General features: G+C 37.7%; 1 long non-coding RNA gene across 3 annotated transcripts; it reads right to left on the bottom strand.

Moving 5' to 3' along the window:
* Window positions 1-17,217: 17,217 nt before the first annotated feature.
* LOC101693555 lies at window positions 17,218-69,838 on the bottom strand. 3 transcript variants are annotated; one of them, XR_001179574.2, is made up of 6 exons: window positions 69,673-69,838; window positions 63,306-63,393; window positions 57,610-57,690; window positions 47,957-48,192; window positions 40,448-40,503; window positions 17,218-17,702 (listed from the first exon to the last, which is right to left on the bottom strand). It is a non-coding gene; the product is annotated as an uncharacterized LOC101693555 (long non-coding RNA). The 3 variants fall into 3 exon arrangements; XR_001179572.2 differs by lacking the exon at window positions 17,218-17,702 and having other exon boundaries at window positions 40,381-40,503; XR_001179575.2 differs by lacking the exons at window positions 17,218-17,702; window positions 57,610-57,690 and having other exon boundaries at window positions 40,381-40,503.
* Between the last annotated feature and the right edge of the window lie 2,251 nt (window positions 69,839-72,089).

Here is a 72,089-nt window from a genome sequence, read left to right as displayed (position 1 = left end):
ATATCCGGTAAGATAAATTAGAAAAGAGGAATATATCTGAAGAGTCTATACGACCCGTGTAACAACTAGTGATATATATATTTTTTTAATATAATTTTTTATTTTTTATAAACATATATTTTTATTCCCAGGGGTACAGGTCTGTGAATTGCCAGGTTTACACACTTCACAGCACTCACCAAAGCACATACCCTCCCCAATGTCCATAATCCCACCCCCTTCTCCCAAACCCCCTCCCCCCAGCAACCCTCAGTTTGTTTTGTGAGATTAAGAGTCACTTATGGTTTGTCTCCCTCCCAATCCCATCTTCTTTCATTCATATTTTTGCACTAAAGTAAATAGATCTTCTAAAGTTGGAGGGGCTCTAACTAAATATACCATATGTACAGTTTATAGAAATAAAAATAAAAGGTCTTTGTGACATTTGCAGATACTAAAAGTGATACTTACATTCAAACACAATTTTCCCACTGGAGATTGAAGCCTTGCTGCTAAGAAAAGAGCATTGCTTTCAGAATTCCCTTCCGACCTCTAGGCAAGTCTCGAGGATTAGTCTGCTTCCTCCAAAATCAGGTAAGTCACTGAATTTAAGGTAATCCAAGATCGCAAATCATGGGTCCCCACAACATCAGAGATCATGGGAAAACTTAACACTTCGGAAAAATGAGGGCATCAGTAATATTGAAGGCTTTAATTTATAATTATGCTTACTCATTCACTTTATTAATGATATTAATTAAAAAAAATCAATTCCGCCTCCCTTCCACAATCCTCATGCATCTTCCATTGTAACCAGATTGTCCTACTCTCTGTTAACCCAAATGAGACCATCAAATCCAACATCCACACCTTTTTCACACTGTTTTTTCTGTCTCCTGTTTGCAGCTCTAACAATTCCAGTCAATCTACAAAGCCCACATCAAACCACAGTGCCTCTCGGAGGGACCCCAGGGATCATTGTGCTCACAGCTGTTCTAATCTTCAGTGCAGAATCATTAACACACCACTGTCTACACTACTAGTTATCTTCGGATGTTCCCACAGCTTTCTGTGAATTCTCCCAAGGGTGGGAATCAAAACTTTCCCTTCTTTGTAGCCCCAAGGCACTAAGAACTATGATTTCCTACCATTATTGAAGGAATAATTTGCAGAAATATTTAACTTAGTGTGCAAGCATATATGAGAAACAAAAAGATAGATTTGGGGAACAGGTTGATACAGTAAGTTTGTAAATAGAGCTTTAGAGGTTTTCACAACTTGAAGGATAGTGCGATGTGAAAACTAGTTCCTTAAATATAAAAATAAAAGATAAACCAAGGTTCCCTAAAAAGTGCTTTTCTTAGTGCTAATCACTCTTAGTTTAAAATTTATTCTTAAATGTTCCTTGTATCACCAGTCAAAACTTTGGACCACACATAGAGGCTTTTAGTTGTTGAAGAATACTTTGTTGGCTTTCTTTTATTTATTTTTATTTCTTTATTTTTTTGTTGACTTTCTTTTTAAAAAAAAATTACCTAAAAATAAGAAGTAGTCCTCATTCTTCACTCTTCATGGAGTTGTCTGTAATTGCGTGTACATTTAGTTGCCTTTTATCCCCACTTGGGTTTCTCCTTTCTGATTTCAGTGGTATTAATCAAAAGCATTGTGCTGGGTGGCTGTATATTCTCTTGGATAAGCAAAAAGGATGCTGGACTTGTACAATTGTGTGCCGCTGATCACATACATCTTTAAATAAATGTGAGGGGCATGGCTTTGTAAAGAGCCTTTGAATTTCCCGACTTCAAGTCTCACTTCTAATCATTCAGGCAATTGGAATTCTCTTTCTGGTCATTTCAGAGACTATTATAAACTGTTACTATCTACCTGCTTTTCAGGTTTAAAGCACTTGAAGTTTTCCCCTTTATCTTTGAAAGAAGGCATACATCTCTATTATTACAACCTGTCTCCACACAGCATGATGGGGATGGCCATTTTTTCTTCAGGGAGGGTTGTATTGTCATTTGATCTCGCCAAGATTCGGGATGTGATGTTTATAATCTGAACTTCCAGGAGCCAGCAAGTACAATTAAATAATTCTGATGAAGCCAGCCACAAAGATCTGGGTTATGACATTTACTTCCTCATTTAATTACATAGCACAACAAACATTAATAGAAGAAGTTGATATTTCAATCATACGAACATGCAGAGATGGAAAATATGTGAACATTCTCCTGCACACCCCATCTTCATTTCTGCTTTTGTCATTTCTCTACTGTTAACCTAGAAATGTCTTCCCAAATCTTTTCCATTATCTGAATTGTAGACATCTTTATTTATTTTCTGAACTCGATAACCCACAAGAGAACACTTGATTGTTGACTGTTCTTTCCTCTCCGGTTTCATACACGTGTCTTCTGTTTTCCAGATAGCTGCTAAGCCTCCGAAAGGAAGAGACCATGGAATAGCAGTCCACAACTCCATCTCTCTAATAAACACATGGAGAAACTGAGGTCCAAAAAACTTGTACTTGTTCATTCATGTATTCAGTAAATGTTTGTGCTTTAATTCTGTGCTTGGATCTGTGCTAAATTCTGGGTATAGAACACGTAGTGATAACAGTGTTCCTGTTCTCATGGACTTAAGTCTGGTGAGGCATTCAGCCATTAATCAAATAATTATTTAAAATGTGAAATTTGTAGTTGTGATAAGCATCTGGAGGTGAGGTCCGTAGTGATACATATAACAGGATATGTAATAGGGGAACAATCATTCCCTAGGTTCCACCATCAACTAAAATAACATATAAATTAGAGCCCAGATCTTCTATTTTACAGAATAATCTTTTAGACTATCTACCACACTGTGCGTGTCAGATAAATTCATCCTAATGAGTTGATTGACTACTGCTCGGGTGGTCTAGAGTTGACGATAAAAATGATATACAAATCTGAGGACTGAGGTCATTCTTCATTTTAGCTTTGACTTTGATTTTCTGCTCTCCTGAAACCAGTTTTCAGAGAAACAGGCAGAAATCACTGTTTATGTTAAATATTGCCAGCATGGCACAAACTGATCAATCACACTTGTAGTTTCTGTGTTCTATGTCTAGTTTCTCACCAGTGGGACTTATGGGTCAGCCAAAAATGTTTAACCATTGTCTAGTGTTTGAAATTCCAATTCAACATCACAGCTACATCACTATCTAGAGGATTCTGTAACACCTCTAGTGTTGAAAACAGTCCTCTTAAAACAGCAATTCCAAATTCAGTGAGTCCCTTAGACTGATAAGGATGTTTGTTTGATACTGGCTTAAAGTATTATTACCTCTTGAGGAGTGCATGGATGGCTCAGTGGGTTATGCCTCTGCCTTTGGCTCAGGTCATGATCTCAGGATCCTGGGATCAAGCCCTGCATCAGGCTCTCTGCTCAGTGGGGAGCCTACTACCTCCCCCCCCCCGCCTTTCTGCCTACTTGTGATCTCTCTCTGTCAAATAAATAAAAATCTTTAAAAAGATTACCTCTTGAGAGTTAAGACTCCATTTTAGCCCCATATTCTGATACACTGAGATATGGGACAACAGGAGTAATGGTGATACTAAATATACATACACACACGTCTATTACTGGTCGAGACAGAATTTTTCAGGTTTCCGACTTTAATCTTCTAAGTGATTGTGTACTTGACATTGCCAGTTCACGGAAGAGAAAAAAAAAAAACCACTAAAACTTGCTGTGTGTATTAACACATTGGTTTAAGGGGTGCCTGGGTGGCTAAATGGGTTAAAGCCTCTGCCTTCCGCTCAGGTCATGATCCCAGGGTCCTGGGATTAAGCCCTGCACTGGGCTCTCTGCTCAGCAGGGAGCCTGCTTCCCTCTCTATCTCTGCCTGCCTTTCTGCCTACTTGTGACCTCTGTCTGTCAAATAAATAAATAAATAAATCTTTAAAAAACAACAACAACATTTATTTAAAAATACTTCGAAATAACTACCAAACACCTGTAAGCATCTGTGCATATACCAGCAGTTCTTTTTGGTCTGAAAACTATGCAAGTGGAAAGTTACCACTCTGTTTCATAAGTAACAGCAATTTGTGACAATCATAGAATATGCTGGGCATCATCAACTGCTTTGTTATCTGCTGCAGTACAATTTAATTAGGAAGCCTTAGTTGATTATCGGCCAGTGCCCGCTACCTTAACTGCTCTGTTCCAGTTTGATGACTAAATTTTATCCTATCAAGTTAATATATTTGAGAAGCTACCTAAATATTCTCAAGTGTTTTGTTTGTCATATTATACTCCCCCCATCAAGAAAATTATATTACAATGTTTGACATCAGCTTAAAATGTTCTATAATAAATTAAATATATATCTCTGAATGTAAGAATACTTTGATTTTATTTTAGCTATGATTTCATAACTTACAGTGTTGACTATATCAAGTAAAATATAAGGGAATATATCAATCACCATAATTTCAAGGTTTTTTCCTGGCTTTTCTGTGGTGTTTGTGCATATACATGGCATTTCAGAATGAGTGGTTATATTTTGAAAATTAACCCCTTATCAGATATATAATATGCAAGTGTTTTCTCCCATTTCATGGGTTGCCTTTTCATTCTATTGATTATTTCCTTTGCTGTGCAAAAACTTTTTAGCTTTTTTTTTTTTGTAGTTTCAGGTTTTTATTTAAAATGCAGTTAGTTAACATATAGTAATATTGTTTCAGGAGTAGAATAAAACTTTTTAGCTGTATGTAGTCCCACTTCTTGGCTTTTGCTGCCTATGCTTCTGGGGTCATATCCAAAAACTCATTGCTGATTTCCACATCGAGAATCTCTCCCCTTATGAATAAACAAGTTCTGGCTTCAGATTAAAAAAAATAATAATAATAGTCCAGACTGATAAGAAGAGAACTGAGTAGTTCAAAAGCCATGTAAAGATAGTAAAAGATTGTCCAGGCACTCAAAAACAAGGAAGTCAAGAAGGGACTACCACCTGTCTTCCAAAGCAAAAAGGAACTAAGACAGATAGTCACAACAAGGATTGGTCAGTGTAATTTTACCTTTGTCTGAGCTTCAGATGTTAGAAACAATAAACAAGCGGGCTTTAACTTTTTCGTTTTGGCTCTCGATGGAGAAATTTTTAATTTGCTGAATTTTTGAAATGTTGATTATTTTCACTGCTGTTTCCTCACTCCCATATGCAATTAATAGTAGTAAGTATAAATGTATCATCAGATCTAACATGGAACGCATGGACTCAAAGAGGATATATAGGCGGTATTTGAAGAAAATATGAGAAGGTTTAACATATGGCATTTAATTTTTTTCTAACATTACACAAGTGCAATATTTTTTAAACTTTTGTTTCTTATGAATATTAGCAGGATCTATTTTATAAATCAACTCAGGTCTTTTGTAGAACTTATAAAGTGCTTCAGAAGAAAGTGATATGCCTTATCTTACACACCTTTGTGCCCTCTGTTACCTAGCATTCTGAGAATTACATAGCATCTGCACAATCAATATTTCCTCAATTTAATATATAGTGTCCTTCATGCACTGAAATCACTAGTAATGTGCTAACTGCCATGTGAAAGCATTAAAGGAAAAATGATGCAAAATTCACACTGTGCTAAATCTCATCTCATCTGAATGCACCTGTTTGCTGCGGCAGTGGCTTGATGGGTTATAGACATGAATACTTTTATTTTTCTTCAACCACTGCCTTTAACAAAGTTCTAATATCCCTTTCCTGACATCTTTAAAGCATCAACCTCAAACTATATTTAAGTCTACCATCTTTTCCTTTCCAGGAGGAAATGAGAGTGAGGAAAAGACAAGTCTGACTTTTCTCCCCTCCTCCCACACCAGGGTCTCAGAGTGGGTGGGGCCCTGACGGTGGAGCTCCTTAGGTATACACCTTCTTCTGCTTTTTCTTCTCTGCCTAGCTTTTCTGGGGTTGTAGCAGGGAGGGAAAGGGGGAACTAAGGAAATTGCAGGTTTATCTAACTTTGCCACATATTGGTGGTGGGGAGGCCAATCTGGTCGCACTCTGGTGACACTCGTAGACACCTGGTCTCATGCTCGTGCAAACTGTTCTTTTCTGCCACTGGTGATCGCCACAACTTCAAGGCTTCCTGCCAATGGCTTTCTTGATGTGACCTTTAGAACCTTCTCAGTGAGACACAGTCGCTTCTCCCTGTGGCACCACCAATGGCTAGTACTGTTCATCTTGGGCCTCCATCTTGCTCTGTCCATTTATATCTTAGAAGAAGATCACATATTATTTCCTCTCCCTTACATTCATATTTCTTCACATAAAGATATAGGAACCTTTATATTTTCTTCCACACCCGTGACAGCACTGAAAAACTGGAATAGGGTGATGGGGTTGCCTCCAAATTCTTCCTCAAGACAATGGAGGAGGTCCTCCTTGCTATGCTCTTATAAGTTTTTCAAGCAGGTACTTCTCTTATAATCCTTAGAGGCAAACTAAACATCATTCTCTCCCTAACATAAACCTACAAGCTCCAGAGACCAAGTAGTAGTAAGCCTCTTTCCCACCTTTATCTAGAATGAACATTTCTGAAAGGAAAGCTTCACTCTTAAGCTTGAGAGTAGTACCTCTTCAGCTTGTGACAACACTCTCCAGCAAATCTTTCACCTGGGACTCCTGTTCTCACAAACTCCTGTAAATAATCATGAAAATGTTAAGCTTATCATCCAGATTTTTTCATTTCACAAATACTATCCTTAAGCTAAATACATTTTTATTACCTATATCCATATATATTTACTCTGAATCTATTTTGAAAAATAACATTTTAATTTAAGAAGACAAACAATAATCTACTCGCAATGTAGAACAGAGAAAATTTATTATAACAAGGAATTATTGATTTTTTGGATGTCAGAACAAATTCCTGCATAGTCTATAATCTTTTTACTAAAAATCATTAGCAGATTAAAATACATACAAACAAGGAAATAGTTAAAATAGGTATGAGTACAAATAAATATTTTAAAAAGTCTTCTGGGGAAAAAAATTTGCACTGTGGCATAGTAGTGAAAAGTAGAGGAATTTTGAGTCAGAAAGATCTGGGTCCAGCTTATTGACTGGGTCCTTGAGCATGTCATGTGATTTCTGAGAGCTTCGTTTTCTTATCTGTAACATGAGCATAACAATATGTAACTTGTAGGGGCGCCTGGGTGGCTCAGTGGGTTAAAGCCTCTGCCTTGGCTCAAGTCATGATCCCAGGATCCTGGGATCGAGCCCCATGCGGAGCAGAGAGCCTGCTTCCTCCCCTCTCTCTCTCTGCCTGCCTCTCTGCCTACTTGTGATTTCTCTCTTTCTGTCAAATAAATAAAGTCTTAAAAAAAAAATATGTAACTTGTAGAATTGTGGTAGGGATGGAAATAGATAATACATGTAGGCATCCAGGAAGCTTTTAGTAAATCACAGCTGTCTTTGTTATGATGATGACAAAAGTATCCTTGATTTCTGGAAATAATAGAGAGAAATCCTTATAAGAATTCTTTTAAATGCAGATGTTTCTGAATGAAAAAGGATGAAAGTTATTCTTCCATTTCAGACTTAAGAACTCATTCTCTTAACAATGAAAGTTTCATTCAAGGAAATATTAAGATAAGATAAATATATAGAATGTCACTCTGTCACTGAAAATGATGTGATCCACTAAGTCACTTGCATTTATAACAGAAGATCCAGTTCTTTAGATGGGAAATTAAAATAAAATGCTACTGTTGATGAAATTAAAAATTTCAACTCCAAAGAGGTTGATAATGGAAGTTAGGGTTTAGATCTGCTGAGGCTCGTAGTTGTTAAGCCCAAGGTTGACCCTAACAACTCTGTGCTTGTGTGGGATCTCATTGACACTAAAACACAACGTAGGTGTAAAACCAAGCAGTTGCTAAGATCCCTTCAGGCTCCAAATTTCCATGATTAAGCAATTGAAATTTTGTTGACTACAATTGTTCCAAGATTATGTTTCATTCTTGTCCAGGCTTCCTAAAGCAAATATCATCTTGCCCAACCTCCAAATTCCAAGAACTATGAAGTGGTTTTTCCTAGTCAGAAAAGACATATCTCAAACTCTAGAATTTTTTGTCCCTTCTCCTTCTAAATGAATATTTTGAGCATCACTTAATCAGTAGACCCTATTGCTTCCACCTAAAAAAATGCATTATAACAAAAATAACACCCTAAACTCTGTACCCTTTATTTCTGTTCACTAACAATACAAATTCATCATATTTGGGACTCGAATTACCCCCAGAAAATCCTAGTCTTCAATAAAAAAGTAAGGAAAAAAAAACCTATTTCTTTATAAGTTGTGATACCTCTTTTTATGAATTCATTTCACAAACTAAAAAGATTAATACAATAATTGAGTTCTGTTTTGAATTCAAAATGATACAATTTATTCAACATGAGAAACAATGTAGACAAGAAAAGACAAGTGAACTTTGACACGGAAGAACTCCATACATATTAATAATGATAATGATGGTGGTTAATGCCTGCTGGGTTGGGCAATTGCTGTACAACAGGCAGTGTTCTGGGCACTTGGCACAGATTCCCCGGATCTGATTGATTCCCCGGATCCCTCAGCAGTTCGTGAGCTGGATATGAATCATGTCCTCATTATTGTAGTGGGAATACTAAAAAACAGAAATTTCAGCCATTTACCAGGTTTGTCCAGCTGGTAAATAATGCAGACAATATATTGGGAGAAAAAACATTAGTGAAAAGTATTTACATGTCATCCTGTGAATATTTTTTAATTGCACAATGTACTCAAAATTATGGGTGATAATTCATTATAGCAATTACATTGTGAAATAAAATGCTATCCAATTATATAAAATTAAAAATGTTAAATAACACATAATATGTGTATTAAAATGATGGAAGGAAAATGAATATATTTACAATAAATAATGTTTAGAGTCTACATGATTAGTATGATGTATGAGTACTCAATCTTTCTCCTTACAGAGTCAGGGGAAAGTCTGTTTTTTTAGACTGTGATTGGTACAAACCCATTTGATTCAAGGGGGAAAATGACATTTAAACACAGCCACTCAGAAATTGTTCTCCATTCTAGTTTGTTACTAGATAACCAACTCCTGATTCCTAAGCAATAAACTTGACACTAACCCCCCCAACTTTTTTTAAGGAAATAAGAAAGGAGGTGCATGGTCTGGGCCACTTTGAAAGCAGGTTGGTATTTGAATTAAATGTATATAAAAATTTATAATTTTAAGTCTCATTGTTCTCAAAGTCCCAAAGTATGAGAACTTGAGGTGGCATGGCTGCCAGAGAGGGCAGCAGGTGGTGATATAATGCTACTGAGAGGAGAATGGAGGTCCACAAAGATGAGGCAAAGGTTCAAGAAGTCTAGAGAGTCATTGTAAGGGAGAGGGAGAAGGTCTGGGATGGAATCCTGGACCTTAACATTCAGTGACCAAGTTAAATGAGGCTGAGTAGTTAAAGGGACTCAGAGGAGAGACCTTAAAGGAAGAAACATGTTGAAACCACGGAAGAGCAATTTGTCTGATGTACCAGATGATGAGCTCATGAAGATGGACTTTCTTCTCCTTTCCCAGCTCTAACTTCTCCAAAGGGTATTGATAGTCAAAAAGCTGAACCTAGTGAAAAGTCAGAGGAAAAAGTACATGTTTCCTTTTTCCCTTGAAGGGAAATATTAAAGGAATGTATCATGTTGAATGCTCAGAGGTTAATTATGAAGAGAAGTTCAAGCTCGGGACAGGGTTAGGGTGTGGTCAGTGACACATTTACTTGGGCACAACATTTAAGAGGGTGCCAAAAACCTCAGTAATCAAGATAAATAGTATTTAATTCAGTATTTTAAAAACTAAGAATTAATGAAAAAAATCCAATGAACAAGATACCAAAATTTTAAATAAATTCATGTTGTTTTACACACCAGATTATAGCTCAATGGGAAGACTCTCAACCCAGGTCCAGGAAGTCTGAGGGTTAACAATGGTGTAAAAACAGATTGGACAACACAGGAATTTATATGGTCAAATTTCATTAAATTCTGGAGCTATAATTGACTTTTCCATTTAGTTCAAATATGAGAGGATATTTTTGATAAATACAGATAGGGACACATATTTTTTTTCCTTTTGCTTAGGGCTCCAATACAGCTTAGCAGCGCTGTTCCAGCCTCCAGATATTTGTTAGATAAGGCAAAATTCAGAAGGGAATGCCAGCAAGCTGAATACTTAAAGATGCTATGAAAAATAGGGAGTACTGGGCTCAGGGGCCACTCCCTAAACTGTGCTAAAAGATTGACAGAGTGACTATGGAGAGGAATTTAGAAATGCATTAAATAAATTTAATCTGATGTCCCCATTTTTGCAAGATGATTTTATTTTCAATAGACACCAAATAAAGAGCAAGAGATTTGAAAAAACTTAAATGACTTTGAAAGAGGACATGTAGGAAAAGCTATTGAGTAAAAGTCACTCCCTAGGAAATAACATGCTAATTAACGTACCCAGGATGTAGACATTTGAGAATTTAAATGAGCTCAAAAAGAGGAGAATACAAATAAGTTAAATAAGAAATTCAACACAACTTATGCAGTGATGTTATTGCTCATACTGTAAAGACAGATTAGAAATTCAGAGTTGAGAGATGGGACTGGATCAGCCTCCCTAAAGTGGTCAATAATAAATTAATATTTTATCTGGAATCCATATTACTGAGGTTGGGTAGTCCTCCATTTTAAGAGACAATGTATCTCTTAACTTGTTGTCTTCAGAACTTGAAATTTTACATTTTCACCTGTTTTGAGTCAAAAGCTTTTGTAGATAATTTTTAAAGATTCAGTATTAATTTAAAAAATTTTGTGGTATAGTTGACACGCACTGTTACATTAATTTCAGGGGTACAACATATTGATGCTATGCCCATCACAAGCGTAGCTACCATCTGTCACCAGACCACGCTATTACAATACCATTACCTATAGCCCCTATGCTATACCTTTCATCCTCATAACTTATTCATTCCATAACTAGTATTTAAAATTATTATCATTTACTTATTAACTTCAAAGTATATTCTTCTTTTTTTTTTTTTTTTTAAAGATTTTATTTGTTTATTTGACAGAGAGAGACAGAGAGGTCACAAGTAGGCAGAGAGAGAGAGAGAGAGGGAGAAGCAGGCTCCCCGCCAAGGAGAGAGCCCGATGTGGGGATCGATCCCAGGACCCTGGGATCATGACCTGGGCGGAAGGCAGAGGCTTCACCCACTGAGCCACCCAGGCGCCCCCAAAGTATATTCTTCTTAAATGTTATTAGATGCTTTGTTATAAATAAATGGGTAATGCTTCAAACACATGTCTCTCCAGAGATCTGCAACAGGGATTTTGATAGGCTTCCTGACTCCTAGTTGCTTGGGCAGGTAAGTGATCGTACCCATCAGGGTCTTTCCACAGCTTGGTTTCAAACATAAAGAGTTGTTCCAGGGTCACAGTAGTCTTAACTGAAGATAATAAGAAATGTTTGTGGTTAGGTGAAAGACCTCTGACTACTTTGGGTGCAACCTTTGTTAATCAGCGGTTTCCTGTGTACAAATGGTTTGGAAATTGGAAATTATTCAGGAAATTGCCCCAAAATGACAAAATGGCTTCATATTTTAATGTCAAGTAGTTTAAATAATTGTACTGGAGACATACAAAACCCAGAGGTCAGTTTTGAATCATACAATTGAGTTATATACTTCAGTGTCTAGAATCTATTCTACTAGAAGAAGCTGAGAATTTAATCACATACAGAGGAAGACAGATTAAACAATAATTTCATTTTAAAAAATCACATGGTTACAAAAAAATGATTTGATCTGTGAAATGGAGTAGATACCCTAAACAATATAGTCTTCACAACCTAGATTGAAGGGCGATTTCAAAGACAAAATAACCTATGACTGTGCAGTACAGGTAAAGTTATCAAAAAATCTGGAAAAGTCTGAGTGAGCATTTCTGAATTTAGCATGATAACCCTCAGGTACATTCTTGACCATGACAACAGGAGTTACCTACACTGGATTTTCCCACCTTTTTTAAGTGGTCAGACACTTATCTTGAATTGCTCGATTATAAAATGAAGACTTTTCTATAACTGAATATATAGGTTTCATTTGTTCATTTGTTGAATATATATAGGTTCATTTGTTGCAAGAGAATTCTCTCGTATGAGTCATGACATATATTACAAACACAGAGGATTTGAGACAACCAGAAAGAACAAGCATTCCTGGTTCAAGAACTAAGATGATTCTAGGCTATCAACTAAGACACAAGACATCCTTACTCTGTTTGCACTATCAATGTTCAGCTCCATGTAAAAGAGTGGACATTTGGATAGAATTATACCTGGTGTTAGAGCAGTGGTAAGACATATAAACCAGCAGTGTAAGACATATAAACTTGGACTTTATGTCTGGTGTCTATTGCATCTTCTTCTTATGGAAGGAGAAAGTACAATTCTATTTTCAGAATTCCGTTGAATATGCTTCTTCATTTTCTTCTTGAAAATAGAAGAATAAGTAGGGGCACCTGGGTGGCTCAGTGGGTTAAAGCCTCTGCCTTCGGCTCAGGTCATGATCCCAGGGTCCTGGGATCAAGCTCCACATCAGGCTCTCTGCTCAGCAGGGAGCCTGCTTCCCCCTCTCTCTCTGCCTGCCTCTCTGCCTACTTGTGATCTCTGTCAAATAAATAAAATAAAATAAAATAAAATAAAATAAAATAAAATAAAAAGAAAATAGAAGAATAAGTAAATTTGAAAACCAGTCTCATTGACTGTCAGCCTCAGGATTCTGGCAGTTCTTTGTTTAGGTCATTTGAAGAATAATGAAATTAATCTAAGTAGAGGGAAAAATCTGTAACCACCAAGGGAGAAATGGCTAATCTGAGTGGCAGAGGAGCAGACAGGGAAAGGCCAAAGGGGACAGAGACTTAATGAGACAATGAAAGTCATGCACTCAAAGGTGACCCATTCCTGTCACACCTAAATCTTCAGTAAGAAATATCAGTCTCACAAAAGGCCTAGTGCATGTTGATTTCTTATGGAAAAATGTGACCTATGTCTGGACTGATATTCACAAAATAGAACATTATATATGAATCAAGAAGCCTGGCACGTAAGAGAGGGCCAGCTCCTAGGGTTTGTGGAAAATGCTGAAAGGGCTTTGAAGTCCTAAAGAGATCTGAAGATACCTGACATTGCAAGAGACAAGAGGGCTCCAGCGAACTTATGGATTACAAAAGAAATTGCAGCTGTGTACATCATTTTATACATTTGTTAAAAACAAGACAACAGACCCTAAATCAAGTTGCTTATTCTAAACTCCACATCACCACACCAAGACAGAGTTTCTCCTCTCCCAGGAATGGAATCTTAGGCCGGTCACACAGGAACCCCAGTGTACCCCTGCTGCCCCCAAAGAAAATAACCCTGCAACAACCAGTTTTTGCTTAATATAACTTCTTTGTTCCTGCTCCCTTTGCCTATAAAAGTCTTCCATTCTGTGCAGTTCCTTAAAGCGCCTTTATGTCTGCTAGATGGGATGTTACCCAATTCATGAATCATTGAATAAAAGCAATAAAATCTTTAAAAATTACTCAGTTGAATTGTGTTTTTTAACAGTTTAAAAAATTTAAATCACCTCCAAGTAAGAGTTGTAAGAGTTATGGAAGAAACATGGAGTTGCAAACTCATAAGTGAATCTTTTTTACCCCGTTCTTTCAGCTTCAGGAATCAACATGAGGAAGCAGGGCTTTCATTCTGTTCTCCAGAATGATACAGTTAAAAACAACTTTTACCTCAGTGAGATTCTATGTTGCATTATAAGTAAGTGCCATTTGGTTATTAAAACAGAACTGGTGTAGATAATAAAGGACCTGAAAATAAAAACAAAATAAACACATACCCATGGAAATGTACAACCCTTGTTTTAGTTTCTCTTGGTTTTGGTTTGACTTCAAAGAATCACCTACAGGAATATTTTTATCATGTAATCCCGATGTCAGGGTAAGGTTGCAACAGAGAGAACTACAGTGTTTGGCAACGGAAAGACCTTTCTAGGGTAGAAGAATGAAGGCAGACTATTATAAGAATGCTTTTCTTTTAGATGTAGAGAATGTTTTTCCCTTCCAGTTGTCTCTTTGACCAGAGAGAAGAGTACATCAAGGAAAATGGCCGTCCTGCAACAATCTTTACCCCTTCGGCTTTGACTACAGACAGTTCCATGTCTTGCCTGAGGAACTCATCGGGGTCTTGGGTTTAAACCTCTCATGTCAATCATCAAGTTTCTCTTTATGATTTATGATCATATTTTCGCTTCAATGCTTTTCTACCTCCAGATTCAAAAAGAAAGAAGTCTTCAGTGCTCTGCTTTCACTACTCCTTATTCCATCTGATATTTTCTTGGCTTTATCTATTCGTTCCCTTTTACCTACTTAGTTATATTTTAATAGCCTACAAAAATTATTTAACTCGCTGGTTTCTTATTTGGTTTGTAAGTTTATACTACATAAATTTTTTATTTGCCAAGTCACTTTATCTCAAGCATATTACACCTAACAACCTTTTTCTTCATATATTATGGCCAATTGAAATTCTTTCACATACTATTGGTTTACTTTTAGAAAATTATAATTTTATGCTTTGTCAGAATCAGAGGTATGTTTTTGAAATTAGACATATTTTGCACAGCCTGGGACGGAGACCAGAGTCACTGCAGTATGCACTGCTGTTAACTATGATGGATGGTAAGGAACTTGGGGAGCGTGGCCAACCATGGTTCACAAACAGGCATTTTATTTTTTATTTTTTTATTTTTATTTTTTATTTTTTAAAGATTTTATTTATTTATTTGACAGAGAGAGATCACAGTAGGAGAGAGGAAGGGAAGAGATCACAGAGAGAGAGGAAGGGAAGCAGGCCCCCCGCCGAGCAGAGAGCCCGATGTGGGGACTCGATCCCAGGACCCCGAGATCACAACCCGAACCGAAGGCAGCGGCTTAACCCACTGAGCCACCCAGGCGCCCCCCACAAACAGGCATTTTAGTCCTGTATCATTCATGTCAACCTGACAGAAATTCAGAAAGAGTGGAATGTTTGTTTTGTTTGTTTGTTTTCTTCTTTTTTTCTTTGGGCTGGGGAGCGAGAATAGAAGGTAGAGAGAAATAAAAGTACTACCCACTTCCATATATGCTTTTTTCATTTTTGACATTGACACGTTTTGTGGAGTGGAGGGTGCTTATAAAGTAATCATCTAAATTGGGGCTGGTTTGATGTCAGGTAGAACCCAAAGTATTTTTATACTAGTAGGTTCTAAAAACACAATTAAGACAGTAAGATCATAGTTATATATCATGAATTATAACCATTGATCTCGGAATTTTATTATAAAGTTCTGAAAATGTGAACACATGGTCAGTATTGTAATCTCCAAAAAGTAATGGCAGCTATCTCAGAAGTCAGAGGATGCTGTGATGTGATCAAAGAGACAAAGGACATTTGCCACATCAAATACGACACCCACCACGGTGAAAGAAACATGATTAAGCAGGGAAAGAATCTATTTAATAAATGTAATGATATGAAAGAAGCAGAAATTTCCTCTAATTTATAGTAATGCTGCATATATCTTAGAGGTCATTTTTTTTTTTTTCCTTTGAAGAATACTGTTAGTGAAGTAGAAAGCAAAACCCAGACTGGAGTAAAATGTAGGCAATGTATGCATAGGACATGTTCTCATGTCAGAACATGGGAAGACCGTTTGCCACTCAAAAATAAGAAAGCAAAAAAACTTTTAAATAGGCAAATAAAAGGACTTCCTTTTCCTTGACTTCCAAAATGGCAAAGTAAGGACCTCTGAAAAATCCGTTTCTCCATAAAAACAGTGAGAACGTTAGTAAAAGTTGTCAAAAATCAACTTTCAGAACTTTGAAAACTAACCAAAAGTTTGTAACAATCTGAGGAAGATTTACTCAGTAAGTGGCTAAATCTGGGTAAGAACAGGGAGCTTTGGGGCACCTGGGTGCTCAGTGGGTTAAGCCTCTGCCTTCAGCTCAGGTCATGGTCTGGGGGTCCTGGGATTGAGCCCCGCATCAATCCCTGCTGACCAGAGAGCCTGCTTCCTCCTCTCTCTCTGCCTGCCTCTCTGCCTACTTCTGATCTCTCTCTCTCTGTCAAATAAATAAACAAAATCTTTAAAAAATGTAGACACGAACCTAACCCAGAACTCTGACCTTGTTCCTATTTCAGCAACACCATCATTCATGACTCTACTTCCTCTGCGCACAGTAAATTCTATGCTTCTTGCACATGCCATATCTTTGGGGCTTCCCTTCCATTCCAGCTGTTTGAATGCCTCCTCCTTATTCTTCTGTTCTCCCCCATCAGAGTTGATGTGCATGGGCATGAAAAAAATAGTCAGAAATATTTTTCATCTGAGAAACCAAGGACAAAGCAGAGAATTCTCATGAAGGCAGTTCTGGGATTCAGAGTGTTGGATGAAACTGAGAACATGGCAAGGCAGAGTAACACAGGCCCTAGGGCTCTGTGTTGGAGAAAGAATGAAATCAAATCAGGAACAGACAAGGGAGACCCAGATAATGACCCAGAATAGTTTTATAGTACCTGCAGTTTACCTGCATTGGATGGCAACTGACTGACTATGTCGTGTACCTTCTTGAAGGTCCAGGGCCTTGACAGACAAAAACTTTATTTGTATTTTAGAAGGAGTAGTGCTTGCTGTGTTATATGCCCAGGAACAATTATACCCTTAAACAAGTGTTGGGCATTACAATTTAAAAGTGTTCTTTATATATTATGATATCACAATTGATTATCATAACTCGATCATTAGACTTATTGTTATTATTACTAACAATAATAACAAAACAAACTCAAGGAGGCTAAGTGAACCGACTAGGGTCACACACTAGTATATGCCAGAGCTGTGCCCAAACCTTCTGACCCCAGGCTCTTTCTTTGTGTGAAATCATCTTGCAAAGCTTTGTTTCCCACAAAGTGTATTTCAGGCATTATTCAGTAGGTTGGGGGGAGAGTCATTTTGTAGATACAGAGGTTCTTCCTTGGTACTCTGAACTCAAAACAGTGAATGGATGATGTATTCATTTGTTTACTTGTTCATTCCTTTATTCCCAGCTGGAATCCCAAGTCATATCTAAGAACATTTATTCCAGGGTCCAGACATTCTGAGCACCATATCAAAGAAGGGAGCCAAGGGAGTGACCAAGGAGAAACCACAGGGGCAGCAAGAATGGCAATAAAAGATGAAAACCCGGAGGAAAACCTCAAAAGCTGTGAGAGAGTTTCAAAGGACAGAAGCAGAGAAGGGTGTCATTGATGCTGAGAGTCAAATAAAATTATAACCAAACAGTGCTCATTGGATTTGGCAACATGGAAGCAATTCTCAGTCTTAGAGAAAAGCTTCTGTAAACGTTTTTGGTCAGAAGCCAAACTACAGTAGATTAAGGAGTGCAGGAATATGTTCTAGAAGGCACTATAGATGCAGGCTACTGTTTCCGGTGCCCCAATTATCAGTCGGAGAGGTCTGTGGGCAGTTAGGGGGCTCCGCACTCCCTAGACCTGGGGCCAGGTCAGCTTCAGTGACTTCTTCATACCTGGGTATGGGAAAAAAGGAAAAAAAGTTGTGAGATTTTTTTTTTTAAGATTTTATTTATTTATTTATTTATTTTGATAGGCAGAGATTACAAGTAGGCTGAGAGGTCGGCAGAGAGAGAGGAGGAAGCAGGCTCCCTGCTGAGCAGAGAGCACAATGCGGGGCTCGATCCCAGGACCCTGGGATCATGACCTGAGCTGAAGGCAGAGGCTCTAACCCACCGAGCCACCCAGGCACCCCTGAGATTTTTTATATAAACATAAACAAAAAAAAATTTTTTTTAAAGATTTATGTATTTATTTTAGGGGCATCTGGATGGCTCAGTTGGTTATGTGTCAGCTCAGGTCATGGTCCCAGGGTCCTGGGACTGAGCTCTTCATGGGGCTCCCTGCCTGCTGTGTTCCCTCCCTTGCATGCTCTCTCTCTCTCTCTGTCAAATACATTTTTATCTTAGAGAGCAGGGAAGGGGCAAAGTGAAAGGGAGAGAGAGGATCTCAAGCAGACTCCCTGCTGAGCCCAGAGCTGGACCTCAGGACCCTAAGATCATGACCTGAGCCAAAACCAGGAGATGGACACTCAACAGACTGACCCACCCAGGTGCCCCCCAAAAGTTTTTTTTTAAATATAAAACTTGCTTTTAGCTGAATTTCAAATTTCTTTATTGTAAATAAACATTTTAGAAAGCAGGACTTATTTTCTATGCTTCTGTATTATAAAGGATTTTGTCATTTAAGAGCAAATTTTTCTGGATATAGTTTTATTAAAACATGATCATTTGTTCACCAAATGGTCCTAAAGAAAGGGCAGATTACTTTTTCCTATGAGCCTTTACTTTTCTATGTCGTGAAGGATCAGGTAACAGGAACACAACACAACACGAGGACATATAGCATTTTATGAGATGAATTCCAAAGCAGCAGAAAATAAGATTATCAGTGAGTAATGAAATAGAAGAAGAGAAATATGGATCTGTAGTTGCTGTTCAGAGTCTCAGAAATCTAATCATCACTTCAGTGAAACAAATAAATCTTAATGAATCATCTAGTACTCCCTTGAGATTTCATTACATAAATATTTAAAAGCAGGTAACTTCGGCACCTCTGCACCAACTCTTTTTTGTGGCCTAAAGTGTTGGGAAAAATCTAATACCTGTTCTTTTCCTGCCTAAAGTATTGGAAGATTATAACATAAGCTTATGATACAAGCACATTTGCTGTACTTCCTCCATGATGATTCATTGTCCAGACTGTTGAGGAGCGGAGAGCATCTTTTGAAGGTAAATATTCAAGGAGAGAGGTGGTCTCTTCACATAAATGTCCAGCACGTGCAAATCCCAGAAAAGTTACATAGTAAATACATTGACATAAAAACTTCTTAACAAGCTAGTCCTGATTTTCATTGTCTACTTTTCTTAAAATACTGTGTGATTTTTTGAGATTATTTTGCAACCCAAACATTCTCTTTTATTCGTAATGTACTAAAGCTTCGTGCAACTAAATCTGATTATGAGTAAGTAGGCTAAATTATTTACTTGTAATGTGCAGTGAAATTCTGAGCTGACTCAGTTTTGAAAATAATTCTGATTTCTTTTACTTACAGATGTTAAATCTTTTGGTGGAAAAGACATGATTATGTTGAGAGCAGGAACTCCTGCTGACACACTGATACCAACGGGGGTTAGTGGCCAGTGTGGGAAAGATGCTGCTTTGATTCTGCCACGAAAGGAGCGAGGTTAAAAGGAGGAAACAACAGGACTTGATAAAGCGCAGAACTTGAACAGAATCAAGAACTTCGGGGAAAGGATTAGCCATTGCAAAGAGGGATATATGCTTCTCTGAGAGAAAGACGAAAGGGGAGAAATGAATTCACAGAAGCCCAGTTTTGTGTAAATAACCTTAAATTTCTTAACATTTCTGTAGGCCACTGGCAAGAAGGGGTGTAGTCATGGAATTGAGGGGTTTGGAAAAAAAAAAAAAAAAGCAAGTTTAGAGAAGCTGTTTAACATGATGCAACAGATGCAACAGAGTCCTGGAGAAAAATTTCCCAGCAGTAGAAAAGGTCCAGGTAACCTGGCAAAGCAGGGCACAAGCCATTCAGGATAGTGTTGCGATTTGAACCATTAGCTTTTATAAACGTACCCAAATGCAGAAACCAAAACCCTAAAGCAAATTAGAGATTACCACGTTGCTTGTAGTAAAACGGACATAAGTGTGAACTTTTGGCCACGTTCCAATTATGTGAACCATGCACTTGCAGGTACTCAGTGGTGTGCCTGGAATAAATGAAGGAACACGAGTGGATAAATATGTGCATTATATATGTTGTGTTCCCTCTGGGAGTTCATTATCAAGATGACCACAATAGCCTATTGTCTTGGCTTTTTGCTGATAATGGCTACAGAGAAAAATATGCCAACGTTTTGCAGAATTCATGGCCATCTGGAGAAAAATAGTCACTATTTCCTTTTTTTTAAATAGTCACTATTTCTTAATGGGAGGATTCTAAATATGTATGGTTATAATTTGGAAATTAGTAGAAGCTTTATTGCTTCTTTCCTTCCGGACTCAAATTTCTTATCTAAGAAAGACAGCTAATAATATTGGTAATTTGTGCTATTTCCAGGTACCATTCTAAGCATTTCACTTCTAGTGTATATAGTACCTAAAAGATAGGTATTACATTCACCTTTATTTTATAGGTGAGAAAACAAAGGAATAGAACAGTTAAGAAGGTCAAATTCATTTGTCAAAAAAAAAAAAAAAGCCACTTTTCAAATCCAAATCATTAGACTACAAGCCTACATACCTAAAACCATGGTAAATATCTATTTACATACTTAAAAGAGTTCCTTTGGAATTCTGAAATTTAAAAGGTCATTGGAGCATAAAACTATAGTCATCAAGAAGGATTTATAAGAAAGTCTTCAATATCCACAAAATTCAGAAAAAAGCTAACTTCTCAGGGGGATAAAAGTAAAAAGAAAGACACTTGAATGGGATCAGAGGCAAATGAAGTCACGGATCCTTGTGAGGCATCTTTCTTCTTGTTTTCAAATCCAGAATGCACAGAGACCAGGAATGAGAGAATGTGCCAAGGTACCCTCAGATTCGCAACATAAACTTCACACAAGCATTTTTTAAAAAAATATATTTATTTGACAGACAGAGATCACAAGTAGGCAGAGAGGCAGACAGAGAGAGAAGGGGAAGCAGGCTCCCTGCCGAGCAGAGCCCAATGCGGGGCTTGATCCCAGGACCCCGGGACCACGACCCGAGCCGAAGACAGAGGCTCCAACCCACTGAGCCACCCAGGTGCCGCTTCACATAAGCTTTTGCAACATGATTTCCTCACTGACAGTTATGATGATACATAAAATGTATCTTTTTGTTAGAGCACAAAACTAGTATATCTTTAAGTTAAAATTTAGGATTAACAAAACCTTCCCTCATCGTATGCTGTGACCCCAGCCTTCCAAGGATGGGTAGTACCTTTCCTCTATCATTGAAAGTATACTATAGGAAATTTTGAAAAGCACTGTTCAAGGGCAATAATTATGTGTAGCAAATTTATCTAGGAATTAAAGCTAAAATATTTTTATCTTTAGGAAAATATTTTAGAAGCCACAAAGAATTTTAAAACATGGAGACTGTAATTCCTTCATCTCTGCTTCTTGGTCGGTAGAATTACCCATGAGCTGGAAGGGCTTCAGTGTGCATTATAGGGAAGAGAGTGCACAGTCCAGATCATTGTAATAATTAATTTGCCATCGCTACTCTGTACCGAGAATACCAGTGCAGAAAGAGCCCGCGACGTAATTGCTGACAAATATGCTGTGTGTATTGAAAACCAGAAAATTTGCAGCTGCCGCCCAGACTTCCCCATTGTGCAGACTGACAATGAGCCACAAAAGGGACATGAGGTAAATGTAGGGTGTACGCTGCAAGCCATTTTGATCAAATATCTGGGGGGACAATTTAATATGAAATATCAGCTGGTAGAAGACAGCAGCTGCCCATTTCGAGGGATGACTCAAGCTAAAAACTTTAGCTCCTATTTTATAATGAAAGATTGACAATATGTCAACCTTCATTTGGGGGACGCTGGGGGAAATGCTGGGTTTGCATGTGTAAGGGGTATGCATGCAAACTTCCAAAGATCTGAAGCAACGGTTTTTCTCAATCTTGTCAGAAGTTATTTAGAAATCCAGTATGCAGAATCTGCCTTAGGTGACTTCTCGTTATTTCTAAATCTTTCTGTATACATAGCTTGGACTCCCAGAGACAGAAATCTCAGTTTCTCTTACGTAGACCTCTACAGTCCTCAGTTCCAGCCCAGATGGGCCTCATTTATAGAGTGACTGGATATATCCAATTCCTGTACTTTCTGAGATGTTGGCAGCACTAATGAACTTGCTTCTGGGCTCCGGCCACTACCAGCTTCGCTTGGAGCTTTCTGTGGCCTGGGAGTGGATTACTTCCCAGCTTCTAGAATTTTGTTGCTGTCACCTCTGCTTCTGATCTTCTTGTTCCCGTGGGTAAAAGCCCTTATAAACATATCTGTCCATTTGATCCAGCAATGTTACCTAGAGGTCCTGCTAATTTTTAATGGAAAATATTTGGACAAGGGAAATCTCTTTTAAATGTCAAAATTCTGAATATTTGCACAGTAATGAAGGAGGGAATTTGAAGACTAAAGATCTTGGAGTTCATCAACTTCCACTGCATCTAAGGGGAAATAAAAATCATCCAGTTTTTTATGACTCTCAGATTCCTGTAGGATATGAGGTTTATAGAATTGCTTCTATTTTCACATCAGGACTTTTCAATCCATTCGAAAATTCATTTCTCTCTGAATTTTGCTTCTGTGACTCTTTCCCATTGAATGTCTGGCTGGTGAGGCTGTGGGCTGGCCCAGTACGCAGGCCCAAATCCACTGACATCCAGGAAGTCCAGACAGCCATGTGTCTGCTGCTGCCTGAGGATCTGGCCAAGTGTGCTGTATCTGAGGGAACCAAGGCTGTCACCTACTACACCAGCTCTAAGTGACCCGGGCCTAACATGAATAAAGGGTAGACTACTAAAAAAAAAAAAAAATAATGAGGAGGAGGAGGAGGAGAGGGGGCAAAGAGACTCTCAAGGCAGGCTCTACGCTCAGCACAGACCCAATATGGGGCTCATCTCAAGACCCTGATCATGACCTGAGCCAAAATCAAGAGTTGGGGGGCACCTGGGTGGCTCAGTGGGTTAAAGCCTCTGCCTTTGGCTCAGGTCATGATCCCAGGACCCTGGGATCGAGCCCCACATCAGGCTCTCTGCTCGGCGGGGAGCCCGCTTCCTCCAATCTCTCTCTCTGCCTACTTGTGATTTCTGTCTGTCAAGTAAATAAATAAAAATCTTTAAAAATAAAAAAAAAACATCAAGAGTTGGATGCTTAACTGACTGAGCCACTCGAGTGCTCCCCGCTATTGTCATTTCTAAATCAAGTGTGTTCACAAGTTCACAAGTGTGTTCACAAGTAGCTGAGATGCTTCAACCATTTCCCCACTGTCTCCCTCCAGCCTTTCTTCAGTGAAGCGCGAGACCTCTTCCTTCCAGCATCCCTCCCCTTCCTCCCTTTTCCCTTCCCTCCCCCTCCCTCCCTGCTCCCCTCCCTATGCCTCCCTCTCTTTCTGTATTTCTTTCTACTAAACTGATACAGATCATATTCTGCTGTGCACATGTTTTGTTCCTTTTTCTACCCAAGGATCTTCCACTACCATCAACTCTTCAGTGAGAATACATTTTAATGACTAATGTTTGACCATGTACACTTTACACAATCCTTTTATTTCACACCTTTCTTTCCCCCTCCCACTGTAAACCATGCATGTTTGCTGCTGCCTTCCTGACAGGGATACTTAGTCCCTCGTTAAGTGTTTCAATTTCACTCCATAGTCCCCAAACTTTCACTCCATAGTCCCCAACCTTCTCCTTCTCTTGGTCTTAATCCTCTTTTTCTTTCACCCTTTGATCTCTCAGTCTCTACAACATTTGATCCTTTGCCTGATAATCTTAGGTACACTCTCATCAATTAAAAAAACAACAACTCAAAAACACTTTGACTTTCTGTCCCCTCAGAGCACAACTGACGTGCACCAGATCTCATTTTCTGGTTTCCCCAGCTCCTCTTTAAACTCTTCCAATCAAACTTTTGTTGCCTCCCCTCTATCGAAGATGAACTCAAAGGCAACCATAAGCTTCCTAGTAGGGTCAGGAGCCTGAACCTGGCCAGTGGTCCTTCAACGGTCTTCCTCTTCCTCAGCATCCTTCAAAATACTATAATCCTTGGCTCTATGGCTTGTCTTCCTAGAGCTCCCCCCGCCCCTCACTGCTTTTACATCTTCTTCTCTACTAACTCCCACTTCATTTCTACCCCATTTGTCTTACACTTCGTTTTTTTCTGTAGCAACCAAGTCAACTGTCATGGAAATTTCTGAACTTGAATTCTAGTCCTCCCACCGGGGTCTAGAGCTCTGTTTACTATTATCTTCTACTTGCTACCAATTATAGTTAGAATCAGAAGTAGGTATCAGTATAAGTTGACTGATGCCTATCTATAATTAAATACCTTTCATTTTTATGAAACTGATCTATTGATGCATCTGTATATTTATATCTGTTTATTTCTTTCTATATATCAAAAGCAAGAAAAGCAGCCTGAAGGCTATCAAATATAACTAAAAAAAGAAATCAATGAGAATCAAAGAGCTTATTCAACGAATATCTTAAATGTATGGGAAAAGGAGGACATGAATAAGGACTACCAAAAAAACTCTTTAGCAAATAGATTCCAAGACATTTTTGTGTAATATACAAATGGAATAGTGAATCCCCTGTTAATATATAGATTTATGAAAGTCTATGTAAAAATAAAGTGAAAGATAAAATTCATGTAAAATAAAATAAGCAGTTTGGAGTCAAGTAAAGTTTATGAGATAAATTATATTTCTCTTGAGTTTGGTTTAGCAGACAAAATAGACCTTAATTTTATACCTAGTTGAGTTTGTATTATTGAGTGTATAGAGTCCATGGTAGCTAGGTCCTAGGTAAAATCTGCCTCATCACCCCTTATAATGATATCTGTCTACAAATTAAATTTTGCAACCATAAAATAATGTAGTTGAAAGGCTTATGCCCAAATGTTTCTGGCGTAAGTAAAAATATGAGTACCTAAGTTTTGGAAGGTTGTCTTAGAAAGGATGACAAAAGTTGCTTAGAGTTTAGGGTCTGGTCTAAAGAGTTAGCATTTAGAGTATGGTCTTCAGGGAAGATTAACAGTCCTTGTTCTCAAGGGTTTTTGTTTTCTTTGATCTTTTACCATATCTCTTTGGAAAAATATCTTCAACAATATCCCGTAGTCCTTTGTTATTATTATTTCTTGCCATTCCTTTTTCCTGATAAAGAGCCACTTTGTGTTTTCATATGTTGAAGGGTATAATTCTCCCCTGTAAGTACATATAACAAAGACTATACAGAAGGTAACACAACGTAATCAAAAGAACATTAAGAGAAAAAATTTGCTTCAGTAGTTGAACCAGTATTAAATTTTTCTTAAATATTTATTTAAATATTTATTTCAAAGCATGTTGAAGACAAACGCCAGAATCTGGCCAGTTCTAGCTTTTTTTTCCCCCCAGTGTTCCAAGATTCATTGTTTATGTGCCACACCCAGTGCTCCATGCAATATGTGCCCTCCTTAGTACCTATCCAGAGGCTCATCTAACCCCCCCCCGCCACAAAACCTCAGTTTGTTTCTCAGAGTCCACAGTCTCTCGTGGTTCATCTCCTCCTCTGATTTCCTCCAATTCACTTCTCCTCTCCATCTCCCAATGCCCTCCGTGTCACCTCTTATGCTCCACAAGTAAGTGAAACCATATGATAATTGATTTTCTGTGCTTGACTTATTTCACTCAGCAGAATCTCTTCTAGTCCTGTCCATGTTGTTACAAAAGTTGGGTATTCATCTTTTCTGATGGAGATGTAATATTCCATTGTACACAGTCGCCAAACTGTGGAAAGAGCCAAGATGCCCTTCAACAGAACAATAAATAAAAAAGATATGGTCCATATATACAATTCTGGCTCTTTAATTCTCACTTCGCACCAGCGGATGCTCATGAATACCCAATCCCGTTTTTCTTTTTAGATCCAAGACTGATCCTGGGCAGGGAGAAAGGATGGAGGTGGGGAAACATCAGGAGCTGTGATGGGGGACCTGACATCAGAGCACCATCACTGCTATTCCAGACCTGACCTTGTGCCTCATAGCTGACCCCCGGGTTTGGTGTCCTGTACCTAAGCATCTGTCTCAGGATCCTGCCTCATGTCCTAGAAGGGAATTGTCACATTCATTAATTCACTTGTTCACTCACTCAATAAAATTTACAGTGCTTAGTATGTGCCAGATGCTAGGCTATTTGTTAGTACAGAAACGTGAAGAGGTGTCTAACCTACAGAATTATAAATAAGTAATGCACACATCTTAGAGGACTTTACACCCTGTTGGCATTCTCCTACCACCAGAACCACTGTGCTCTACCTAGGTGACACCCATCCCAAATTTGTACTTCTTCTTCCGCAAGGAAGACCCTTTCTACGTCCTAAAGCCCTTTAATGATAGGAAGCAAATTGAATATACACTAGTTATTCCCTGTGATTGTGTGACTTTTTGGAAAGAGAGAAAACCCAAGAGACTAATAACAAACCTTCCTCTTACATAGATTCTCCAAGTCTTCATACATTTTGTTACTAACTACAGCATGTCCACTCAACTTCCTGGGCAAGACACAAATATGAAACTTTTTCCCGCCTTGTTTCATCTAATACCTACAATGACACCATAGGGAAAACTCTACGTCAATGTTGGGTCTGTCACTTCTTTTAAGTTCATTTGGTTGAAATGTTGTAATATTTTTTCTGACAAATAAAAGTATTTCAAATTCAGCAAAGAAAAACTAATAAGTAACAAAATTAGGGGTAAATTACCATTCTACTTAGATACCCTATAAAATTATAAATACCATTAATATTTTGATACATTTGCCTTTAAATCTCAAAAGGTAGGATTTTTCTAAACAAAGATATGGTCATTTTATACGTTATTTGCTATAGCATATCCTCACTTACTATATTTCTTACAACAAGAAGTAATATTTTAGATGTAATTTTAATAGCATAAAATTCTATGTGATGGGTACTGAATAATTAGCTAATTCCACTTCCTAATTAATGTTTATTAAGTTGTCTATTACAAATTATTCTGGGATGAATATCCCCACGCCATCTCAGTTTGGTAGTCGTTGGGATGATCATTTGACCCATCACTGCTCAATGAGATATAAGCAGAAATGTACAAAGTAAAGCTTTCAAATAAAAACAGACCAAATCAGGGCATTAGGGTCTTTCATCTTGTATCTTTCTCCTTTATTTCTATCTGGAATATGGAAGTGATGCCTAGAGATGCATCTCTGCCAGCTTGCAAGCCTACAGAAAGATGCCATACCATAAGGAAGGTGAGGTTCAATCCTTGAACTAACTCAATCAGAATTCCCCCAGGCATCCTATACCTGGGAAATACAATCCTTTTCTAATTTAATTTTGCTAAAATTCTCCACATAACTATGATTTTTTTTCTCCTTGAGTGGTGGCTCAGTGGAATGCAAGTGTTTTTAGAGTTTACTATTTAAAAATGTGTTTAGTTGCCACTCAATTCCAAAACAAAGAGCTTAAATAAAACATGGTCAGGGCGCCTGGGTGGCTCAGTTGGTTAAGCAACTGCCTTCGGCTCAGGTCACGGTCCCGGAGTCCCGGGATCGAGTCCCGCATCAGGCTCCCAACTCCATGGGGAGTCTGCTTCTCTCTCTGACCTTCTTGCCTCACATGCTCTCTCTGTCTCTCTCAAACAAATAAATAAAATCTTAAAAAAAAAAATGGTCAAAGGTGTAAATAGACTGTCTCCACAAAAAGAAAAGAAAAAGAAGATATGCAAATTGCTAATAAGAACATAAAATGCTGAAACTCATTGCTAATTAGGAAAATGCAAAATCAAATCACAATGAAATGTACAAGAATCACTAATGACTTCTCATGAATTAGAATAGCTATAATTAAAATTAATTAAATTAGTTAAAAAAATGAAAATATCCTGCATTGGTGAGGATATGGGAAACTGAGTCCTATTACTTTACTGACAAGAATTGAACATAGCCACTTTGGAAAATAATTTGGCAGTTTCTTATAAAATTAAACATAAATTACCATTTGACCCAGCAATTCCAATCCTTGGACTCTATCAAGGAAATGAAAACATATATTCACACAAAGACATGTATACCGATGTTTATAGAAGCGTTGTTCATCTAAAACTAGAGTGAAAATTATCCACATATCCATCAATTGGTATATGAATAAATAAATAAAAATATATATACTGTATCCATTCAATGAAATCTGTACAGCACTAAAAAAGAAGAGATATACTGATACGTGTCACAGCATGAGTGAATCCCCAAAACAGTACCCTCAGTGAATGAAGCCAGAGCAATAATCTACATATTGTATGATCTCATTTATTTAAAATGTTAAAAGGCAAACTGCTAGAGATAAGAGAGATTGGTGGCTGTAGAAGCTGGCGTTAACTGTAGAACCAAGGCTGGCTATAGAAGCTGGCTTTAACTGCTAAAGGAATTAACAGACTTTGGAAGAGGGCGATAGAAGTGTTTGAAAACACGACTGTAGTACTGACTATGCAACTATAAGTTACTAAAATCATTAAGCTATTCACTTACATCAGGTGAATTTTAAGGTATATAAGGTATACCTCAATGCAGCTGGTTTTTAAATATTTCTGAATATTCTCATCCCAAGCGGACTATGCCAGTTAAATTATTTTGGGTAGTTAGAACAGTAAGGCCAAATGGTTTAGATAAAATAGTCTTGAGGCAGTTTAAAAACTTGACTTAAGCACGAGTTACAATTTATGCAGAAGAAAAATCTCAAGCTACAAACAGGGATGATTCAGAAGAGAAGGGAGAGAGGAGCCCCTGCCCAGTATACAGACCAACATCTGAAAGGAGACCAAGTTAGGTCACTCTCTCTTGGGAAGCCAAAAAATTTTTTGAAACCTTCCCATATAGAAAGATGTCCTAAACCCTCGGTCTAAGACAGGATCATTTATTTTCATTCTTACCGGAGCATGTTAGACAGTTTCCAACATTTGTTCTTTACTAATTCGCCGCTCTGTGAAGTATTAACAATCTCCAGTTTGCAGATGAGAAAACAGACTCCCCAGCAGCCAGAAAAGGTGAAACAGAGCCTCAGAGCCAACCCAGTGTAATTCCAGACGGAAGCCCTCAGCGTTAACCTTTACGACGTGTTGTTTCAATCTCCTTTGCCCACCCTAGAGTCCCAGTGCTTAAAACAGCAAAAGACACTTCGAAAGTAACTAATATTTCTCAGATGAATTTCAGTCTTTCTACATATGGAGGTAACTAATTATGTTGCATTCTTAATAATCTTGTAGGAATAGGCTGAAATTATTAGCCATAATATTTTTTTAATATTATATGGTTTCTTCCCTTCTCAATTATTAACACTAATGGGAGTATTTTATAATGTAGAGCCTCCAGAAATCATCCTCGTTTTGTTGTTTTTATAGTGCTGTGGATTTTAGAGCCTAAATCCTACTCCCTTAGAAGGCTAACTGTCTTGATTTAGGAATGGACAATTGCATTGTCCTTCCCAAACTCCATCTCTACAATTCTAGAATTCTATTATCCATTTATCCCTCGGTGTGCAGACAGAAGACCAAGTAATTCTTTCCACTGATATTCTCCTCTTCCTCATTTTCTTATCTACCTTTACTAGGAATAATATCCTCCCTGTCACTCAGACTTAGAAATCTGATAACCATGCCCAGTAATTGCCCAATTCCTATCGTTTCTGCCACCACAACACAACATCCCTCAGACCATGGACATCTGATTCCTGCATGTAACCCTCTAGTCCTTTACAAAACATCTCATCTCACCGGGTTTTTATTACCAAAGAATTGATCCCTGATTGTCAACTTTGGTTTTTTTTTTTTTGTTTTTTTTTTTTGTCCCATAAAGAATTTCCCCAAGGGGAAGTTCATAATATCTCATTAGCTCCAACTTGGTGACTTCTGAACATGGCTGGCTGGGTATGATTCAACATGAAACCAGAGTGTGAAACATGGAGCCAAGAGAGATGCGACCACAAATCAAAATGTCAAATGTCAAGGAATTCACGTAGCCTGTGCTATGTGTCTGACCCAGTTTACTGTTATCGTTTGAGTTTTGTTCGTTTGCCTGTTTTTGTTGGGGAAGAGCAGAAAGCTTTGATGAAAGCTATTATGTGGTAAGCCAGTTATGGATGAGAGAAAAATATGGGGAAGCAGGAGTAAATGTTTGGAAATGAACCGGGAATATGTATTTGGCATATGTACATATTTGGGGATGTTGGATGGCATACTAGAGAATTTGGACTTATTTCTACATAATTAATGTGATAAAAACATAAGCCGGAAGTTATTTTGTAGAACATTTAATAGTGATTTTTCTTATATATATATAGAAGTATATTTCCATTTGAAAAGCCCATTTTACTCCAGAGAGCTGGAAGAAGTCAAATCATTTAGAAAATGAAACCTCAGGATTAATATTTAAGACATAAGAACAATAAACACAGAGTTATGATTTTCAAAAGATCAATCTATTACAAAATTAAGTTTGCTAACTTGCTTATACATCCCCAGCCCACAGAAACACCATCCTCCTATAATAGATTTACAAATAAAGTTTGTGTAGCCTAGAACACTCAGCTTCCATTGTCATGTCCCTTGACCATCTTAGAATTTCATTTTACTGAGTTTTTTTTATTGAGGCAGGGGATGGAGGAGAAGAGGCAGCGGGAGAGAATCTTAAGCAGACTCCACACACAGTGCGGAGCGTGACACAGAGCTCAATCTCACAACGCTGAGATCATGACCTGACCTGACATCAAGAGTTGGACGCTTAATCGACTAAGCCAACCAAGCACCCCTCATTTTACTGGACTTTTTATGCAAAATTCTTATGAACTTTTCTCCAGAATTCTGCCTCTGTGCCTTTACAATATATTATTAGCGTGTCCATTGAAGAATGTATTTTATTTTGCAGGTGTACATATGAATTCACTTCTCTGGAGTGCATTTATTTTGGTTTCTACTATCTCATCTCATTTTGGTGGAGCTCTGCATTGCTTTATTGAGGGTAGGACATCATTCTCCTGGTGCATGAACTGGCAGCCATCCACTGTTATGCTTTCTCTGGCATTTTGTTCACTTCCTTTACATACTTGCCACACCAATTTGTTCTTCTGCACTCCAATACTTTTTATAATTTAATAAGATTGAACCAACCTCAACATACTATGAAAATAATGACTATTACAAAATCATGATTGCAGTTGTTATGAATACTAATAGCTTTGACTGCCATTATGAGCACTTTAGCCTTTACTGGAACACTTTGGGTTGCTTCTAAGAGTTTATTAACATATTAACAAACTTAATATAACACACTGGACACTTAGTTGGTGCCAAGCATTGGATTAGACCCAAGGAAATTCTAAAGCAAAGAAGAAATACACATTTACCACAGAGAGGATAAAATACAGTAAAACAAAAGGTCTTTTCTTAAATAACTATGTGAACTAACCAAAGATCATCCACTTAATTGTTTTTTCTTTTTGCTACAGACCTAATAAATGTTTGGTTTTTTTATTGCTATATGGAGACATACGAACAGAGACAACTCTCTGAATTCACTGGTCTTTTTGATCTAGTAATATACAACAATGGAGCGAATTACAACTAGAATTTAGAATTTCAAAATGCCCGTTAAGTGAATTATCTCAGTAATTCTTCATAAACTCTGCGATTTAAAGAAAACAGGTTTTTTCTACATGCTTTACTAGTGAGACAAAAGTTAGTCATAGAGGCCAATATTACTTGTTTGAAGATTTACAAATATAAGCCCCCAAATCATTTTATTCCAAGAGATTATATGAGAGTTGGTAGTTACACAAGATAGACATTTAACAAATATATATTAAATGAATAATATGCTTTTGATATTTGATGCCACAATTTCATCCAAATTCAATATGAGGTCTGCCTCGTTGAAAGGTTTTTCATCCACAACCAATTAAAAGCAGGGCAAATCAAGTACAATAAAGTGTAAGGGTTTCAACAGGGAAACATTTTTAAGTTGCATTGTTGTCCAAATCAAATAACTGTCTCATAAAAAATCATAATTAGATTCATCTCACAATCCCAGAAATACATAAATATTTATGGAAATTGCTCATCAGAGTTATACAACAGAACTCTGCCATACCATTGTTTCTCCTTTTTCCTCTGTAACCTATCATGAGAGGAACTTAAATTTTATGATGTTGTTTTAGAAAATTGGAATTATATTAGTGTATAAAATATCACCAAGCTATTTAGTCAACGTTCTAGGATTTTTATTCTGAATGTGCTAGGCTTTTGCATCTGTTAATTCCCCGTTGATTACTTGAAATTCTTTCTCCTTCTGCCAAACATCAGTTACCAAGGCCTCTTGATTTCCCAGTCCTGGTGGCTTTTCTCCTACTAAATTGAAAAATCTGAAAACCTACAGAAGGAATTACAGTCACACCACCTCAGAGGCATTGTGTCAGGACTAATGAAGTAATAGACTATGAAGTGCTTTGAACTTTCAAGAGAAAGATGTTATAATAAATGCAAAATTGTAGTCATCACACCAAAGTGGCATCATTTTATACTTTGTCAGAAGTAAAAATGTGATATAAAATATTCTCATGAAATCCAGCTGATTGCTCTGAGAAGAATGAGTATTGAGTTCATTTCTTATGACTGGGATAGATCCACATACTGTGAAAGTTTTACCAACCAAAAATTTCCTTTTGGTCACAGAAGATGCTAGCATGTGTCACAGCAGAGACATTCTAGGTATATTTAATTAGATGAAGTATTATGCATTCAGAAACCTATGCGGATGGCTAAGATTGGCTATTGGACAGACATTATCAATAACCCATGATGCCCCTCTCTACAATCCACAGGAAGTTTAAGGAAGTACATTATGTAGATAAAGATTTAGAAGGTGGGCATTTACCCCAACAGTCAACCTTGGCCATTTAAGGGATGGTACTTGACAATGGAAAGTCCCAAGTTTCCTCTTTTGGTACAGAAACATCTGCAGAGATTTTTAACAGACTAATGATTCAGTTCTTTGTCTCAGTGAGCCCAAGATCAGCACTTTATCACTCCTTATAGGTCTTGTAATGCCTAACATAAAAAAATAAATCTACTTGAAAAGTGGTAGTTTCTTCCATTTATTTAGAAAGACAAACTCCCTGGATTAATTTACCAAAAGCTTGATCTTCAAAGGGGCAATCTTAGTGACATATTTGGCAAAAACTAATTAATGGAAGAATGGTGCGTAATTGCAAAGCAGATCCTGTAGATAATAGTCTTTTTTCTTTTTCCTTTTTTTAAAAAAGAACACCCAGTGCTCAAATGGCCACGTGAGGGCGCTAAAGCAGAAGCAAAGAGAGCCCTCCACCTAGCGCTTCTGAGACAGGCTTTCTCTCCCCCTCTAAAGACATGGTCCTTGCACAGCAAGGTAAAGAAGGTCTTTTGGAAAAGGCAGATGTGATGAGAGATGCATGCTTGCACATTACTATACATTTGGTCACTCACAAATTCTACAACAAACCTAGGAGTCTCTGCATCACATCCTTCATTCTCAGCAGGAACTTCATGTGAAACTGAGACTTTCCTCCAAGGCCACAGGATGTAACTTAATTCCTTTTCTCTCACAGTTCTTGCTTCATCTTCCATTCGATGATGGGTATTCTTTTCCACTAGCGTTTTCCCCACGGCTCTGACTCCTTTCTACACTCAAAAGTTCAAATTCCATTTATGATATTAATCTCAAAGCCACTTAACTAAGGACTTTCTGTGCTTGCTGGAGTGTTCGAGTGGGTTTTTCAGTCATTCCCTCTGCTAGGGAGGAGAGGGGTCCTTTGTTTGTTTAAAAGATTTCATTTTAGGGCGCCTGGGTGGCTCCGTGGGTTGAACCGCTGCCTTCGGCTCAGGTCATGATCTCAGGGTCCTGGGATCGAGTCCCGCATCCGGCTCTCTGCTCAGCAGGGAGCCTGCTTCCCTCTCTCCCCCTTTCTCTCTCTCTGCCTGCCTCTCCATCTACTTGTGATCTCTCTCTCTCTGTCAAATAAATAAATAAATAAATCTTTAAAAAAATTAAAAAAAAAGATTTCATTTTATTTCATTAAGATTTTATTTATTTGAGAGAGAGAGAGAGAGAGGGCACTCACAGAAGCAGGAAGAGCAGGAGAGGGAGAGGGAGAAGCAGGCTCCTTGCTGAGCAGGGAGCCCAATGCAGGGATCATGACCTGAGCCAGACACTTAAGCTACTAACCTACCGAGTCACCCAGGCACCCCCATATCTTTTAGCTCTTTTGCTTCTGAATTTTGATTAGTTATTTATATATGTTTTCCCATGCAACTGTAAGTTCCTTGTACACAGGAACATGTATTAACTTTACACTCTGTCCTCTGGGAAAGCTCTCAGTAAAAGGTGCACAAACAAAAGAGAAAAAAAATTCAATCTCCACTTTCAAGTAGAATGTAATTTTGTAGGGACCATGAATGAGGCACCTTAAAAAACTAATTAAAACTAAGGAGTTCATAATAATACATAGTCACAATATGAATTGCCCATAGCAATATTGTCCAGTAGAAATTAGGTAATTTAAAATTCTTTTAGTAGTCACATTAAAAAAGTAAAAGGAAACTAGTGGAATTAATTTTAATAACATATTTTCTTAAACCAATGTTAAGAAAATGTTATCTGAAGAAAATGTATCCAAAATGTTATCACTTCAACATGTGATCAATATAAAATATTTATTATGAGGTATTTTACATATTTATTTTGTCTTTGAAATCCAGTGTATATTTTACACTTGTCAGAAGTCTCAATACATTTGCAAAATTTTCATCAGAAATACTTAATCTGCATTTAGATTTTGTAACATTACAATTGAAAAGGTAAAGTTGAAAACATGTTCAAGTTGTTCCAAACACAAGTAAAAGTTTCTGATAATTAAATGAAGTAAAAAAAAGTTATTTTCCTTTAATATTTATATCCATGTTAACAAAACTGGTTCATCTTTTTTTAAATAATTAGCTTGACTTTTAAAAATTAGCCTATTCATTAAGTATATTCCCTAACTTTTATGTCAACTCAGGATTGCTAACATTAAATGCAAAGGCTGTGCATAAATTAAAAATAAACTCTAAGTTAACATCAACAAAGCATTCTTCCAATTTTTCCTATGTTTCTGCAAGCAATTTAACATTGTCAATTACAGTTAGAATGTTTTGACACTGGTTCATAAAGGTGTGTAAAATCTTTATTGTTTTGTATTATGTACAGTTTTAATTTTGATGTAAGTTACCATACATCTCTACCTAGTCACGAAGGTTTTCCTTTCCTTGGAGATTCAATTTTATATTATTCATTTATAGTGTAGTGTCAGTGAAAGAATATAAACCATACTGCTATTTTTTGTCTTTATTTATAAAATATTTGGCAAGCATGTCTTTGTTTTGAAAAAATCTTGAATTGGAATTAATAGTACAGTATAATAGTACAGTAAATCTTTTTAAAACTCCCCCACAACTCAACTCATCACCATAGGTGAGGAACTCAAGATCATTAGATTTCCTCATCTTGCATTTCTCCAATAGTTCCCCAAACTGGAAGTGAATCATAGTCTACCGCCACATACACTGAGCAGGTGGATTCATGAGACATTTTGTAGAATCATAGAATGGACTAAAGGAAGAAGGAAACAAAAAGTCTCTTGTAAAATTCCAAGATGCTACAGCACTGTCATCATGATGGCAACTAGTTTTTTCAATTTAGCTAAAATTCTTCTTTGGAGATATAGGAGATTCAGAGGTATCTATTCCATGCAGCTATGAATTGACCTTTCTTTGCATCTTTGGAAGTCCTTAGACAAAATATGCCCACCGTACTAATTGTACCATATCTCCTTTATTGTAACACTCAACTAAAGGGAAAGAAAAGGACATCCAGTTTAGGTCCAGCTGATCAATGATGATGTTAGAAAGCTCTTGTGTTATGGCTGTATGCTAGCTTAGTCGCAGATATTTCCTTTTTCATAAAATATCTCTTTAAGATTGTCTAACATTAGCTACCTCTCTGAAATAATAACTCCTTTTATAAATTTCCTTTCAAAATGATTTTCTCTGTGTATACAAAAATCCAAGTCATTTAAAGCTTCTTTAATAGGCTACAGTTATAAGCTCAGATTCTGTTAAAGTTTTAATATTTTGTGGTGATTGGACTATTTTTTAAAATATACTTATTATTTTTGAGAAATAATAAATTTGAGAAAGAGAGAGAGAATGAGGGGGAGAGGCAGAGGAAGAAGCAGACTTCCAGCTGGGCAGGGATCTGATCTGGAGCTCGATCCCAGGACCCTGGCTTCATGACCTCAGCCAAAGGCTGATGGTTAACCACCAACTGAGCCACCCAGGCACCCCGATTGGACTGTTAATTCTGATTTTAGGTGACTGATTTTGTTGGTTCCTTTTCAACTTTTTACCCTTGGAAAGAGAGTTATCAAATTCACTATGCATCTGCTAAAAATACCTGTTCATATTACCCACTTTATTATCTCTAAAAATCTTTTCCACAACAAATAGTTTCTCCTTTCGTTCTGCTGGGGCAAATTCTAATTGCCACTCATTGGGAGATTTGAGACCTATTTCTCTCTAGTTTTTCTCACTGTCTCACTGTACCCAGCACAGTGTTAGCTTGTGGCAATCTTGATTCTAGATCAGTAATATACCTTCATTTAAATTTAAAAATTATGACCATATTTATTTTTTTTAAATTATGACCATATTTATTATGACCATATTTAAAATTATTTAATTATAATTGAAATAGTGTAAGTATTCTCATATTACTAATTGTGGTTAAGTAGATATCACAGTGACTTAGAGTGTTAAAAACTGAAATAAACACCATCCAATGTTACATCAGGGCATAGAAAACATTTGTACTGAGTCATTCTGTTAATACTGTCTGGAGGGATGATGGATTTGTTTGTAATACTAGGAAGGATACCTAGCACTCTCGCCCACCCCACACACACCCTGCAGTTCAGTAATAATATTTATGGGATGCAACAAAGTACAACATATTTCTGCCAAAATAATACACTTGTGTTTAACAGAAAAACCCTTTACACTACTTCAGATTTTAAATTTAAATGTAAATTAATCAAAATTAAATAAAATTCAAAACTCAATTCTTCAGTCACATTAGCCATATTTTGAAGTTCTGAATAGCCTTGGGTGGTGATTGACTACCCTACTGAGCAGCACAGATCTAGACTGGACATTCCCCAAGATTACGGATAAACATAAAATTCTTATGGCCCACAGCACCCCATCTGTAAAAAATAAACAATTATGGATGGAATTTGATCTTTTTTTTTTCCATTTATTTATTTTCAGCATAACAGTATCATTATTTTTTCACCACACCCAATGCCATATCCAATTAATGATATATGTAAACACATGTTTATTTTATTCATTTATTTTTAAAGATATTATTTATTTACTTGTCGGAGGGAGAGGGAGACCATGAGCACAAATAGGGGGCGTGGCAGCAGCAGGCAGAGAGAGAAGCCATCTCCTCGTGGAGTAAGGACCCCGACGTGGGACTCGATCCCAGCACCCCGGGATGATGACCTGAGCTGAAGGCAGATGCTTAACCGACTGAGCCACCCAGGCGTCCCTAAACACATGTTTATAAATGCTATAAAACTCCCCCCGCCACTGCCCAAATTGAGACTTTACCTGGCATTAAATATTTGAAGGTAAAAAGGGGCAGAGAAAGGGCATCCCAGGCAGTAAGTGACAAGCCAAAAGAAAGCACAGATGGGAGATAGTGCAGGGGGGGAAAAAAAGGAAAGAAAGAAAGAACGAAAACTCCAGAAAGGTAAATTGAAGGCAGGAGCAGAAGGCCTTCAGGGCCAAGAGTTCACGTGATGCAATAAGTAATGTGGAATCTTTGAGGACTGCAAACAAGAAAGTTACTATGAAGGACGTTATTTTAGGAAAACTCATCTGGCAGCAGAATACACAGTGCATGGGAGAAGAAACCAGAAGAGTGTCACTAATTAGAGTCAGGTGATAAGGATCTGGATTGTGGCAGCTGGAAAGGAAATGCAGGAGAAATGGGAGCAAAGCATGACAAAGGAACCTCCTTGGGGCGTGGCTGAACGGAAACACAGGGCAGGAGGAAACTGTACATGGTATTAAGAGATTAGTGTAGGGGGCAGCTGGATGGCTACGTGGATCAAGTGTTTGATTTCTGGTTTTAGCTCAGGACACGATCTCATGGGTTGTGGGATCCAGCCCCTTGTGGAGCTCTGAGCAGCTCTCTGGGGAGTCTGCTTGAAAGATTCTCTCTCCTGACCCTCCCCTGCTCCTGGGAGAGTGCACTCTCTCTCTCTCTAAAAAATTAAAAAATAAATTAATAATAATAATGATAAATCTTTTTAAAAAAAGAGATTAGTTTACAAAAGTCTTTGTAATTCCTTCTAAAGAGGTATCATAATTATTTTTCTTTTCCTTCCTACCAAGTTGAGAATTCTAATCTGAAGAACAATGATGGCTATAAGCATATTTGGAGGAGATATCGGGACAGTAGTGCAACTACAAGGAGCCAAAAGAGGAAGGAAAGTAGGAAAAGCAAGAGAACCAGAAGAATGTTGTGCCATGGCAGCCCCACCAGGAAAATGGTTATAAAAGGAAAGATTGTCGACAGTTTGCAAAAGGCTTTGGTGATACCAAATCAGAGTTCAAACTTCATTTCCTTTGATTCCGGTTTTGGTGTGTTCTCTTTCAGTGATATTTGCTGATACTTTCTGCCCTGTACAAACTCTCCAAATGTAATTCTGAGTCCTCATCAATTTATTAATATGCATCATGTTCTCTCTTAATGAAAAAAAAGTAATCTCTCTGATCCCAGTGATAAGTCCTTAGGTAAAATAAAAAAAAATTTACATATGTTATGAAAAAAATTCTGTTTACTATTCTATTGAGGTAAAAATATCTGAAGAATAGAAAATACTGATTTTCTTCTTAACATATCTTAGACTAGACCATATAATTACAGAGGAGCTAGTAAGCATATGAGCTAAACAAAAATGATTGAGATATGAGAGCTAATATTTAAATATATGTGATCTAGAAAAATAAACATTACCATTAACTACTGAAGAATATGCAAATCAGGCAATCATTCAGGTTTAATTATATCACATGAAACTAAGCACACAAAATATGGAACTTAGTTTTCCTAATCAATGTATCTGTTATTTAAAATTTTAATTGTACTTTCTTGTCTTCTATAGCTATTCCTGCAAATATTTAAAGATTCAAATGAAAATATTGCCATTTAATTAAAAAGTAAATTCTACTTAAAATACTGAAAAAAACCAGAGATGTTATGTGTTATTTTACATCCAATGAAATAAAATATATTGTATTATAAATAAAGAAACATAAAACAGGATACATACGTGTAAAAAAATAATATGTGTGTAAAAAATCTCCAACTACATACATGTGTACTCATAGGTAAGAAGCCATATCAAAATGACAACACCCTCTATCTTTAATTATGTTGGAACAGGGGGATATTTTTCATCTTTTTCTTTTATTTCAAAATGTCTATGATAACAGTGGTTATATTTTGGAATCAAATTTAAAGATGTACAGTTAAAAAGAATGTTCTAAATGATTTTTTTAAGTTCACTGGGTCTTTTGGGATTAGTTTTATTCAACTTTTCTGCTCATGCTGATACTGTCATAGATCCAAGTATTTAACATGGAATTAAAAAAATGTAAGCACAAGGGCACCTGGGTGGCTCAGCTAGTTAAGCTTCTGCCTTCTGCTCAGGTCATGATCTCCAGGTCCTGGGCTCAGTCTCCCAGCTCAGCGGGGAGTCTGCTTCTCCCTCTCCCTTTCCTTCCCCTGTTTGCACTTTCTCTGTCTTTCTTTCCCTCTCCCTCAAATGAATAAATAAAATCTTTAAAAAATTCAGACACAAAATTTATTATATTAACTAACTTTTTATGCCATTTTTCGTGTTTGATAATTAGTTGGCAAATCCGAAAAGCAAAGAAAGGAATTCACGAAATTACTTAGATGAACCCATAACATACATTAAAAATTGTCAAGAGAATGACAGAGGAAAGGAAACTAGTTTCATTAAATCCATCTTTTGTGAAAAACCACTGTTCTGATGAAAATGAATATTTCTTTATACCTGCATACTTGCAGGTACAAATATCCACTGCATGGCATTGTATTTAAGGACTCAATCATATTCCTAAAGTACTTTTTTAATAAAAAATAAATGATGTAGTGATGAAACACGTTTGTGTTTGCTACAAAAATTCAATGAAACAATTTAATAATCTTCATAAAACATTTATTTACTTGAGTGTATAATTTGAGTAATCAATGGAAATTGCTTTAGTTCTCCACGGCCATGTACTCACATGATGTGTTCTCGGCCCAGAATTCAAAAATCCTCCTCTGTGGTGCGGACAGCATTCTAGACACATTGGATAAAAACTCTATTATAGTGACCGAACTTTATAGATGAAGATTTCATAGAAATAAAAAGCAAGGAAAAATTAAAAAACAGAACACCTTGATCCATGTCTCTTGGTCACAGCTATAGGTTTTCCTTGGGAAATAACTCTGGACAGAATTTGAGAGCCAAACTGAAGTTCCAGATACATGGCAACAGTAAATAAATAAACAGTCCATAGCAAAACAAAAACAAAAACAGGACAAGCGAAGTCAAGAGAGATGACAGACTGCAAGTATTAATCTGCAAGGGGTGTTATAAATACCTAATCCATACATAGCTTAAAATATGAGGGAAACGTAGAAAAATCAGAGAAAATGGACAAAGTACACAGATAGTTTTCTCTTTCTCACACAAAACACACACATGCAAAGAAAGATATAAATGTTTTGTAAACATGTGAAAATATGTTCAACCTCACTCTTAGTAACAGAAATGCAAATTAAAAAATAAACAGGTACCATTTGTGATGATATTATAGCCTCAAAATTCAAAAACTTTATTACATACTGTTACTAAGGCTATGGGAAATAGGTTCTATCATACATTATTGGTAGGTATCCAAAATGGTAAAATCTATTATTTTTGTATGTATGTATGTATGTATATATGTATGTATTTGACAGAGAGAGAGAGTTCACAAGTAGGCAGAGAGGCAGGCAGAGAGAGAGGGAAGCAGGCTCCCTGCTGAGCAGAGAGCCCGATGCGGGACAGATCCCAGGACCCTGAGATCATGACCTGAGCCGAAGGCAGAGGCTTAACCCTCTGAGCCACCCAGACACCCCGGTAAAATCTATTTAGCGCAGATTTGAAAATAACTCATAAAACGGCATATTAATTTACCCATTGCTTCAATTATCTTATTTCTAGGAATTTATGCTAAAGATGTATTTCAACAATACCAAAATATATGAATAAGTTTGTTCACTGTGGCATTATGTCTAACTGCAAAATAGAGGAAATGTCTCATTGCTCATAAATAGAATAGTTAAATATAGTAAATTATGTCCACATAATGGAAAACTCTGCAACTGAAAAAAAAAAAAGTAGAAAAAGTTCTATGAACATATGATATGGAGTGACTTTTAAAATACATTGTTAAGTGAAAAAAATCAAGTTGGAAGGATATATATTCTTGTTTTTTTTTTAAAGATTTTATTTATTTATTTGACAGAGAGAAATCACAAGTAGACAGAGAGGCAGGCAGAGAGAGAGAGAGGGAAGCAGGCTCCCCGCTGAGCAGAGAGCCCGATGCGGGGCTCGATCCCAGGACCCCGAGATCATGACCTGAGCCGAAGGCAGCGGCTTAACCCACTGAGCCACCAGGCGCCCCAGGATATATATTCTTGTATATATACTTTGTATGCATATACAATACATATATTTTGTATATTTTATATAAAATTATATCAAATGGAGGGGAAGAGAAAATGTATGTATTTAGTTTTTGTATAAAAAGCAGCCTAGGAAGGAAGGATATATCCAAAATGAATGGCATCACTGAGAACGAAAGGGCTGTGAGAAAAGAGATCAGACAAAGAAATTTCTCTGTTATATCTATTCATATAATCTTTACTTTTCAATAATGTTAGTACTTTAGCAGTCAAAAAATAAAAACAGATCCATAAGGACCAGAGGAAAAAGAAAAATAGAACACATTTAGGAAAAAAGAAAACTATATCTATATCAAATTAATAATATAACAATAAAGGATAAAATTGAATAACTTTTTTAAAAGATTTTGTTTATATATTTGAGAGAAGGAGAGAGCATGAGCGAGGGGAGGGGCAAAGGGAGAGGGAGAGAGACACTCTCCAGCAGACTCCCCCCTACCCGCCCGTCCTCCCGCCGCTCTCCCCACTACCCTGCGCTGAGCACTGAGTCCATCTCAGGGCTCAATCTTATGACCCTGAGATCATGACCTGAGCCAAAATCAAGAGTTAGTCGCCTAATTCACTGAGTCAACCAGTTGTCCCCAAAGTAACTTTTGAATATAGTACTCCGATGGTACCCCAAGTGGAATATATGCTAAGGATAGAAATAACTGCCAAGAAATTGTGAAGTTTACTCGATTTGTTTGTTGTTGAAAGTGATATTACTGGAGGAATAAAAACTTTTATTGTAAAATAGAGTCAATGAATAAGTGTGTTGACATTGTTGAACAAGACACAAATATGAAATTGAGGATGGAGATGAAGAATCTTATATGTTGAATTGGACCTTGAGATATCAGTGTGAACTATCTCTTATTCTCTTCTCTCTCTCTCTCTCTCTATATATATATATAAAACATATATATTTGTCTGTCTGTGTATACACACCCCCCCCCCCACATAGTCTAGAGGCAGTGAGAACTCCAGCACTTATCCTTGCAAATTAAAGCAAGGAAATGATGAGAAGAGGGTAGAACATTTTGTTTTGCCACAAAATTAGAAAATTCATTAAAAAGTATAAGCACAAGATCCAGGGGTTATTACAGGTAAAATATGGGTGGATTTGAATTTAAAAATTAATCAAAAGAATTTATTATAAGATATTAAGTTTTTAAAAATAATGTGAGTTCCTCTCCCTGATATGAGGAAGTGGGGCTGCAACGGGGCGGGGGGGGGGGTTAAGTGGGTAGGAGAAGAATCAATGAAACAAGATGGGATTGGGAGGGAGACAAACCATAAGTGACTCTTAATCTCACAAAACAAACTGAGGGTTGCTAGGGGGCGGGGGGTTGGACGAGGGTGAGGTTATGGACATTGGGGAGGGTATGTGCTATGGTGAGTGCTGTGAAGTATGTAAACCTGGCGATTCACAGACCTGTACCCCTGGGGATAAAAATACATTATATGTTTATAAAAAAATAAAAAAATATATAAAAATTTTAAAAATGAGGAAAAAAATAATGTGAGTGTCTAATTTTTTTTAAGCAGGGAAGGAAAGAAGGAATTGACTTCTTTACAAAAGAATACCAGCTAATAGATCAAGAAGGAATTACAGAATTAGGAAATCATTGTTTTAGAATTCTCAATGTAATAATTCATTCAGACAAGAATTGCCAACTGATGCTAAAACCATTGGGTAAGATGTGTTTGTTTAACAAGATAATCTTGAAGTCTTCAATTATTGCCCCAAACATTACCAACCGCGAAGTGTAAGAAGACGTCTTTTCAGAAGAGAAAACCTAGAGACCAAACTCCGCAGTAATTGGACAAACGTATTATTTGCTTCCTAATGTGATGCATTGAAAAGGATACCTATGGAGTGAAATTTTTTGCCCGAAAAATATTTCAAACAGTATCTAATCATGAGGAAGCAATCAGATAAATCCTAATTATGGGTGCATATTAATGTGGGACATTATGCAGAACAACTTGGCTGGATAATTCAAAAATATCAATGTCACAAAGGAAATATGTAGATTAATTATTCTAGCTTAAAGAAATGTAAAAAGAGGGGCACCTGGATGATTCAGTCTTTAAGCATCTGCTTTTGGCTCATGTCATGATCCCAGGGTCCTGGGTTTAGGCTCCCTGCTCAGCAGGGAACATGCTTCTCCCTCTCCCACTCCCCCTGCCTGTGTTCCCTCTATCACTCTCTCTCTCTCTCTCTGTCAAATAAATAAATAAAATCTTAAAAAAAAAAAAAGAAATCTAAAAAGACATCCAGTCAGTCATAGAATTAACACCTCTATGCAGAGTACATAGCAGGGTTTGGGAGAAACATTTGATTAACTCATTTTTCTTATGCATCACAAGAGTGTCTACCTTCAAAGTAAAGATACTGTCTCTACTGTGACCACACCAGCACTTAGCTAAATTTATCATTTATTTTTTTTAAAGATTTATTTATTTATTTGACAGACAGAAATCACAAGTAGGCAGAGAGGCAGGGAGATAGAGAGAGGAGGAAGAAGGCTCCCTGCAGAGCAGAGAGCCCGATTCGGGGGCTTGATCCCAGGACCCTGGGAACATGACCTGAGCTGAAGGCAGAGGCTTTAACCCACTGAGCCACCCAGGTGCCTCTAAATTTATCATTTAAAGTTTATCCTTTCTAACATCCACTCTAGAGAACAAATTGCTGTTAGAAAACTTTATTCCAAGGAATGGGCAAAAAACTCAAAATGGCTCAAAGCTACTTGTTGGTTCACAGGACTGGAAAGTCAAGGGTAGCTCTGGCATGAGCTCTGGAACTGAAAAAAATATTATCAGCTCTGCCTTATCTCTGCTTCCCTCTGAAGTGATGATCTCATTCTATGGGGCCAACCAAGATAGCCATCGACAGCTTAAGATTCACAGCGTCTCGTCTCGGTAGCAACAACCAGAGAATGGCTTCCTATCCAGGAGTACAAATGCAAATACCAATGCCACAAGACTGATAACCCGGTATCAATCAGGTGCCTGATCATTGAATGGATCTCTGGGGTTCTGGGGTGTGTGTGTATGTGTGTATATACATGTCTGTGTGCATGGGTGGTAGAAGGAGAGAGGGGTTTTTTTTGTTTTGTTTTTTGCTTTTTAAAATTTCATTTATTTATTTGTCAGACAGCGAGAGAGCACAAGCGGGGGGAACAGCAGAGGGAGAGGAGAAAGCAGGCTCTCTGCTGAGCAGGGAACTCAAAGCAGGGCATGATCCCTGGACCATGGGACCATGACCTGAGCCAAAGGCAGATGCTTAACCATCTGAGCCACCCAGGTGCCCTAATTAATTAATTTTTTAAAAAGGTTTTATTTATTTGAGAGAAAGAGAGAGAGAGAGAGCGCGAGAGCGCGCATGGCCAGGGGGAGGGGCAGAGGGAGAAGAAGTAGACTCCCCACTGAACAGGAAGCCCAAAGCCTGTCTCAGTCCCAGGACCCTGGGCTCATGACCTGAGCTGAAGGCATACACCTAACCGACTGAGCCACCCAGGCACCCCAGAAGGAGTGAGTTCTTTGGTCAAATAGAAGCCATTTTATATCCATATGTAAGATGAAGGGGGAAATGTGGTTGACAGCCCCACCAGCACCGACAGAATTGGAAGGGCATGGTTCCCCTACAGACGGATGGTAGGCAGTCAAAATCTTGCAGAATTTCCCTTCCTGATACCAAATATTCAGGCACTACTCACATTACACAGGACTGAAAGTTTGTGGCTTTGTTTCTGATTCAAGACTGTTCAAGTTACTCCTTTTCCGAATTTTAGACTCCACTTTCCAATTGTCTTAACATATGTCTTTCCTTTCCAACTCCAGTCTACTTCTGAAAACATTTAGGGCCAGAAAGACCTGACCTTGAATCTCCACTCTCCCATGTCCTAATGGGGTATCTTCTAGTGATTTACTTAACACCTCTAAACCCTAGATTTTCTAATCTGTAATGGGAATAATAACAGGATCTTACTCGTAAATATGTTTTGTGAAGTTAATCATGTAAAGATTTTAACACATGATTGGTCACATAGGAAAGACTCCAAAAGGTTTATTATTATTACTCTTATCAATCATAAAATTGCTCTTGGGAAGATGAAAATAATTGCAAAAAAGACCATAAATACTTTAAATATGACTATCTTTATAATTTATAACTTCTGATGAGTCATATCATTAAGTTTCACAAGTAATTTCCTTGTCATTTATTTATAGTTTTAAATGTAAGTATGAGAAATCCAGAGAGGTACTATGTCTTAGACGTATTGTTGAGTAATACATCACTGTGAGATAAGATGTCACATTCATGTTTTAACGAGAACATGAGTCGATACATCAACCCAAACTTCGTAAGCGCTATGTGCCAGGCGATGTGCTTTATTTTAAAAGGTCTGGATCAAGGATCCAGCTTTTGTTAAATGGTGAGAGCACCATGGCACATTCTGCTAATAATGAAATATTATGCAATTATGTAAAGGACGGTTTGAGTGGATTGAAGGGTGAGCTGTATAATGAGAAGCTAATTACAGGGAGAGATCCTGGCTGCAGATATTTGCAGACTATTTCTTGGTTGACAAAATGCAGAGTATTTATGTAACATTTATGGGAATTGTTTCATTTATAGAATGAAATGGTGAAGCAAAAGACTGTTATCTTAAATCAAGAGGAAGGATTCTCTGTGCCCATTATTTCAAACTCAGATTTCATGTTCTTTCATAATCAACTGAAACACAAATGATGATTTTGCCACCTGTGTACAAGTAGAGCTGAGAAAGATGAATATGCAATTATGTTCTCCCTGTAAGTATATGTAATTTGTGGACGCTTAATGAACTCCTTTCTGACTCTAAAGTTTTTGTAATAAACCATGCCTTGCCCATGAAACAAAATATAGAATCACCAACAGTAGAACTGTACACTTTCTACCCTGTATTTGATGACTCAGTCCTTGCTCAGTGTGCCTAAAAGATCTCAAAAGGTTTGACAAAGCAACACTCTTTCTCTCCTCCCAACTTGGTCCAGCCTCCAAGAAGCTAAGGTAGTCACTAGAACCATCTGAACTCAACTAAGGAAAGTTAGACTAGAATAAACAGATCTTGAATACCAGCACTGTGGGAACTGTGAAATGTTGGTGTTAGTTTTGAGAAGTCTAGGTCCTCATCAGGTAGCTTTAGAAGCTAATTGGCATATGTAGGATTATAGTTGATTATTGTATATTTCAAACCAAAAATCAAGTCCTACATTTAACATGTGGTTTTAGAAATGGGACGGAAGATATGTAATCCAGGCTGCCCCAGAATATCTTATTTGAATGATCATGATAGATATACATATGAAATGTAATAACCACGATAGAAATTTAGTTTTTTGCCATACTTTGCAGTTTGTAAATTGCCTTCACATACATTAGTACCTTCCGCATTAGCCTGTGAGCATCTCAAGAGCAGAGATTTTCATTCATTCGTGTTGTAACCTTCAGGCCTCACACATTCTGTGGGTGCTCTCTCATAAGTTTCGATGCTACTAATTATAGCAAGAGAGCCCTCTTCCTCACAGGTCTGGGTCTTGACTCCACAATCTCTACTGTTAACTTCTAAATTTAATAATCCCGATGTTTCCTCTTTTATCTGATCCATAGGGGTGAACCTAGGTCCTGCAGTTACCCTCTCTGTGAATCACTAGTCCTATCTATTTAAATATTCAGTTCCCTAATGGACAATTCTTCAAATTAAACCCTGTTATATTAACTGGTGTGGTTTTTCTTTCTTGCCTGGATCCTGACTAGTAGAGGAAAGGGAATTGAAACAATGCCTGAAAGACTAGGTAAGTGCCCTGAGTTCATCATGTTGAAAGCTTACCTGGAGGGGATGCATGGGTGGCTCAGTAGGTTAAGCATCTGCCTTTGGGTCAGATCATGACCTCAGGGTTCTGGGTTCTAGCCCCATGGCTCCTGTTGTCTCCCTCTCTCAAATAAATAAGTAAAATCTTAATAAAAAAAAAAAGAAATAAAGAAAGCTTACCTATATACTTAATATCCAGAACATTGTACACAAATGCTTTTTTTCTTTTAATAAACTCTTCCACTGGGTCTTGCTGGTGCTAGCTTCCACTTCCACTGCTCCTGCTGGTGAATGCGTGACGGCTTCTTATAATATTAACCAGGAATTTTCTGATGCTGGCTAATTTCCTTGGAAATAGTTGCCGTTGGCTTCAGTTTTTCCCACCTTATTTTGCAGTGTTCTTGTTCTTGTGGTTGCTAGGAGAAAGAGAAATACATGAAGAGTTAAGACAAACATTTCCTTCAGTCCATTCCCTTGATGGAAAGAAAAAGAAGTGTATAAAACTGAGAGTCCAAGCCTGGTTATCAACTGCATTGTAGGATAAATGATCAGGTGAATTGGTCTTTAGCTTCTTAGTTTTATTGGGCACACTGAAGAAACTTAGGTCTCTTTGTGTTGACATGGAACAATAATGTCCAGCATTGGGGACTCTTTTTAAAGAAAGTGTTTCAGAAATTCTGAAAAAAATCTTTCTGATGAGTCAAATTTTAAAGCTAGCTGACTTCATTTGTTTTGACCTAAAAAGAGGCAACTACTCTAGAGACTAAGGTATTGCACACCCTTTCTTTAAGAACCCAGTTTGGTTGCCATCTAACTCATATTTACTGAATAATTCCCACATCCCACCCATCGGCAATCTCCTTGCCAAACCTGTGACTAGATGGAAAGACAGTGTGGTCATTGTTATAGTCCTTCCTTCAATATTCCTTCTTTTTTTTTTTTTTTAAGATCTTATTTATTTATTGACAGATAGAGATCACAAGTAGGCAGAGAGGCAGGCAGAGCGAGAGAGAGGAGGAAGCAGGCTCCCTGCTGAGCAGAGAGCCCGACTGGGGGCTCCATCCCAGGACCCTGGGATCATGACCCAAGCTGAAGGCAGAGGCTTTAATCTACTGGGCCACCCAAATGCCCCTCAATATTCCTTCTTTGGCCATTACAAGCAATCATTCTTTTTGGCAAGATATTCCTTTTTACTGGCATTTTCAAATAAAGTCTTAAAATACCTTCAAATCACAGCCTTCTAAAAAGAGAATAAACCTCTGGAAATCACGTAAGTCCTTCATACCTCCAGTTCCAAGTCTAGCACTCTCTTGCTTTCATCCAATAAGCTTTTTGATCACCTGCTGGGTGCCAGGCCCTGTGTCCCTGTGCCGAGTACTGGAAAGAGAGACAACCCAGATCAAGAGGCTGCAGTGGGGGACATCACAGCTTCTTAAGATGGATATATATGCATAAAACAAGATGGGATGTGGTGACTAACAAAAAAGGGAAACAAATAGAGAGCACTGAAAGTTCAGAGAAGGACAGGAAGAGGTGACATTTGGATTTAATTCGATGCTGTGTGTCTCATCATACAGCCAAGTGGCTGGCATGTTCACAGCAGCAGGATGGAGTAGACCTAAATGAGTTAAGACTTGAATAAGATCTACCCACTAAATAGGAACCAAAACTAGGGAAATGAACCTAGCTATAGGTTCTTTTTTTTTTTTCTTTAAAGATTTTACTTATTTGTCAGAAAGAGAGAGAGAGAGAGAGCACAAGTGGGGGGAGCAGCAGGCAGGGGGAGAAGCAGACTCCCTGCTGAACAAGGAGCTGGACACAGACCTCCATCCTAGGACCCTGGAACCATGACCTCAGCCAAAGGCATCTGATACGCTTAACCGATTGAGCCACGTGGGCATCTCCATAGGTTCTTTTTCTTAAAGTGCGATTCAGCTGTATGTCCATCAGAATTATCTGGATGCTTCTAAAAATCTAGATTTCTAAGATCAATTCCCAGGGTTTCTGATTTATTAGCAAGCAAAAGAGTGCAAAAATCTATTTAACATACACGGCAGCTGATGCACATGAGTTTCTAAATCTGAGAGTCCCGATGCAGGAACTTGATGTCAGGCAGCAGGTGGCAGTGTCAAGGAGTTGCTGAAGTTAGGATCATCCTCTATGGCGGATGGACAAACAGAGCACAGCACAGGGTCAGGAAGCACAGGGTCAGGAAACCCAGGAGAAGACAAGATGCAGGTCCAGACAGGCCTGCAACAAGGCATTCTGTTCCCTTTTATATGGCCCAAGTTATTTGGGATTTCGAATTTAGGACCTTATGGTAGGTGAGCATATGGGGAGAAAGTCAACTGGAAAACACCAAGTAGAGCCCACAGACTTGGGCATGGGAACGCATAGGCAGGATTTAGTTCCTGGAAATGGGGGACAAGGTAAGAAAGACCAAGGCCGAATTACTAAAAGCACAACCAGAAGAGCATTTCCTTTAGTAAGCTTTAAATTCTGGGTTCATGACCAAAAACACTTAAAGTGTTTTATGATATGGGTTCCTGAGCCCCACACTGAACCTGTGAAAATCAGAATCTCTTGGCATGGATCCCAGAAATATGCCTTTTAATAGCAGTTCTTCTAGGTCATTCTGCTATTATTCAGGTTGGAGGAGGACTAAACAAAGACTCCTCAAGCTTTTCTTCTTTCACCACAACCATCACAGCTACCCCCACCAAACAAAGGTCATGGCTGAGCTATCGTTGGACCCTAGGGGTCGATGCTGAGAAGGAAAGAATTTGTGGATTGGTTGGCCAACACAGTGAGTTCATGGTGGAGAAAATGTGTGCTTGAAAGTTCTGTGGCCAATAAGAGATTTCCAGCACAGAGAGTCATCCAAGTTTGTTGTGTAACAACATTTATGATAGTTCTTTGGGGCATTAATACTTAAAACAATTTTTAAAAAATTCCCTTTTGTCTATTCTCTTGCTCCATCTCAACAAAGATCATTTTCAGGTATCACTGAGCCTTCTCCCTGTTCGAGATTTTTTTCATAGAGTGAAAATTGACAAAGAACAGTGTTGAGAATGGTGTTAAATTAAATGGCACTGGCATTAGACTATTTGTTTGTTTCACGGTTTCACACCACATGCTATTTTTTAAGTGAATTTTACCTTTAATTTTAGTTTTAATTTTTATCTCTACCTGAGACACAAATGGCATTGATAAATCACCCAGAAGCGAAGGATGAGCTAGAAAGGAGGTAGCCATGCCAAGCTTCATAGCAGATAAACCTCTCTTCGTAAGGAAAGGAGCAGTAAAATCACAAGACAATCTGTTTCAAAAATCAGTAAATTTATGCTAAATAGTGTCCAGTTCCATGAGATGCCACCCAGTTGAAATGGAGCCAGGCCACCTGATTCCTTCTTCTACTGGTAAAGACTGTGTCACAGAAACCAGCTGCCATGGATGTTGTTCAGAACGCTGTCCCTGAAAAGAACTCTGGGCCATCTGTGCTTGCGGTTCTATTAATAGATTGTTCTCCAAACCATAGACTTTCATCCAGTAACCTCACATCAAGACTCTTTCAAATATGAGATTTGGAGAACATCATTGATGGGCATTTCTTGTGATCCACTGGGAGGGCATTTTTCAAAGTGATGCTTTGAAAGAAAGAGGTGACCAGGATGTGTTGGGAACCCAACAAGAGGGTGAACTTGCTGAGTACAGAAACCTGTCTTTGCACCTCTATCCTGCCAGGGTCGGCACCATGCCTGACCAAACAGCATGTGTTGAATTGTACTGAAGCACCTTGGAAGTGCCAAGTATAGTGCAAGAAATTTTACGAGGTTGTTTCCTAAGGAGAAAAAAAGTAGTTTTTATTGTCCTAATGAAAGATGAGAAATCTTAGGTTCATCTGCTTAGGAACTTACTCAAGTTGATACAAGTTGATACAAATAGTGGCAAATCTAAGATGTACATATAGCTGCTGACTTCACTTCTCTATTTGGCAGTTTTCAGCATTTTATGCTTTTTCTTTATTTTTTCTTTCTTCCCTGTTTTTTTTGTTTTGTTTTTTTTTTTTTTTTTTTTTTTTTTTTTTTTTTTTTTTTTTTTGGCAATACTCTAGAAGTGCAGTTGTCATTGTGATTTGTTTCTCCTAGGCCAAGCTTTGACACACATTCTCCATGACTCTTGAGAGAAAGGTGAAATGACTAACAGAATGAGGCTGAAGTAGCAATGAGATAACTTTCTAAATTTATTTTTAGGAAATAAAGAGGCTTAAAACATGTGGAAATAATAACAGAGGATATGAGACGCCAGATAAATTCAAACCAGGCCAAAAAATATATTTCATAAACTTAGAAGAAATAGTGAGATACACTAAAGGAAAGAATATTTATTACATTTAAGTATTTCCTTAAGACTTTTGCTAATGCCATTAGTTTCTTTTCAAGACTCTAGTTAGTGGCTTCCAGAAACATTGAAAGCATATCTAAAGACATTTAGGTGAAAAGTGGAAGGAACATCACCAGATGTAACATGCTGCTGAGGAAAGAAGTATATGTAAGCCAAGGTTGCCCCTGACCACATGTCCCTTATGCTACTGGTCCACCATGGCTCCAATCTTAAGAACAGTATGAGAGGTTCCTGGGTGGTTCAGTCCATTGAGCTGCTAACTCTTGATTTCAGCTCAAGTCATGACCTCATGGCTGTGGGATTGAGCCCCTTGTCAGGCTCCCTGCTCAATGCAGAGTCTGCTTGAGAGTCTCTGGCTCTCCCTCTGCCTCTCTCCCTGCTCACATGCTCTCTTTATCGCAAATAAATATTTTTTTTTAAAAAAAGAACAGCATCAACTATGAGACTTGATTAATGTAGGTAGAACTTATGAAGATGGAATTAATGAAGTTATATATATATATATAATGAATTATATATAATATATAACTATATGTATATAATATATATAACTATATATATAATGAATATATATAATAATATATAATAATATATATAATGAATTAATGAAGTTATATATATATATACATATATATATATATATATAAAATGGAAACCAGAGTTGAAAATCTAAGCAGACAAAACCATTTAAGCCACATAAAATTAAATCTAGCTTATTTCAAGAATGTCAGCTAAACTCAACTTGGATTATTTCTTGTGAATGCCTCTACTACTCATAAATGAAACAAGTCATCATCCTAAATTGGCATAAGATAATCACTTTAAACCACTCCCTTGCCATCTGGAAATTGACATTGTAATTACCACTCACTGTAAAGGTGAAACAATGTGTCCATTTTCACTTCAAAAGCCATCCCCTGACATCATGTCTCTGAACTTCACACCAGCCTGGGTGTGAAGACTCCCTGTGTGATTTTTTTTTTCCCCTCACTCAGTAAAATATGCATATCTAGTAAAGTTTCCTGAATTTTCTTTTGCCTATATATAATGTGTGTGTGTGTGTATAAAAAAATAAAATATTATCATACATCATAACATAATATATATTTATAATACTAGCATATAATTATATATTTATATATAACACATAACAATACTTTCAAGAACAGGAAAAGTAAGAGAGGAGATTATTAAAATATGCTTAAAAAATCTGACACAGCAGTTGGGATATAAATCAAGTGAGAAAAGAGTCTACGAAACACAATTCATTCAGTTATGCATTCATCTCCCAGACAGTGATAAGCGTTAGAGACAAAATGAGGTTCAGTATCTTTTCAACCTTAGATATGTTTTTGGCTCGGTGAAGAAGATGTAAGTATTCAACATGCCTTATGTTGGGAGAAGAATTAGAAAAGACTCCTAACAATGGGTAAATGAATATGTAAAATTGGAACTTTGACAAATGAGAATCCTTGAAGTACATTTTGAAGACTAAACACACACATACAGAAATAGATAAAAAGGAGAAACTAGGAAATATGGAGAAAATAAAGAATTTAAAGTTTATTTTAAAACACAAGATAAGAGTAATCAAGTTGTTCCTGGGGCCAAATTTTGGTTTAGGAGCTGTACCTTACCACTGCAACACAAGGTGAACTGTGGTTCACTGAGGAAAACCTTTCCAAGGTATTCTAGAAGCAATTTAGAACCTCGTTTCATGCTAGTGTGGTCAGTAAAAGATGACTTTTTAGTTTTGCTTTATTTTTATTTGTCAATATTAAAATTGAGAACAGTAATTGACAAAGATGCTTCTAATTCCTTTCTTGTGTAGAAATATTGTATAGAAGAGAAAGACCTTCCAAAAATGGCAAAGAGACCCTGGAAAGGCAGCACTCCAAAGTAACAGCCAAGAAGAGAATAATGTCCTCAGATGTTAAAAGAATTAAGAAATAGCAGAGGAAATTTTCACTTAACATCCAAAAAGAGACATTGTATCAGTAACATGGAGGGTAGAAGAAAGAGGGAAAATGTCTCCAAATCATCTGGGTGGTGTTACAACACCACATCACACACACATGCATACACACACACACACACACACACACACACGTGCGCCCACACACACGCCACTCAGGCATCAACAATCTGATGTATTCACGAGAGTGACATCTCCTGGGACTGAGAATCAGGGCCCTGACAAGCCACTCTTGTAATTAAGGAGAAGTGTGTGTCTGTATACAGACATCAAAAGATCATTAAAAGAGTGCAAGTAACAGAAAAATTAAGGCAAATGGACATGCCAGGATTGCGGGGGTGGGGTGGGGCGGGGTGGTGGTCAGGCTAGGATTACCTTTTTCCCTAGCGAAGTGTCAGCATCAAAGCAGTTGAGTTTCTAGAGGAATGTCACTCTGTCTGCTTCCAGGGCTTGTCAATGGGCTGTAGGTAGTAAGGAAATTTAATAATTTTTCCTCTGTGTTTGTTTTCCATATCAGGGGTTAATTTTTATTTACTGATGGAAACCATAAACCAGAGGAAAATTTCTGTTTTAGCATGTTGTTAGGAAAAGGAATTTCAACCAAGTACATTTGAAGATCTAATTGGCTCTCTTAAGCAACTTGTGGATCAGCACCATTCCATCTAGCAAATAGAGAGACTCTCCAAGGAGTTCTAGGAAATGGAAGGTTTTTACTGGAAGAAGGTTGGAGCAAGAATTGATTAGCAAAACAAAAGAAAGGATGGTTTAAGGCCAGGACATCTTTTGTCCAGGAAGGAAAGGCAGATGAAGATGACCTGAGTAGTGCTGATCAGAAAATTCAGATTGACTCTTAAAAGGCTACAATTCCTGGAATAGGATGAAACAGTAATTAAGCCTGAGTTTGTTGTCAATGGGGACAGATGAGGCCAATTTGGGCTTATTTGTTCTCGTTTATCAATGTCTGTACTGTGGGTTTATTTCTTTACCATCTGAAATATTCCAAATGTTCGTCTTTCATTAGATCCTCTTTCTTTTCTTTCTTTTTTAAGATTTTATTTATTTATCAGAGAGAGGGGGGGAGAGAGCGAGCACAGGCAGACAGAATGGCAGGCAGAGGCAGAGGGAGAAGCAGGCTCCCTGCTGAGCAAGGAGCCCGATGTGGGACTCGATCCCAGGACGATGGGATCATGACCTGAGCCGAAGGCAGCTGCTTAACCAACTAAGCCACCCAGGCGTCCCAGATCCTCTTTCTTCAAGTAAAAATCAGTTGAGTGTTAATACTTCATATCAGGAACAAACAAACAAACAAACACATTTTTAATGAACAGAATACTCATCTTTGGTCTCTGCTGTAATCACCTGCATGAGTTTAACTTGCAAACAAGTTTAAGGCTTAGCGGATCCTTTGATAACACATGATGATGAGAGAACCTTGCCTCCAGCTCGCTTCTGAGCTCCTGGCCTCCCTAAATTGGCACAAACACAACCTTCAGTGACCTTTGGAATAGTGAAAGTGCATGAATCATCCCGGTAAGGAAACTGGACTGAGGCAGCTGTGCACCCTGGTTTTCAAAGCCTTCACTCCTTCTTGCTCACACTTCAGCAGTGAAACTACCTATAGATCCAGATACTTTATCTACTCAGGTAAAACATTCCTGCCTTTAGCAACTAGAGTAAACATATGATTTAAAACTCTATGCAGCTCACCAAGATCAAGAGAATGACTTATTTGAAAATGCTTGTATAAAAAATATTGTTTCCAAAATCTATTGTACCATTGCCACTCAAAATGAAGATTCATATGATATATTGCACTCCTACACAGACAAATACTTCAAGATGGCCGTTTCATAATTACTTCTTTGGTCTCCATCATTAATTATAGATGTCCTTTCCTAGATCTCATTTGTCCATTACACTAGCCTGCAAAGACTGGGATTTCCTGACTCTCCATGAAAAATGATTGAATTAATTTGAATCATGTTGAAGTTGGGAAAATAGTTGGGCTTTAGGTTAATGAAGATGATGTTTCTGAAAAAAAAATTGAGGAAAATGCATCTGTTACTGAAGTATATTTTATCCCATATCAAGTAACAATATTATTTTCATAAATAAGAGGAGCAGCCTAGAAGTTTTTCCAAGTTATTGATACAGTAACTCATATGAGAAATAAGATGAATACAGATGTGGAAATGTTGGGGTTTGGAGCAAATGGTCAAGAAAGAAATCTCTAGTCATCTTAGGTGCAAAAAGGTGGTTTTATTAAAGCACAGAGACAGGACCTATGGGCAGAAAGAGCTGCAGTGGGATTGTGATTGGTGAATGATTATATACCTTCAAGTTGGGAGGGGGTTAGAGACAACACAACCCTCCAAAGTATTTTAGAAACAAGGTTTCCAGGACCCTGAGGGGGTTAGCTATTTTTAGGAAAAGGTCTTTTATTACTGTTAAGTAAAACCTCAGTCATAAGACCCTTCAGATGTGTATCAGTGGGCGAGATGTTTGGTGGATGATTGTCCACATATATCTTGAGGCGGGGTAGAGATAAAGCCAGTTTCCAAAGGAATTTCTGTATGTTTAAAGTAGACTCCCAGGTTCCTGGGGTGGGGTCAGGACAATGTTAAGCCAAGATTGTCTTTTCCCTTAGCAAAGTGTCAACGATGAGACAGCTGAGCTCCCAGAGGAAGCTCACTCTGCCTATTTCAAGGACTTGTCAATGAGCTGTAAGTAGTAAGGAAATTTAATTTTTTTCTTTTGCCTTTGTTCCCCACATCAAATACTTTAAAGGGCCAGTTCAGAAATTTTCTATCATTTTCCCTGTAGATAAATAGTAACCCTCAAGTCCCTACTCCAGTATCACTTTTGTGAGGTCTTTGTAAATGTCAGAACGACCTCCCCGTGTGGAGGGAGCTCTCTCCCCTGAGCCTTATCGGAGGCATGTTATAAAGAAACAGGCCCCAAATGGAGTCACTCGTACTAAGCGCTACAAAGACTTATGCCTAATCTAATTGCAATTTCAGCCTCTGCTAGGAGTGGAATTTTAAACCAATCAGTCTTGAATTTCCTGATCAGCCCTTAGTGAAGTAATGGGCAGGATGAGTTCTCCTGTCCTTCTCCCTAAGGGAAGGTGACTCTGCCTGAAACTATCCTGTCTCTTTTTTTTTTCCCCCAATAACCTCTTCATCCCATTTTCCATCCGCCTATAAAGACCTTTCATTTGTACAACTCCCTGGGAGCTCCGTCCTATTTGCTAGAATGCGATGTTGTTACCTAGCTCATGAATCATTGAATAAAGCCAATTAGATCTTTAAATTTACTCAGCTGCATCTTGTTTTTTTAACATCTCTAGGCCAATCTTGTTACATTTAGTTTGTAGAATGACAAATTTAGGATCCATGTCAGTAGCAAATGAGGACTCCTAAATCCTGGAGGATGATAGTTGTGCTGGACTTACCAGTTTACTGGTACTGGTATAGGAGTTGGGTAGGGTAAGTGTAGAGGCCACTTTTAGGCAACAGGCATGAGCAATATAAGCCTGGAAAGCAAAAAGGCCCACAGTGAACACCGGGGCTGAATGCAAACAAGCTCATTAGGCAACCACCTCCAAATATCCATAAACCCTAACTGACCAATGCACCACTTACCAGCATGCACAGGTACCAAAAAAGGAAAAGTCCATATGTTCTCATACCTTCTCGCCTCCCTCACTTAACAACAGTCCCCTGCCACCCACCCTACCCCCTCAGTGCCTTCTGGCAGACAGTCTCTCCTTTCCTTTGCTTCCCTGTCCACTGCTCCCTTGCAATGTAGTCAATAAATTTCCATCTCCTTTGTTCTGTCTTGGTGAATCCTTTCCCTGCCCATGCTGCTGGCCTCCACCTGATCTGGTCATCCTATGGTAGAATATTAAATTTGTGACTTACCTTTAGATACAAAGGCTTTTTTTTTTTTTTTTTTTTTTTTTTTGCAAAACCCCCATTAATGATGAAGTTGAAGTTAAAGAAATGCTAAATTTGGAAATTTCTTCTAATGGATCATTTGCTGAATAAAGTATGAAGAATTTTATGAGTGTTTTTTGTCAGTGTTCAGATAGGGGAATGGTCCTATGCCTGATGAAAATGTCATTGAGAAGTTTCTTCAAGGCTTTGGGTTCCTGTGTTGCCTCTCCCTTAGACTTCTTAGAACCCTCATGATAACAAGATGTACTCTCCACTAACATCATTAAAGTTAATAGAACATTGTGCTGGGATTGATTTGACACGTACATTCTAAATTGCCCTAAGTTTTTGTTATGTTAGTAGAAAAAATAAATGAAAGGCTTCATAGAAACTTGGAGACTATAGAGTAAAATTCAAAAGATTACTTCACTCAGTGGAATATAAATTATATTTTCTCTGAGCTCATCCTTGCTTAAGACATGTTGTATATATGTGGTGTCAGTATTCATGAGACAGGCAGCTAGTAACTTCTGCATGAGTTATTTACATCAAGTACAATGACAAGTGAAATTTCAGTGTCTTTTTTGTTAAAAAGCTAAAGCACAGAGTGCACTTGGGTGGCTCAGGCGGTGGGGCTGTGGACACTTGACTTCAGCTCAGGTCATGATCTGAGGGTCCTGAGATATAATTATATAGGGCTCCATGCTCAGCAGGGGGTCTGCTTCAGGATTCTCTCTCCTTCTGCCCCTCTGACCTCATCTAAAACACATAAATAAATCCTAAAACAAAAACAAAAACTAATGCCCAGGCAATCAGACAATAAATCAAGAAAATCACTGCATTGTCATCATCAGACCAAATTATTCATGTGAGCGTGGAACAAATTCTTTCATTATTCTGAATATTTTACAAACATTTAATTCTGGCTATCAAAAAGGCCTGAATATGTTCAACTTATTCTCTTATTCTTGATTTGTTTGTTCTGACCAAGTTTAGAAAACCAGAAAAGCAATTTGCCATCACACTTCAAATAGCCCACAGTATTCATTTCTCCAATAAAAACTCCCAAATCACTGTTAAAACTATATCCAACAGAAACAGACAAAATTAGTCAAAGAAACAATCGGCAAACCTATGATATAAGAAACTTTTCTTTATTCTTAGATACTTCTTTATTAAGTGAATTGTTCTGTTTGGGAAGTATCGGTCTAGACTCTAAGTCCATTGAGAAAGGAGCTTGGGATTTTACCTCCATGAATGGACTAATTAGACATTAGATAATGCAATGGAAATTATTATTACCAGGATTCCTGGAAACAGTAAATGTAACTGTGAAAGGATTTCCAACTTCGTAAAGGAGGAAAGGATACTGCAGTTGTGGGAAGAAGAAACTCCACTCTCTATCTTTATACCATCTAAAAAATATATGCAGTAAGAAATAATGGTGAACAAAGGAAGGAAGAACTAAGTAAAAGGATTCCTTCAATATATTGCTTATTAAGAAACCAACTTTTGGAGTGGATAAACTTGTTTAAGACTTTCCTGTGTATTATGTTAAGACATCTCAGAAAAGAAAATGATAAATCCCAATTCAGCTGAGTTAATAAACATCAAATTTACAAGTCACTCCTGTGGGAAACTTGAGTAGTCACAGCTCCAAAGTTTGTCCAAACAGAAGGACAGAATATATGCAAGACAGCATGGCCAAAAAAGTTCTCTCTAGGAAACAAAGCTGAAGAGGAAAAAATGGAATTTCCACAGGGGCATCTGATTAAATGAAAAGAGCCAGGACAGATAGAAGCACACAGGATATGTAATAGTTATTTTGATCCAGTGAATATTGGCCACAGAGAGAAAAGGGCTTTACATTATTATACTTACTCCTATCCAACAATGTCTAAAGGTTTCTAGGTCACCATGTACCCAGTTTTATCAAAGTCACTTTCAGATGTCACATAACTATATAATTTGTCTTTTGGCTGAAGTTAATCAAATAAACTAAGAGGTCTTTGAGGACCAGGTTGACTGTGACCTGGATGTATTCATTCTCCATTGCTTGTTCAATGAGGGAACTATTCAGTCCTGGGAGGTCTTAAAAATAACAGAAGGAACATTTTTGCCAGAACCTATACATTGGTTCGGGGTGGGAGGGAATAACCATTTTCAGATGGTTTTTCTTTCCAACAATCAATTACACTCATTACGTTTTGATGTTAGACTTTCAACCTGGCCAACATTTATAGGAATGAGAAAAGAAAAGCTACAATGACTGGTCACAAACCCCACTGACTGAGAAGAAAGAATAATCTATAAAAATATGGTGAAATTCACACATCTATATTAGGCTATTAGGGATATCCAACTCTGACCTGGAGAATCAAAGATAAATTGTCCCGAGTGTCAAGATTTATGGGAAAGCCCCCCCACCATCAGACTACAAGAAATGATGATACCTGGAAAAACTATTCCCTGCAATATTTAACAACAACAAAAAAAAATAAGATGAATGACTTAAAAAACAAGTTCTTCCTTTTTTTAGTGTCATCTGTGTGTTATTATTGACTCCCTCTAACTACTGAATTTAAGATGAGTAACATTTAGATTAAATTACATGAACCATAATATATTTGATTACAATTATTCACTCATTTATCTTGGTTTGTGCTTAATCTCCTAAGACTTCACTTATGCAGGGATCAGAAGTGTTTAATCATTTGTGAATAAATTGTGGTTTTGGTTTTTTAAAAAGTTTTTTAAACTTTTAACTTAAAGTTTTTTTAAAAGTTTTTTAAACTTTTCTCAAATCCATACATGCACATACTGAGTCAAAGAGCCCTCAAAATTATTCAAGCACATATTTTAAAGAGTCAAATAGTTCCACATGGCTTACCAAGAAAACAGCTCCCTTACCACTTCACCTCCATCTCACCTTCCAGGCAACAATTTCAATCTTCTGGTTTTTGTCTCTGTAATCTATAGAGACCAGCCAATTCTAAATTTGCTGTTTTGGGAATGATTTATGAATTTGGTACTATGAAAGCAGAGTACTGACTTCTTTTTCTCTATAAGTACCTGCAGGCTGCTTCTTATTTTTCCATTTTCCCAATTTTCTATATCACCGTTGTGACTGGTTAGCTCTTTAGTACCAAGCCATGAAGTATACTATGGTGACTTGAAATTTTTTCTCCCTGAAATCTTCTACTATTTGGTTGCGTGGTTTTCTGTGTACTTGTAATTAATTCAACTCTCATGTGTCTCCTATTTGTGTAGCTCTTGTGTCATTAAGTTGAAACACTTAGACATATTCTGTTAATTTTATCTTTTGGAGGAAACTTTCCTGAAGCCTCCTGACCTAGTCCCATAAGATCTGCTTTCCTTCTGGGTCTGCTGCCCAGGTCATCATCCTAAGAGATTTTCGACCATAATCCTGGGGACTCCCTGAATGTCTCTTGTGTATTTCACGTTTCTTTTTCTTATCCTCTGGATGTCCTCTTGTTCTAGTGGAACCCATCTTCCAGTAGCTTCCATATAAAGGATGAATGGACCTGATTCACTGTTGCCTTGCTTCAAGTATTTCTATGAGAAATCAATTTCATTTTATCTCATCATTTTAAACTGTTTTCTTTTTTCCTATTAGTAATTATAATTTCTTCTAAATGTTTCTAAAATACCATAATGATATACTTCCGTGGTTTTGTTTCATTTATTTTTATAAGGCATCTCTGTGGACATTTTCAATATGGAAACAGGTCATTCAGGTCTGGAAATTTTTCTTGAACTATTTTTGACAAAATTTCTCCCTTTTGTTTTTTTTTATATTCTCTTTCTAATTTCCTATTTTATGAAGTTCGTCTTCCAGAGCTAATCCTCTGGTTGTATTCTTTTGTTCCCATTAATATATCTGCCTTTTTATATATTTTGTAGAATATTACTTTATCTTTCAAAATATTTTACTATTTGTCATCTCTACTATTATATATTTAACTCCCATAAACTCATTTTATTCTCTGACTGCTTTCTTTTTGTTTTCCTACTCTCTTCCATCATTTTTTTTCAAATTATTTCAGTTTATGCTTTATTTTTATTGCTAATGACAGCTTTGAGACAGTGGTTTCCTATTGTTTATTTAGTTTTGTCTTTATCACATGGGGTTTCTTAAGCTGTCTGGTGAGACTGGGTTGTCAAGTCTTTTCAATATCTGTTTATGTATATAAGATTCATCTTCCTAGTTTGTTGTGAACCTGTACTTATCTCCAGTGTTACCTGGAACCATGGTAGTATTCCTTGACCAAACAGAGTTAAATACACTGACTCATATTGATGAAGATGTATTTGGGTCTGATAGAGCTTTGGAGCATTGCTAGAGAAAATGTCCATGTTCTTTTTTTTTTTTTTTTTAAGATTTTATTTATTTATTTGACAGAGAGAGATCACAAGTAGACAGAGGCAGGCAGAGAGAGAGAGAGGGAAGCAGGCTCCCTTTGAGCAGAGAGCCTGATGTGGGACTCGATCCCAGGACCCTGAGATCATGACCTGAGCCGAAGGCAGAGGCTTAACCCACTAAGCCACCCAGGTGCCCCAGGGTTGTCAAGTCATACAGAAATGTAGAACAAGAAGAGCTGCTTGGTAGTTTTCCACAAGAATGGAGATTTCACTCATGAATTTCACTCAAAGATCCATGCTGTAGTGGAAGGAAGTCTTGAGGAGAATTAGAAGTCTGTGCAAGACATCTACCTCACAGGAGACCTGTACAGCCTCTACAGGTAAGGGCACACTAACTTTCTAAAACAGGAGAGAAGATGATGCTCCTAGTGACAAGAGTGGCTTGACAAAATTTAGGGTTTGATTATCTCAACTGCATCAGAATCTGCTCTTCTGCTCTCATTTTATCATCCCAATTTTTCAGGCATAATAGATGCCCTAACATTAACCTAAGAGACTAGGGAGAGTTGGGATTCATCTTGCATTATTATTTAACCAACTCCAGGATTAGATTTTGAACTTGGTTTTCCAAAGTCTTGATCCTATATGTCTAGGAAACAGATATTTCTTTTAGGGCAATCAAAAAACTGTGGCCTTTTACTTAGATGACCCTGAACTCAAATTTTCTTTCTCTAAGTTGGTTTCTTTTAGAAATAATCAACAAAACCCTCTACTTCTTATGTTCACTAAAAAGCTTTAGGTGACAACTACATGATCAACCAACACTTACTTTCTATCAGCATTTCATTATATATGATTCAAGGTGATGATTGCAAGGTGATGATTGAAGTAAACCTTTTACCACCAAACGCCACGACCTTGAAAAAAACATATAAGCAGGTTTAGGGAAAGGTGAACTCAGGTTTCCTTTTAAGTGGTATGGTTTACAGGATAGTGAAAGTGAATAAAAAGGTAATATAAGGACATAACAGCAAAGATCACAGGACGTTTGCTTCATGGTTAAAATACATGTTACATTTGTTTTAAAAACTTTTAAGGACATTCATCTTTATATAAATTTACACCTGGATCTTACAGTTTTTGTATAACTGATAAAGGCAACAACTTCAGTTAATATAAGAAGTGCATTTAAATTCTGAACAAATTTTGTCAAATTTTGATGAATCTCTGTGTATTCTTTTCCCAAACAAAATTTAAATTTCTTCTTACTAATGATCCAGAATCTTCTTCTGAAAATCTTCTTCTTGCTTGATTTAAACTCTGATCCTTTTTGTTTTGTTTCATTATTTCATATATTTTACCTGTCATAATCCCTGGATGGACAAACTGGTCTTCACTACCCCCTTTCCACAATGTTTCCCAACAAGATTTTGAAGACAGTTAATGATTTAGATAAATGCATCTGTAATAAAGGCCTTGAGATCTCTTAATGAGTTTGACTCACATGCTGAAATTTTGGGGGGCACCTTGGTGGCTCAATTGGTTAAGCATCTGATTCTTGATTTTGACTCAGGTCATGATCTTGGGGTGATAAGGTTGATCTCCATGCTCCGGAGGGAGTCTGCTTGAGACGCTTTCACTTTCCCTCTGTCCCTCTTCCCTGTCTCTCTGTTTCTCTCCCTCTAAAATAAAAAAATAAATCTTAAAAACAAAAAACAAAAAACCCAAATGTTGAAATTTTCTAAATGTTGAAATTTTCTATTCTGGCCAAACAAATGTTGGGTGAGTTGGGAGATATGATCTGTATTTATAATTCTTAAATAGCTTAAAATTTCTGATTTTGGTTATTAATTAGTTAAGTCTAATTAATGTTGATTTCTTTTGGGGGGAAATAAAATACAGAATTATCAGACACCAGAACAGTAATAAAATTCATTCAGTATCTATTACTGTGCTCCTCAAGTTTCCACTTGAAAGTTCCTTTAAAAGTCATGATAGATCACTTTTTTTCTTTTTTGATAAATTCCTTTATAATGCATCTGTGAGAAAATTAAAATTCAATTCATTTTTAAGTTGTAAGTGACCATTAAACTATGGGTTTAGCTCTAGAGGTACATATCTGGGTTTATAATTTTTCATAGCTACTGTTGTGGTCATTATTTCTGGAGCAAGGACTTTCCTCCACTAGTCTGTTGTTCAATACTAAGTGCCTGCCCCAACTTCACCACTCCCAGAACACATACGAAAGGAAGGCAGGCAGGAAGGTATTTCCCTTTTATGCAGATTTTTCCCAGAATATGGTGAGTTTTTGCCAACATAATAGTGAACATTCATAAAGTGCTTTCAAGTTTATCAGAATATTTCCATGCACATTTTAAGTATAAATTTTATCATAACTTTTTTTAACAAAATAGAACACTGATTTATTAATTTATTCCTAAAATACAACTATTACATGGGCTAAAATACTTAGATTCAGTCAGTACATTCTCTTCTCTACAGCACAGTTTCCATGGGAATGGAAATTATAATTAGAAGGTTATTAAAGCAACCTTGGGCTAGAACAAGGGACATGAACTCAATGATTTTCACTCCTATTGCCAATCAGCAGTGATGGTGGTGCACCCACTTCCGCTGAAGGGGTGGAGTTACTGAGCCAACGTCCGTGTTGGTCCGGGAACACTTTTTCTCCTGGATTGTGCCTCTGTCATACCTCCTCCCAATATTCCTATTTCAAAATCAACCATCCCTCTTCTGTTATCCAAATCTTTAGCCTTATTAATATTATTGATTAGGTTACAATCTAGTACTGTCTTCAAACTTTTTCCCTGGAAGACAACTTTTTCTCTTGTGATATCTGTCTATATCTGAGCTCATCCACTGTGTGTTACTTTTTTTTTTTTTAATTTTTTATTTTTTATAAACATATATTTTTATCCCCAGGGGTACAGGTCTGTGAATCACCAGGTTTACACACTTCACAGCACTCACCAAAGCACATACCCTCCCCAATGTCCATAATCCCACCCCCTTCTCCCAAACCCCCTCCCCCCGGCAACCCTCAGTTTGTTTTGTGAGATTAAGAGTCACTTATGGTTTGTCTCCCTCCCAATCCCATCTTGTTTCATTTATTCTTCTTCTACCCACTTAAGCCTCCATGTTGCATCACCACTTCCTCATATCACTTTTATTAGTGTAACTCAATTGTGAAGGGGCTTCTCCGTGACTTCTAAGAGCACTTGCATTATAGTATCTGTGGTGGTTTGTACCCAAGAATACATACATTTTAAACATATTAACACATGTTTCAACAAGGACTCATTGTCTGGCACTGTGCTGAGCACTTCATGTGCTCTTTCTTTCTTTCTTCCTTTCCTTCTTCCCTTTTCTTTCTTTCTTGCTTCCTTGAGAGAGAGTGGAAGAGAGTGGGGGTGGGATGGGAAGAGGCAGGGGGAGAGAGAAAGAGAATCTTAAGCAGGGTACGTGTTCAAAAAGGAGCCTGACACAGAACTCGATCCCACAACCCTGAGATCATGACCTGAGCTAACGTCATGAGTCAGATGCCCAACTGACTGAGCCACCCAGGTGTCCCTTCACATGCATTTTCTCATGACAGCCTAGGTGGCAGGCAGTTATTTATTCTCATTAACATAGATGGGGAACCTGAAGCACAGGAGTTAAGAAACTTCCCCAAGGTCACACAGCTGGTAAATTTAGGTGCTAACTCTTGCCTTTCTAACTCCAGGCACTGTGGTGTCATTACTCTTTCATTCTTACATATATGTGTGTATACACACATGTGCGCACACACATACACACACATACATGCCTTAACATAATACATCACATACATAACAGCATTTGATTCAGGAATCTTTTTCTAGACATTTATCTAAAGGAAATTATGCAGGATAAATACAAATATTTACTTAGAAGGATATTCATTTTGTTTTGTATTGTTTTGATTAAAAAGATGATAATTAACTAAATGTACAAGAAGGTTGAATAAACTGTGGTACCTTCATACAATGAAAAAGTAATAATGAACCCTAAATTTATTGAACTAGGAAGATGTTCAAAATTGTGTATTAAGTGAAAAACCCAAGTTTAAATCCACATATGGAAGGGTTCCTTCCTGGTTCAGTAGGAAGAGTATGCAGCTCTTAATCTGAGAGTCATGAGTTTGAGCCTCATGTTGGGCATACATATTGCTTTAGAAAAATTAAAAATAAATCAGTACATGGAGTAGGATCTTTTTTTCTTTAGTCTCTTTTGCAACCAACTTTCTTGAGATATAATTGCATCATAACATTGTATGAGTTTAAAGCGTGCAGTTATGATTTGATACATGCATATATTATGAAAGGACTACCTCAATAAGCTGAGTTTTAACACCTCAATCACCTCATATAGTTACCTTTTGCGTATGGGTTGAGAATATGTAAGGTCTACACTTTTACAGTATTGCTCACTGTACTCACCGTGCTATACAGGAGATCCCCTAAGTTTATTCATCTTATACCCGGAAGTTTGTCCTCTTTAAAATCTCCCCATGTCTCCCACCCCCTCCTCCAGCCCCTGGTAACCACCATTCTACCATCTACTTCTATGAACTCAACATTTTAAGATTCTACCTATAAGTGGACAAATACAAGCAGTATTTGTCTTTCTCTGACTTGTTTCACTTAGGATGATGCCTTCCAGGTGAATCCATGTTGCTGCAACTTGCAGGATTTTCTTCTTCTTCTTCTTCTTCTTCTTCTTCTTCTTCTTCTTCTTCTTCTTCTTCTTCTTCTCCTTCTCCTTCCTCCTCCTCCTCCTCTTCTTCTTCTTCTTTTCTTTTCTTCCTTTCTTCCTTTCTCTTTCTTTCTTTCTTTCTTTCTTTCTTTCTTTCTTTCTTTCTTTCTTTCTTTCTTTCTTTCCTTCTTCTTCCTGCCAAATAATATGCCTTTGCATCTATATACCACATTTTCTTTATCCCTTCACCCATCAATGGACTCTTAGGTTATTTCCATGTCTCAGCTACTGTGTGTAATGCTGCAATGCACAATCAACATGGGAGTGCAGAAATCTCTTTGAGATAGTGATTGCTGGATAGTATGGTAGTTCTACTTTAATTTTTTGAATAATCTCCAAAATGTTTTCCATAGTGGCTGAACCAACTCACAATCTGAGCATCAGTGCACAGTTACCCTTTTTCTCCATATTCTTGGTAACACTTTTTATTTCTTATCTTTTTGATAACCATGCTAACCCAAATAACCCCCTCTTCATTTATAATCCTGAAGGGGCCCCATTGGATTCCAAAACCAGAGAATTTTACAAAGTATTCTCCCTAATTATAGGGCAGTTCTATTACATTTTATTGGAACTGCCAAAACCATTAAAAAGTACTGGAGGACATTGACATGGTTGCTAGACATGGAAGAAATTCCCACCTAAATACTCAGATACTCCACTTATATCCCTCTGCCTCTGTTGTCCCACGGGGGTTATCCTTACACAAATTTCCCTAATAAAAGGAGGTTCTCGCTCCCTTTTATTCCCACTCCCTTATTTCTAATAAATCCCTGATCTAATTTTGCCCCTTGTGAGAATACATAGGCAAACCTCTACTGAGAGTTATGAAATCTCACAATTCCTGGACACTTTATCTTTGGACAGCCTGTCTCTAAACTGCAGACCCTAAAACTAGTAATATCCCAGCTACAGCCCCCTTCTACAGACCATCCACCTTCCATGTAACTACCCTCTAACTGCTCTGCCTCCATATCAGTCCCTGCTATTCCCTCTGCCCCTTTCTTGACCCCCAACACTGGCAGACCCCTTAGCACCTACCCTAAGAAATTGGTAGCCCCACAGGGCTTATCTCACTTCCTGGAGATAGTCTCCCCTGTACCACTCTGATGGTCCACTGGGACAATAAAAACACAGTCTCTTTGGCCCAATTAGATTTGGGTTTCCAAGTCACTGCCATTCTAAAATTCCTAAATTCATTCCCAATTCATTCCTAAATTCATTCCCAAAGAGGGAGCTCTTCTCCATACTGGGCATTGCCCGTAAAATACCAGAAAGTGTACAAATCCATCTTGATGCAAATGTTGGTACTACTTGCCTTAAACACCTTCCTCTGGTTGTGGTCCCCTTGGCTCTTTGTTTGCTATTACAGGCATGGATGCATTGACACCACTCTGTATGGAACAAGCCCAAGTTTTTGGCCTTCCTGGTAGAACCCACCAGTGGACACTGATGCCTCTTTCTCTTCTAGTTAGGATGGTGAACATCCTCCAATATCAACTTAAATAGAGCACTGAGACCCTACACCCTGTTATTCAAAATATGCTGGGGACAGAATTATTAAGCCCACAGTCTCCCCTTTCAATAGCCCCATTTGGCTTGTATTTAATCCAGGACCACTAATTATGGAAACTTCAGCTATGTTCCCCTTATTAAGGATCCTATTGCAGTAAAATTGATAGAAGACCTACAATTGGCCCAAGGAGTGTCCTGTGTGGCCACTGTTCTAGCTAATGTGTTCAATTCTGTTCTCATCAAATTCCAGTTTGATTTGGAAGTACAGGCAGTGTGGCTGGGAAACCACACCCCACAAGATCCAAGGCATTGCCTCATCTGTTAAGCTTCTGAGCATCATTTGGTTATCTAGGGGCTGAGAGATTCTCCTGGTCATCAAACTTCAATTACTCACTATTGAACCACTTGTTATACTCAGATAGGCACAGCACATACTAGGTCTTTTCATGTTCTATCCTAATGCTTTGCTCTCTATATGCAATCATTCACAATTCTGCCAGCTTCCATAGGGGTGAGGCTCAACAGTGCATTTTAGAAGCTGCCTAACTGGCATTCCAGCAAGCCTCAACATTACTCCCACCTGGCTCTACATCTTTGGTCACACTTGACCAAACCTCCTGGAAGCTCTGGACCAAACATAAATCTAACTGACTTTCTATGGGGTCTTAGACTAAGTGCCCATCTCAGTGGCAGCCCAATATATCCCTATTGAGTGAGTGCCAGCTTTTGGCATCCTGTTGGGCTCTTTTGGAAACCCAGGTCCTAATCAACCCCCACTCATTACTACTCTGTATTCAAGTTCCTACAATGCCCTGGACTAGACATGCCTCCCAACAGAAGGTCAGCAAAGCCTCTGATGGAAAATGGTAAAATGGAAATTTTACCTTCAGGACAGAGCTCAAAATGACAACAAAGGTCTTTCTAAATTAGAGGAGAATGTGAATTCCACCAGGCTCAGATCCTTGCCTGAGAGCCTTGTGGAATTGGGAATGGTACTCCCACTTCTTCTTCTTCTGGCTACTTGGTGAACCCCTCAGGACCAACTGTCTGAGATGGGAGTCAGTGTTCTTCACTGATGACATCATAAACAATGAACTCACTGTCCAGCAGCCTCAGGCACCTCTCTGGTAGAGAAGGGCACTGCCAGCTCAGTCCAAACGGTGGAACTTGTGGCTGTTCAACTAACCCTTAAGAAGGTGGCCTTTTGTAAAGCCATATTTTCACAGACACCTGGGATTTTGTTAATGGTCTTGCAGTTTGGTCTGGCAATTCCATCTGTTTTCAGAAATGCATAATTAACACACAGTCCAGACACAGATTCAGATGACATGTAAGCCATTCATCACTCCACTTTTTCAGGATATTTTTCAAAATGTTTTGCTGAATCTTATATCCTACTGGAGTTCCATCTAGCTGCATTATGTTAGAAAATTTGTAAATAGCTGAAAAAAGAACCCCAAAGACTTCTTTATTTGCATCACAGCTAAAACATATAATTAGAACTCAATGATCTGATACTCCAGTAAAGCTACATGGGAAATGACGAAATCCAGATGTGTGCCTCCAAATGCTATCTTGGGAGTAAATAAGACTGTCTTCAAGATCTTGGCGGAAATCATGAAGAATAAGTACAACCCCACTAATAACTATTTACTCTCCTTAGCAGCTGCTCTTTAAAACTGGATATTTCATGTTGCCAAAAGACAACAGACATTGGAGTGGAGATAAACAATTCCACGTATACTTATTTTTCCCAGCACATAGAATTAGGGAAAATGACCCAGAAAAATAATGGAATTAGAAATTCTCAATGTTCAAGTGTTAACAAAAGTATTGTTATAATTATTTTACATATTATTGTAGAAAATTTAGAAAACAAGAATATTAACAAATTTGTCTATAATCCCACAATCTACTGATCACCATGCTTTCTATTCTTTCCTGCTGTTCTTCTTTTATGCATAAAAAAATGTTTACTGTGTTTGCACAATATCTAGTTCCAGGAAAAAAAAAAGTGTATCTTTACATGCTTCTTGACATTCTTTGTTACTGTGACTAAAGCAGCCTGGTCTTCAGAGAATGGAACGCTGGAGAAATTAGGAGCTTATCTGAGACCACTGTAGTTAGGTACCTGATCAGTGTGATAATTTATGTACATAATTCTTCATTTTCCTTCCTCTTGTTTTTACAGGAAAGAAGAGATTCATAATGCACATTCTAAATGAGTCCAATGAGAGGCAATAAATTTCTATGGCTTGAATCACCCAGGCTGTGATACTATGTTACAGTAGCCCTAGCAAACTAATATAGCACGAGAGTTTGTTTTTAACTCTATTTCCCCAACATCTTCCACTCTGGCTTCCTGCCCTCATTAATTCTTGCCTTCCACAAATATTTACGTCATATTGTGGGCCAAGTTCTAGAGACACCATGTTTAAGAGTCCATGGCCTTTCTCTCACAGAACTAAAGGTGGTAGGAAGAGACAAGCAGCTAAATGAACAACTATTACGTGTGACAGATGAATTTGCAGGCTTCATTCATGCTGTTTTCCACCACATCTTCAGTGTCTCGCTCTTGGAATCATCTATAGTTGACACTAAATAAATACTTGTTGAATGAATGAAGGGGGATGCCCAGAAGAGGAGTAACCAAATTGGACTTGTGGGTCAGAGAGGAATTCCAAGAGAAGGAGATATTTAAGCTGAATTTTAAAAGATAAGTAGGAGTAAACTATTTGCAGGTACAAAGAAAATTTCAGGCTGAGGAAATAGCATGTTTACCATATGGTATGAATCAGAGGAATACAATGAAAGAATTTTGTGCTGCAAATTATGGAAGCTAATATGGGAGCGAAAAAGAAATGAGTGACAGTGGGTCTCCTCTTCACTAGTCCTTGACCTTGAGCTCTGTCCTAAGCTCACTTAGTCCAGTGTTAGCAAGAATTCTGCTGAGTTAATTTAGGGAAAATCTTCACCCTTGGAACCTGATCACCCTCCATATCTGCTCAAATTCTTCATCCCTCAGCGCGGTGCCTCTCATCCTGGCCTGCCTTCCGTAAGAAGCCAGTTAAGCCAATCTAGGAAGAATCCCTGAAGACTTGATATTTCTTTTCAGTAATTTTCCATCCATGGACCTTGGCTATAAATTGATGCTTGCCCTTATGTTTAGAAGGTGAGTTGCAGGGTCCTTGGGTGGGTCAGTTGGTAAGCGTCTGCCTTTGGCTCAAGCAGGTCATGGTCCCAGGGTCCTGGGATCTAGTCCTGCCCACATGGGGCTCCTCTGCCCCTCCCCCCACTCACG

Source organism: Mustela putorius, unplaced genomic scaffold, assembly GCF_011764305.1.
Source record: "Mustela putorius furo isolate JIRA1106 unplaced genomic scaffold, ASM1176430v1.1 tig00000450_pilon_pilon_pilon, whole genome shotgun sequence".
In the NCBI taxonomy this organism is placed as follows: domain Eukaryota; kingdom Metazoa; phylum Chordata; class Mammalia; order Carnivora; family Mustelidae; genus Mustela; species Mustela putorius.
Note: the sequence above shows the minus strand (reverse complement) of the source record. Positions and strands in the feature narration are given on the sequence as shown.